Source organism: Homarus americanus, unplaced genomic scaffold, assembly GCF_018991925.1.
Source record: "Homarus americanus isolate GMGI-L3 unplaced genomic scaffold, GMGI_Hamer_2.0 scaffold19318, whole genome shotgun sequence".
NCBI lineage: Eukaryota > Metazoa > Arthropoda > Malacostraca > Decapoda > Nephropidae > Homarus > Homarus americanus.
Window position 1 is genome coordinate 4,930,726 of NW_024732238.1, and position 61,081 is coordinate 4,991,806.

Below are 61,081 nucleotides of genomic sequence, written 5' to 3' on the forward strand. Positions count from 1 at the left end.
GCTGCAGAAGGACCTCTGTGGGCTCCAGGAATGGTCGAAGAAATGGCCGCTGAGATTCAATGTCACGAAGTGTAAGAGGATGCACCTGGGGCGTACCAACGGTAAGGAGGCGTATCATATGTCCCAACGGGATGAAGAAACTGCACTAGTTGAAACTGTGTGTGAGAAGGACCTAGGTGTATATGTTGACAATGAGCTGAAGTTCTCGGGCCATTGTGAGAAGAAGGTAAATCAGGCGAATAAATTATTGGGTCTTATAAGAAGGTCGTTCAGATACCTAGACGGTCCGTCCCTCGTAACGATCTTCAGGAGTGAAGTGCTTCCCCATCTGAAGTACTGTCACCCCATCTGGTCGCCGAGATATGCTAGGGACTGTCAGTTGGTTGAAAATGTTCAAAGGAGGGCCACCAGCCTGGTGCCTGCACTTATGCACCTCAGCTACCCTGAGAGATTGGAGCGCCTGAACTTGCCTAGCTTATACTACAGACGGGCAAGGGGGGACCTAGTTGAGGTGTATAAGCATCTCAGGGGGCACTACTCAGTGGAGTGTCCTTACTTGCAGCTGGCGGACGCTCGCCCCACAAGGGGTCACAGCTCAAGATTGAAGAAGCCGCAAGTCCAGAAAACTGTGAGGGCAAACTTTTTCGGAGTGAGGGTTGTAAACTCTTGGAACAATCTACCAGCGAGTGTTGTGACGGCACCGAGTGTGAGCTCTTTCAAGACAAGACTTGACCAACACTGGAGCGGGTTCAGGTACATTCAGGAGCCAGTGCATGCCCAGTATTTGCCAACAGTGCGTGACAGAGACGTGATCGATCGCCCAGGCGGCTAGCGAGCCGATCTTTTGGTGAAGAAGATAAATGAAAAGGAAAAGTAATCAGAAACGTGACCGATCGCCCAAGCAGCTAACAAGCCGATCAGTGGCGAAGAGGATAAAAGAAAAAAAAAAGTACATGCCCACAGTGCCAGCAGTATGTAACAGAGAGCCAGTATGTGCCCACAGTGCCAGCAGTATGTAACAGAGAGCCAGTACATGCCCACAGTGCCAGCAGTATGTAACAGAGAGCCAGTACATGCCCACAGTGCCAGCAGTATGTAACAGAGTGCCAGTACATGCCCACAGTGCCAGCAGTATGTAACAGAGAGCCAGTACATGCCCACAGTGCCAGCAGTATGTAACAGAGAACCAGTACATGACCAGTGCCTAACAGAGAGGTGACAGGCCTCCCAAGCAGCTAACAGGCCGGTTAGTGGCGAAGAGGATAAAGAAAAATATTTCCAATACAGCATAATAATAAAAAGGCAAAGAAATCCCCTATAAATGTTACGTTTTCTCTTATTTTAGGATCAAAGAAAACGAATGTACATAAACATTTAGAAAGAATGAGAATATTGGTCAAACTTAATCTTTTTTTTTTCATTTCTTTTATACTCCTCACCATTGATCAGCTCGTTAGCCGCTTGGGCGATTGGTCACCTCTATGTTACGCACTGTTGGCAAGTACTGGGCATGCACTGGCTCCTGAATGTACCTGAACCTGCTCCAGTGTTGGTCAAGTCTGGTCTTGAAAGAGCTCACACTCGGTGCCGTCACAACACTTTCTGGTAAACTGTTCCAAGAGTTCACAACTCTCACTCCGAAAATTTTGCCCTCACAGTTTTCTGGACCTGCGGTTTCTTCAATCTTGAGATGTGACCCCTTGCGGGGCGAGCGTCCGCCAGCTCCAAGTAAAGACATTCGTCTGTGGTTGCCAACCCTCAGACATAATGGTTCTTTGATTATATTCCTCCAGAGTTTGTTTGTCTGAATGTTTCTCTTTGTCAGAAACACAAAATGATGAGATCAATCTGTTTGTTGATGAATAATTGCTATAAAACATAAAATTACACATTTAGTAAAAATATTACATTAAAGCCATATTACTACATCTTGGTTTTCTCCCATAAATACTCGTACATATCATTTGGGAAATGGCAACTGTTCCCTTCTGATCTCAAACAATCAAACCTTTCCTACTGTATACCACATACATCCTTAATCATCCATCATTAAAGTACTGTACTAAAGAGCACTTGACCATTGATTTTATTACAAATATTAGGCCTTAGTATTATTTCAGCACTGTAATACAAATCACAGAACACTGCAGGATAAAGGATATTATATCTATACAGTCAGAGGTACCAACACAACAAATACATGTATGTCTGTAAATACTTCCTCATTGGACCAATCGCCCAAGCGGCTAACGAGCCGATCATTGGTGAAGAGAATAGAAGTAAAAGTAATTAAACATTTTTTGAGGGATTTACCTGTCCGTACTGTACTTTATTTCTCTTGCCAGAAAATATTACATAAAATCATAAACAAAACTAATACAACTTAACAAGAAAACTACAGTAAACTGCTCATAAGCCTTATAATATCCCTTATTTACGGAGTCACACTCATAACATCAATTCTATCAATCTTATCCACTAGTTAACTAAGATTGTTCAAACAGCACCATATCTAATACAAGAACCGGTCAACTGGGGTAATCACTCAGATGCAGAAGCTGGTGTGGAAACAGACACAGGGGGCAGTGTAAAAGATCTTTTAATATCAGAACAAAATTGCACAACTTGAAAATTCTACCTCATATAAATCCCTTTTAATTTTCAAGGAACATAAAAAAATAATTAAATCCATAAAACTAACAATCTCTTTAAATGTTTTGACTATTTCTGTGCTAGTTGTTGAATCCCTCCCTAAACTTAATGGGATTTCTTTTGTATTGTGAGTTCTATTAATGCATTTAAAGTAATAAAATTACAAAATAATCTAAAATAATTTTACAGTACAGGAATTAATAACTAACAGATAAATAATGACCTTACAGTATGTACTGTAGTTACAAAATTACGTAAAGCAGTAGAAGCTCCGGCACAGCATCTAAGTACATTTGGTGACAAAATTATTTTAATGCATTCTCCAATTACCAATTTGACAACAAACACACGTTACAATAAACACAAACTGGTTTACATGTTGATACATTCCTTTACAGTTAATTGAATGTTCCTGAGATCATTGCTCCTCACTGTAAGTTTGGTTGTAGAACTGGTATCATACCAAGACCATAACAAAATACAAGTACAGTCCAGTTTAATTACTGTATTATTAAAAATGTAGCTGAAGGACACAGGTGACACCAAAATAAATTACAGTATACAAAATATAATTAATTCTCTACAATTAGGAAAAAGATTATTAAAAAAATCAAATACAGTCAGTCCTCGACTTACGACGGGGTTAGGGACAGACGACCAGGTCGTAAGTCGAAAATAATATAGAAAATCTAAAATGGGTCTCTTTTTCTTCTCGGCACCACGAGAACTCTAACTTTTATGCTTGCCAGCCATTTTAAAGGGAATTACAAACGAAAATTTTGTCAGTACACAGCGCGATCACTAACGTCGGGACTCGAAAATAAGTAATTTGAAAAATATTTTATACAACCGAGGCGGTCGTATGTCCGGGTGGCCGTAAGTCAAGTAAGTCGTAAGTCGAGGAGTACCTGTAGTATAACAAAATCAAAATTAGAATTTCATAAGGTCATTCATCATATTTTTATATGATTTTGAGAGCAGTACAGGTAACTTTATACAGTATTGTCTACAAAGATGCTTAACACAAATACTGTACATATACTTGATCAAGACAGAAAATCAAGCTGTGTTTGTAATACACATACTGTACTGTACTGTACACAACTTCTTCAGTACAAAAATATATATATATATATATATATATATATATATATATATATATATATATATATATATATATATATATATATATATATATATATATATATATATATATATTAAACAGCTTGAAAATGTAATTCAGTAATCCAAGGATCCATATACAGTGGGGTATGCTATAACGAATCTAATTGGTTCTAGAACCTTGTTCGTTATAGCATTCGTTCGTTATAGGATTAATCCGTTCCAGGCCCCCAAATACAACCACTTAACACTGAAAAATATAATATAAAATTGTAAAAAAGTGCATAAATATGCATCTAAACCCCTGAAATAAAGAATATCATTAATACTTGTAATAAAAAAACAATAAATTAGCAAAAAAAAAAAAAAATTAAATAATGTTCGTTGTAGGAGTTTCGTTCGTTATAGCATTCTCAATTTTATAGGTAAAACCGTTCGTTATAGGAATATTCGTAGTAGGACCCGTTCGTTATAGCATACCCCACTTAATGAAGTCTTCATACTTTAAATTCCAACATTGGATAATTTTTGCATTGTTCTAAACACTTTTCGAACATTTTTTTTTGTATATATGGACGGATGGGTGAAGTTAACATGACTTTCTCCCTGCACATTAAGTGGAAGGATAGAGCCTTTTGTGTTACTGAAAGAATTTGATGGAATTTAATAACTATTTTAATGTAATAAATGAACACATTTTATCTACTTTATTGTTTATGCTACTTACAGAACTATGATGGTACAAATAAATTATAAACATTGATTTTACTTCCTGAAACTAAGCCACATTTTACTTTATTCAAATAAAATATCACATTCTTCAAATTTATTACTGCCTTCATTTGCCACAGCTATAATGAACACACCCAAGTCTTTGCTTGTTCAAAAATCTAAACTACACAAATACAGTACAATCTTCCGAATCACTACTGACTTCATTAAGCAGTAGTACAGTATGTTGTCACTCTACATTGTGAAAAATTGCTGTATATTACATTAAAAGTATGTGGTCCTCAAGGTATCTAATCTAATAGTGGATATAGGTTGCAAAATCACTTCAAGGTGCTACTGTAGTATACAACTGATATACAGTACCAACAATATATATTCCTTAATATATATTTACCTTAAGACTAAAGACAATCTATTATGGATGAACAAATTAACTTAATGTTGCAGCCCTTTTGTCACAAAGAAATGTTTTATCGTATACAAAAAAAGGGGTATAGAAAGCAGAAGTATATTTCCAAGTGGTTACTTCATTTTTCTAGAGCTAGGAACAAGTATTCGGATGAGCACACTTATTTTAATTAGTACAGTATTGGGGGAAAATAATATGTTTTTATATCAGTTGGTCTCAGAAGTGTTACTTTTATACTGTACATGGTGGGACTTCTCTAGAACTCTATTGAATCATGAAGCAAATACATTACACCATATCAGAAATAAAGTGAAAGCAATGAGAAAGGTAGGAAGATGAAGCTCCAGGCAGCAACGATGTGCATGTATAACTGGAGAGTTTAGTTTGTGTTAGGTGGTGTATGGGGAAGGACAGCATACTACTGTACTGAGTAAACCTTGGTTGTAAGAAATGACAGGGGTAACCAAATAGAAATCCTGGGCCCTCTTGTGGGGGATATAAAAATGACAGTGAATGATGAAAAAGTCAATGTTGGTCTTGACAAGGATGAAGAAAAGGATATAACCAGCAGTATTTTAGGACTATCTTAACATTTTAAACAAAAGAGTAACAAACATGTACAGATATACTATTTCTTGAACAGAGAGCAATGAACTATTTCTTAATGCAACTTGCAATAATATCTATAATTTGATTCACTTTAACACTGAAGATAAAATGGTTCAATCAGTTGTGTGAAAAATACTAACTATACATACCTGTACAAAAGCTTTTTCACACAACTGGGCTACTTCATATTGAGTTTGGTGAAGGGTTATGATGATGTTTGGTTCTGTGAAGCAATGGGGCAACATTAACCTTGTTGATGACCTGACTGTGTACTAATTTCCATTTTGTACATGATAGTGTTTGCTTCAATGAACCTGATGATTCAAACTCCTGAGCACCATTAATAGGACGCGTTGTGAATTAATATGGCAGTAAAGGATTCACTGTGTATATTACATAAGCAAGATGAGGATATGAGCAAATAGGTACTCAGTGCTTCAGCTTGTTATCTCTCACCTTTTGTTTTCTACATTCATATTTCATCACTGAGCCTAGTACTATACAGTACTCCTCTGTGGTGTCTATACAATTTGAGAATGATCTAAGAGCAGTACAGTGTGTAAAAGGTTAAGAAGTACTTGTGTAAAACAATGTCTTACACACAAATAGAATATATCAATGACCCCTGAAAATTGTGGTCACCATAAAATAACACTAACACTACAGTATTATGAATATTTAAACAATACTAATAATAACACAAGTTTGCTCTCCACACACTAAAAATTATTAAAATAATCCACAGCCTGATTCCCTTATTCACCTTATACGTAAAAGTATTAAGGAAACTTTTTACAATCTTTAGATTATGTGAATTCCCCTCCTATAAACATAAGTGTGTGTGATCATCATTTACAAATTAACCATCTTGTGATGCTACATATGATACAAATTAATTAACTTAAAGAAAAACAAGCTGTTCTTTACATTACACGAATCTTCCAGTGTCCTCCAGTCAGCTGTTTATGGTACAATATTGTCATAGTCTCCTATAACCTTGTGCAAAGTTTGATGAATAAACTTTGGATGGCTTCTGTAATGTGTGTAATGATGGAAACCCTCTGGTTTCACTGATAAAACAAAAGCCATGGGTCTCACTGAAACTTTGGTCAATGTCTGTTTTTTTTTCAATCATACAATTCACTTCCTGCCATGGTGTTTAGGAAGGGTTCCACTTCTTGATTCTTAACAATAATCAGCTAGTGTGTTACATACAGTGGTACTTCACCAACTTGGCAGGATACTAGCCCACTAATGAGTCATTCCATCATTGGCTGGTACACTCGATGATAATTTCATTTACCTTTGAGAGTACTTCCAGTATAAGGAGAGAATCCAATTCTTCATTCCAGTTGGGAAATAAACTTATGACCAATTGCTTTTATGAGAAATACTATACCAACTGAGCTGTGAACCCACCTATGTCAGGTTTGGAATTAATAGAACAGTACAGAATCTGACAATCTTATCACCCTAAAGATTTTATTTTAAACATAAATAATTATAGAACAGGTACATATCTCTCCATATAGTTCATGTAGCAGAAGGCCAGTTAAACAACAGTAAAACCTCACCCTCAGTTTTCTTTTCTATATGAAGGTGAAGTTATCTTGCAGGTCACACTGTAGTTCATAAAAGACAAGCACAATATTTTCAAACTCTTTACCACAAACCATAATTGTGGTATCAACACTGCTGGATGTTGTATAAAAGTAACAATTTCAGTTGCAGTACACAATTAATTAACAACAGTGCCTCTCAACTGAGCCACACTAAAATGGTCCCCATTTTACAAGGTTTGGTATGCTGTGGTCATAAATAAACAATGGCTAGTTTTTACTCCTTATATGAAGGCAACATCTTCTCTTGCTGTGGTTTACTACACAAGAAAGTCATAACTCAGCCATAAATTACTGAAGCAGGATCATTTGGGAAGGTGGCCCATAATTCATTCATTCCTTTACACAAGTTGTGTCAACTTTTGTGGAATTTTATTACAATTTGTTAGACAAGTTGGTTCTAGGAACTTATGATTGGAGACAAGTGAAACATTTGTTTACAGACATACACACAAACTAAAAGCTATCCCATCCACTTCCTAGGGTTGGGGTTTGTATTATAAGAAAAATAAATAAATGCTTGGGTAGCTTTAAACTATGATACAGTATTACATATACAGTAAGTGGTGAGTTTCTAAATTCTTTCATAAATTGCAGGCAAGTGCTGTAACTAGGAAACTATAAAGGTTTCAACATTTTGTCGTTGAAGTGGCCCTTTAACCGTTAATTCTTGATGAGTTAATAAGGCTGGAACATGTAAAAGTATATAGGGTTTTTAAAAGCGAAACCCAACTGTCTTTCTTCTACTTATTAAGAAAATATATTTTGTACAGTTCCAAGTGTATATCACCGCAACTTAATCACTGTAGCAATGAGTGTTAAATGAGGACGGAGGTTATATTAAATAGCTCTTCTAAAATACGTCCTGTTGGGGTTGAGTAAGAGTGCCTGCAATAGCCGGCTTCTATGTCCTGACCTAGCATTATTAGGGCCGGTCCTCCAGGAACTTACCCATCACGTGATGTGACCATGTCACCTCATAGCCAGTGGAATTTTATAGGGGGTGATATGATTATATAAACTTAATGTACTGCTCTGACATTTATATAAAAACTGAGGGGCTAATACATCGTTTTTCCCTATAATTGTCTCAAGAATACACCCAGAAAATCATGAAAGAGTTTGGATAAATCTCCCTGTATATGTATATACTGTAGTGCAGGTATCCTCCACAATATGAAACGGTTGTTTCCTGAAAAACCATTCATTAAGTGAATTTTCATATTGCAAATAAAAGAACATGGGAAAAATTGGGCTACTTCCTCAATGACAAGAAAACCCCAATATCATAACCCAAAACATGAAACACTTTAAATACAGTATACATTAATAAAATACTATCTAGAGGAAATTATGCAGCTAAAACCATTGAGGAAAGGCTAAATGAAAGTTTAACACCGCCAGTTGCATAAACACTGGCTATGTGGCCTCGAGCCTCACCATAGCAATGCAGCCCGGCTAAGGACAATGCCTCTGCCGATCCTTAGCAATGCTCCCCCTCTCGCTTTCACAAAAAAAAAATGTTAAATGTATTTCCTTTATGTTTTTGACCTTAAGGTACCGGGCAGTTATTTCTTTTACTTTTTGCACATTATTTATGTAAAATTAAGTGCACCTGCAATAGAGTAAAAAAATAATAAGAAAAGTTATGTTTATCTACCCAAAATTATGAGTTGAAAACTAACGAAAACATAGCCCCCCCCCCCCATTTCATCCTGCTAATTCTCATTGGAACCCAAAGAAATGTTCATTCCCTTTATGTTTTTTATTATATAATTTATTTTTACATATTCTCTATGTAGGATTGTGTGTGCATATAACTAAATAACAAAATACGAAGAAAGTTATGTCTATGTACCCTAAATTACGAGTTGAAAAATAACCATGACATAACTCACACCTCAGCATGGTAGGGAGAGGGCTAGTGGGGATGCGGCTGCCCAGTTGACTCCTGGGAGTGCGTGATTTGATTTTTTTTCCAGAACCCAAATTTATCTAAGCGGGGGAAGCTTTCATAACATTTGCATAATTCTCTCTGAGGAAGGCATAATGCTGAAATGCAAGAGAACAAATTTCCTGCTTCATTTTGTGTCTCATAACTACCACAATTCACTCATATGTCATGAATCTAGTCAAAATATATATACAGGATATATATACAGCATATATATATATATGTATATATATATATATATATATATATATATATATATATATATATATATATATATATATATATATATATATATATATATATATATATATATATATATATATATATATATATATATATATATATATATATATATATATATATATATATATATATATATATATTATATTACAGTACTGTATATACTGTATATGAATAAACAATATAAAGCAAATGCATTAGCAGGTATAACTTTAAGCAAAATCAAAAGTACTGTAGTATACTGTACAGTATATCAAAATTCTTTCCTTAAAAATACTAATGTTCTTATTGTTTTAGTCTTACATGCTTTAATCTAACATGTTTTCTTATATGTACAGTATCAGATTTGTCAGGTAGTAAAAAATATAAATTAAGTGTATACTATACTATTTTCTGTGGCATGCCCTACATATGATTACATTGTTACAGCTGTTTTATTCAATACTGTACGCATTGTATATGCTGTATACAGATAAGAAAATCAAACTAACCCTACAATTCTCTACTAACTAAATGAAATCAAAAGCACCTAAAAACACCCACATTTGATATTTATGTACAAAATCCTTGTCTAAGCACTGCAAATAAAATATTGCAAGATCATTTAATAATTTCACAGGCAAAATTTATATTTATAGTACCCTGAAACAAAAACTATAATTCTAAATACTATTAGCGATTTGGAAAATTATCCCTAAAAATAACCTTCCTCAGTGCTGCTACAAGACTAATGCATAAAAAGTGCTTAACTAGGCTTAGCAAGTATAGTATGGTATACATACACCTCAAATGCAACGTGTAGCTAATTAATGTATGTACACTACCAAATACCTTAATTGCAAAGTGCCATTATTATACATATATGTCTTAAATACTAATAACTCTTAGATGTGAACAACATTTCTTACAAACATTAACTTGTGACGTAGTTATCATCAGACACGTGCGTATAAATGTTAAGGCTTAAGACTAATATGTAACTACATTAGCGGTTTCATTAGTAAATTACAACATGGTAAGTTAAGTATAAAACATAAATTCCTTAGCTTATGACTCCAGTGTGTCAGGAATCATTTGTATGGTCGCCTTTGATTCATTTATAAAATAAATTTATTTCTTACAGTTGCCTGAGCTGCTTTACCTGTTGAAAAGAAGATGTTATGTGAGGAAGAAAAGGCTTAATATTGTGTTTAAAGTAATTTATCTATAAACACTGTAATTATGAGTACAGTATAAAGGAGATGTGGATTATAAATGATCAGAAATAACAAGCAAGGAGGACTTACGAGTATATTGTGAGCAACATCGGGAACAGCATTATTCTTGCACCAATCATTTATGTGTGAGGCAATTTCCTCTTTGCTATTTACATGGCGTGAACCAATCACTACCTCTGTCACCTTAGCTCGATTTGTGCTGGTCTTGCTAAGCCTGAACTGAATCATCTGACCTGCAATATAATAATTTCAGGATTTGCTGTTACAAAGTACTGTATCACTCATATCATTAAAAAATAAAACCTCTCAATTCAATTCTTATTTTCATTAAAATTTTTGAACATAATAAAATTTAGTTTGACAAAATATTATCACAATATTAAAATATTGAATGGTGAAATCTCTTCGAAATCAATACAAAATCTTACACTGTAACTTTAAAATCTGGTTCTTGAGAAGGCAGTACTTATCATGAAAGAAAGGGAAACCTGTATCCTGAATTTCTGAAATTATGATTTATGTAACCCTTAAATCCCATAAAGCTGATATCAACACTAAATACTGTACTGTACTTCTGGCACCCCCTGCCTCACCTACCCATCCCCTCTGAGCAAAGGCTTAAGTTAATACTAAGAGTACTGGGGGGATAAAAGCACTCACCATGAACGAGCACGTGCCAAAGTTCCACTTGCCGCAGACTGATGCCATACAAAAAGCAATGATCTCTGTAGAAGTAGTGCTGAGTGCCATCTGTTGCCAGGAGCTTCCCCATGTTGCTGTGAACTTCCACCACCTCACCAGTATGTAGGGTTTGCTCATTTGTCTCATCTGCATCATAAAAAACCTCTTTGTCATTAAAAACACAAAAAGTTTTAAATGATTTTATAATTATCTAAACATTAAACACCCAAGCTTTTTTTGACACAAAGATTAACCACCCTAATACTAACCTAACCCCCTATGTAGCAGTACGGTCGTTAATCATCAGGTGAAATAAGCTGGGGTGTCTAATTATGAAGTGATCCATCCTATATGTTTAACCATTCATTAATAACATTATCAAAACGTGTGTAGGAAGTTGCTTTACCAATTATTAAGAAAACAATAATATTCTTTTTAGATTCACCAATGACTGAGAAAGTAACAAAACATTTTTTAATGTTTCAAATACTTAAACATACAGCACTTTAATGATGTAAACTGCTACAGAAATGAGAATTCTCAAACCAATACGGTACACAATAAACAAGTGAACACTTCTATTACACAATACTGTACCATTATGAAGCCATTACCTCAATTTCTAATAGTGATTTCTATGATCTATCATTACTTAGCCTTGTAATACTATCCATCACTTGTGTACCTACAGTGTATGTATATTGTACAGTATATCTGCACAGTATACCTATACTGTATAACAGTACAGGTACAGTTGGGGACAAAAGTTTGCTCCCCATGGTGAAACTGAATCACGGGAATGGGTCTCCGAATTGACTTACCCTAGCTGTTGTATCTCGTTTGGAGTCAATGCTGCTTCCTTTTGGGAGGGAGCAAACTTTTGACCTTGACTGTACATTCTGAAGTGTACATATACAGGTACACATACATGCATTGTCTAAATACATGCTGAACAGTACACCTGCATTGTTTATAAAATATACATGCTGAATCAATGTAAACTTGTAAATAAGTTTGACTAAATATCTATCTATCAATATCCATCTACAGTAAAAACAAAATCTTTTCAACAGACGTTCAGGTCTATTCATTATATGAACTGCATTCAGTTTTAGAATATAATTTACATTCAAAATTAGATTACTGTCTACTGTATAATTTTTTTTTCATCAAATCTTCTTACCTATTGAGGAATATCCCTTATCAGATGAAGTATTACTGTAAGAGAAACTGGTCCTGCCAGGTGAGGTACTGCTCACAGAGGAACAGTTACTGGGTAGTGTGTTCCTCAACAAATCTGTGCTCACTATAGTACTATCATATATGGAGCTGATGCTGTGGTTGGACATGAAGACATCAAGTGATAAGGTTCCATTATTCTTTGGCTTTCCTTTTTCTAATGTAGAGTTGATGGAGTTGTCAGCACCCTTAGTAACATCACAAGAAACTTTAAAATCATCTGGCTTAAGTAAATGTTTTTCAGTGTCGACAGCTTGGTTTAGCATATTTGGACTGATTAAGCCGATATTTTTGCTATCACTACAAACACTTTTTGGCCCCAATTTAGTACTACCTTTGGTCTTTGTCAGCCCTGGGGGGGACTTGTTCTTTACCTTTTTACTCTTCAAACGTAAATGAGTGATGGATACTCTAGCATTGGCCTGAGATCCTGGACGAGGAATAATCATAGGCTTGGCACATATCCATCCACAAGTGGCGAGCAGCCTCACGGTGTACCCATTATATTCCTCACTTTCAATCGGAAGTACGTAAAGATTACAGCTCTTAACATACACTGATGGAGGTATGTGACACATTTTAGTTAATGGAACACGATCAAAGTACATCCGCTCCTGTTTGAACTTAATGAAGACATCACCATACTCCATACTCAACCACTTAGCCACACCCAAGCCATCTCCATCTGAGCACAATTCCACGATGTTTCCAGCAAGGTGCCTTCCTGAATATTCCACGTCATTAAAATGACTGATAGATAGGTCTTGAAGCTCTTCTGACAGGCATTCTCTTGAAGCTTTCTTACAATCACCTGTCTCATTTTGAGGATAGTTGCATGGATTTTCTTCCTCTTCACTGTTTTCTGTTACAGGTTTTGATGTGTTATTGGTAAGATCAATATCCTCATCATCTGAAACTCTGTCACTGGCATAATCTGATAAGGACTCATAATGTGAACTGTCACTGTCATCACCTGTTTCACGATATTTGAGGGATAGAGGAAGCTCACCACACTCAACATGTACTGCTTCCCATTGCACCTTCATTCCAAATACCACCTTAGACTTTACCTTACGTGCATAAACTTCACACTTGTTGACGTGAGCAATGAGTAGGTGCAACTCCTGACAGTCAATCTTCTGACCTTCAAAGTGTAAATTATTTGGGGTGAATAAAATACCACTAAACTTGGGCCCCCAACCCTTATATTCATATATACGTAAGATTCCTCTCTCCTTATCTGCCCACCACACGTAACCAATAATGTGAGAGATTATTCCTTGTTTGCAATTAGTCAAGTCTAATTCACTGGAACAGTTCTTCAAGCCATATAAGTCTTCTTCACTACTTCCCTTATTGTCTTCCATGTACAATAGTGAGAAAGAAGGAACAAACCCTACACTGGAAGGGACATCACCAAACCATGCCACTACTGCAGTGTACTTTTCATTCACCATATCATCTGAACTGTCTGGCTCCACTTCTCTGAATACAACTTTTAAAGAAGTCTTTTTAGGAATTACTTTACTCAGGATTTGCGATGGGTTAATTTTCTTACCGTTCACATATATGATGTCTCTCTCAACAGTTAGTTTTATGCTACTGCCAGTGTCTAGCAAAACTTTTGTTTCAAAACTCTCATAGGCAACAATGGAACCCCTTATCAGCATTTGTCCTTCACCAATGTTTACATTTGGTACATCATCACTCCCTACAGAACAAATCAATGAATCTTCAGGTAATGAATCAGGTGTTGGAACTGAAGAATGCAAAGAAGTATTTGGTGAGTTCTGTGGAGGTTTGGATGTGGTATAAGTTGGAGGATGAACATATAATTGTTGTGGCTGAGAAAGATACACTTGATTCGACACAGGATGTTGAAAAGCTGGTGGTGACCTTGTCATGTAAGGCATGGGATAAGATGGCATCCTTCCTGCTGGTGGATTTGAGTAGGACCCTGTGATTCCACTTCTGGTGTATGACTGAGACACAGGCATGCCATAATAATGTCCTGAGTTATACTGAAGAGGCACTGGTGAATGGTATGGACTCATGTTACTAGATGGGGCACCCTGATAATATGAGGTTGGTGGTCGTACATTAAAGGCAGGTACTGGGTAAGTGTAAGGGGGCCCCGGCACTGGTATGTAACCCGCTGGCATATAACGGTAAGGAGGAGAGGAGGGGTATTTACCGGGTGCCCTCTCATAACTGTTCCTATAGGAATACATAACAGAGAATTTAAGAGATTGTCCTTCCATATTTGCTTTACTGGCTATGCACTTGTTCATCTTCCTCTCATGCTAATAAAGTTCAAAATACAACTTTTTTCATGCAGAAGAAATCTTAACAGTCCTTCACTTATACAGTACCAATACTTCAATTGATATGCAGGTTAAAATTCTGAAATAAAGAAAAAGAATTAGGAAAACTGATAAAACTAAAAATATGAGACAGATTACTCTGTATATACTGTACTGTACCTATAAATGAGACAAATTCAGTGAAGCCAGGATATGAATCTGATGAGGCTATGCCAATTGTTTCATACAGTATCTTCACTGCACAAATAGAATTTAGTGGACAAACCTAAGGCTGGCATCAGCACTGATAAAGCCAATAGCCCTAAGGAAAGTAACAATTTATGTAAAAAATTTGTTGCATCTAAAATTAATACAGTACCCTGATTTATAACAGGGTTGTGTTACTTTAACCATATAAAAAGAATCCAGGAAGATCACTCGAACTAAATTACGAAAATCATAATTCCCCCACCTTTTTATTTCTTAATATGCTAGGGGCAAGAAAGAAGTTTCTGATAATAAACTTTACGATGATTGTGCCCCATAATCAGCAACTTGAGAAACATATTCTTGAAATGCCCCAAAAATGGAAAGGAATAAGTTTATGTAATATTATTTTTATGACATTTACCAACGTGAAGGTTAGTTTGGTCCATTTCATGAGACAAATTATATAATATGTATATAAGAATCTGATGCTTCGGAAAGGTCCAAGTCTCACCTAATGTCAACAACGGTGCTCGTAATTATACGCAAATTTAATTCAAGATTACCCTTATTTTGTCTATCTTTTGCCACAATATGAAAGGTACAAATTATAAATTCACACCTACAGCTTCTGACCAAACAAAAGCTTACCTCAAGGATAAGTTACACTCCACCATTCGGAAAATATTTGTTTTAGAACCGCCTACGATTTAATACTCAAGTTATTTCTTCTTGCATTTAAAAGGCAGTGGATATTTTGCCATGACCGGTTAAGTTCCTACTAGCCCTATTCTACCATGAATGCAATCTGATTGGCTAATCGTCCATTACCAGAGAACACGAGAACTATATTTGACCATGACTCTGGCGGCATTTGGCATTTATTTCACCATGAGTCAATCGTTGTGTAGCTGTAAACATACTTAATCATATTTCTGTTGTGCATGGAAACTTATCATTCTAAAAAAGGCGACATTTACTAGAACCTAACAGTACTTGACCAAACCAACCAAAGAAACCTACCTAACCTTACCTAACTTCCTAGCCGGGGGTCGGACCCCTCGTCATATTGAACAGAAAGTACTTTGCCAATCAAAGTGAACTCGGGGTAAAATAGCGTTAGTAGGAACTTAGCCAGCCATGGCAAAATATCCAATACACTTTTAAAATAAAATAAAAATTTGTTTTTAATCTACGGGGTTTCATGGGCGAATGCTTCTCTTCTGAGCTTAGCCGTACCTCCTCATACAATAATGGGGCAAAAGCGACATAATGCTGTTTAATCAATCATGAGAGACCAGAAATTTGACCAATGCAATGGTGTTTCCGCCAGTCAGCTCAGTTGACAAGTTGTCGAGGTCCCAGACATGCACACACACTCTCTCTCTCTCTCTTTCTCTGTGATATGATGACTGTATGCAGCTACTTCCTAAGTTAGGTTAGGTTGGGTCAGTAAGGTTTTTATGAATTTTACACTTAGTTTCTTGGGTCCAAGTTAACTCTTAAGGGATGAGTTGTATCTTTCTTATAGTTCAATTTCCCCGAGATGTGAATGTGAAATTTATTAAAAAATTGAATTATACAGGTAAACATAATTCATCCCAAAATATCGTGGGCGGTCCTTAATCAATATTGACCCACTATTTCATGCGGTCCGACTAATTACCCAAATGTAGCTGCAATGAAGTCAAATAATGGTCCTACATGAATAAATCGGACTGCTAATCACTTCTCGACTAGTATTTGGTGTCACAAAGTCACAAAAAATTGGAAAACTTACTTTAATCTGAGTTAATAGATCGCGTGCATATACCGAGGGAGCGAGTAATTACCCAAATGTAGCCGCAATGAAGTCAAATGATGGTCGTACAAGCGTAAATCGGGCTGTGAATCACTTCTCGATTATTATTTGGTGTCATAAAGTCACAAAATATTGGTAAACTTAATTTAATCTGAGTTGTGTGTTAGGTTAGGTTAGGTACATGCACTTGATCTATTAACTCAGATTAAATTAAGTTTACCAATTTTTTGTGACTTTGTGACACCAAATACTAGTCGAGAAGTGATTAGTAACCCGATTAATTCACGTAGGACCATTATTTGACTTCATTGCGGCTACATTTGGGTACATTTGGGTAATTAGTCGGACCCCTATTCATGTACTGTGCTGTACTATGATATGATACATATTGACAAAACTTTCCTATGGCGTATTTCAGCATAAAGAGACAATTTCAAACTAAATCAAGGGATTAAACGAACCACCAGATTACATACCAAGTCACAGCGACAAACAAAACAGGATATAACTTCCTGTTACTATCAGTTATTTGTGTAAGACATGAAGCGCCCTTATTTTCAATAGTTTTGCCGATACATTTCCTGAATTTAAATACAGTATAACATGAATCATAGAGTGTTCATATCATAATCAAACATAATTATCCTCGTTAAGGGAACACCATCAAAATGTCATTCTTTTCACGTTTTCTGTCCACCATACTGAGCTAATACATCTTATCACCAAACTTAACAACACTTAATATATCTATCACATTTACACAGAAGTTACAGAATTATAATAATGGTACTTACAACATAGCACAGAGTATATCTAAACACAAACTAAGTCACTAGGAATCACTACTGCTGTTAAAAGATATTCCTTGGAAACGTGTTGTTGTTTATTTCACGATCTTTGATGTTACATAGGTTACCACGAATAGCAAAAAAGAAATCTTATTTTTCTGGTAATACACCATAACTAAATTATATATCAACTTATTTAAGCGCTAATATAATATTTATAGTAATTTAAAGTAGTTTATGGCTATCTAATTAATAATAAAAACAATAATACAAAAGAGGTCTTGTTCGTGGTATTTTACTAACAGTAATAGTGTTTATTCTGTTGTTCCCGCCCTTAAACCTTGCCATCGTGGACTCAAGTAACGTCCGCTCTGGAGGATAAGGACTCTTTGGCATTGAAGTATTATATTTATTAAAAAAAACGCATTGGAAGTATTTATTACAGAATATTCAGTTTGTTTCTTCGGGTGACATTAGCGATATTTTGAGAGATGAAGCTTAGTATAAGAACCCTACCCTCGGAGAATGGACGAGTTGACGGTCGGAAGTTTTCGTAAGATGGCAGGTTAATGGGTAAAGAAAACACTTAAATTCACCACGGTAATGATATTTTTTTCAATAAATTAGGCCAAAAAGTGTAAAAAATAAGGGCTAAAAGTTGCTAAAAGTCACGTGACTGCGAAAAGCTCTGTCATTGGTTGTGACGTTACTGGTTGGGGTGAGCTCCCTAGCAGAAGACAACCAGCTGTGGTTGTCCTGTAGTGGATTTCTCCCCCACAAACGCTGTTTGTTGCTGCGTAGCCGACCCCGCGAATTCCCCAGTGTATGCCTCGTGGTCTGGGTCAACCAGCGCCGCCATACATCACGGAGGTCAACTACTAAGTCACGCCTACCCCCCACTATTTAAGACCTAACCTCGTGGTGATCTCTCTCTTTCTACCTACACCAATCAGCCAGCAACACCTCCTCCTCCTGCCTGGCGGCCCTCGCTCCCGCCGGCGAGCATGGCGACCCACAAGCTGTCCTCCTCTGAGCATCCTCACCAACCAACTCTCTTCTAGCTACAGCCGCAGCAAGCTACACCACCTCCGCCGCTGCCTGGCGGTCCTCGCTCCCGCCGGCGAGCATGGCGACCCCAACCCATCCTGAGTGTGAACCAAACATCACCATACCTCCACAGTCCAACCTTCTCGGCTGATCGGCTCTGTAAATGAATGTTTTTAGATAATTAATTGGGTTTTATTGTGCAACACAGTAATACTATTTTAAATATATAAATATTACTAAGCACATAAACTAATTCAATGGATATTAGCTGCACATACAACAAATTTCTTAGTATAAACATTCCAAACAATATTGGTATTATTTTGGTTTTGGTCATCTGGGGAACCTTAAGATTTTAACTATGGGATTAAGTACTTTAAACAACAAGACACATTATCTCTACAGGATTTCAGTCGCAAAACATTTTTTGAGTGCATAAGAAAATTGATCATATGTTACTTTTTACTTTTATCCTCTCCACCACTGATCGGCTCGTTAGCCGCTTGGGTGATCGGTCACGTCTCCGTTACTTTTCTTTTTCCTTTATCCTCTTCACCAGGGTATGATGAGTTTTAAGGTTAGCTTAATATACATCGGTAAGGGGGGAGGGTGAGTAGTAACTCAAAACTAGTGATTTCCGATAGAAATGAAGGTCTAAATAGTTCATAACACATCGCAAACCATCAGAACAAAGTCTGCATGTACAGGGATGACCAAAACTTAAAATTACCCAATATAGCCTATCTCGAATCTAAACATCAAAATACTTATGGTAGTTAAAATAAAATTTTACCCATTAATTAATATAAATGATGATATATCCCAGTGGTTCATTGGTGAATCATCAAAACAATAACAACACTATGTTGTCATGTTTACCTAGCACTAGGCATTCTCAAAACAATGTCATTACTTCTAAATTTACTCGTATATACATCTAGTATTGATACACTCTGTAAATGCACTGGAAAAAAGATAAGGTCTACCAGGTAAGAGTACATGACTGCTGAGCTGGTGTGAACATGGGATTTTTTTATGTCCAAAAGAACATAAGAATGGAGGAAACTGCAGAGGGCCTATTGGCCCATACTGGGCAGTCCCATTTACACCCAACCCCTATCGCTCATAAATCCATCCAACTCATGTTTGAGGCTGCTCTTTACGGCACATTTCTTCACTTACGAAATGTCCATGACTTATACCATAAAATAAACACACTTAAAACTTACCTGAACGTGGTATTTGGGGTCTGAAGAGGCCATCCTTTCTACTGTACTACCTCCTACTGCGGCAATGAGTTTGGAATTAGTGACGTCATTGCAAATGGTGGCCATGTTTCTAGAGAAATAAACTTATCTCGACTATTATAGCAGGACTTTAAACTTTTATTACAAATTATATATACCGTATCACTACGAATGTGGCAGAGTGTATTTCTTGTGTTTACCCAGAACCGTCACCTCGTCCATTGCCATAAAATGATCGAAGGAATTTACTGCGTTGTTAAGGCAGAATATATTATGAAAAATTACTAGGTCTAGGGAATTTATTTTCGGGATAATTCAAAGCAGTTTCTAAAAGTTTCTGATAACTCTAACTGGTCCTATTTGAGAGTACAGAATGAGGATTTACCATGCTATTCATTTTTGTAATCCTGTTGTCTGTTGGGTTACATACTGTAGCACTACTACTACGCATGATTGTATCCCAGGGTGACCTTACCAAACGTCGTAGATTTTCTTGGGGTGCGATGTGTTACTCTTGGCTGGGGGAGAACCGGACAATAAAAAGAGAGCAGACCAACCGCCCGAACGGCTTCAGTAAGCTGACAAGTGGTGGAAATGATAAAATGGAGCTACACCACAGTACCACAACACGGCAGCAACACCACAGTACCACAAAGCGCCAACTTACTTATCATTTATATTTGTTTTCTGTACCTTTTTACCACATTTATTTTTCTTTCGTTCAAGATCCTACCAAGACGCGTAGATAAACTCAGTTCAGGCCAAATTAATGCTGGATGATCGAAAAATCCTTTTGCAGCAGCAATCTTAGTAGTTTCTTGTTATACCTACATTGTTTATACAGCTACTTAGTTCTATTTACAGTAAATATTGGAAATGATATCCACTAACAACAATTATAAGACCATTTCCAATATTTTCTTGTTAATAGAACTAGGTTTGTTATGTTATGTTTAGTTATGTTAGGTTAATTCAGGCTAGGTTAGGTGATGTTAATTAAGATAGGCAAGGTTAGGATAGGTTAACTTATGTCAAGGCATGCTATGTCATTTAAATTAGGTTAAGTTAGGTTAGGTGAAATAAACGGGGGCTAATCTTAAGATAATTTAATTTAATAATACTGTGTACTGTAATAATAATAATAATAATAATAATAATAATAATAATAATAATAATGTAATAAGATTCTCTACTACACTGGGTACACACGTGTTCCAGCCTGTAATTAAGTAACAAAATCAATTGTTCGTAACTGAGTGAGATTGTACAGTATTACCAATCGAACCTTTTGCTGAATTTGATCATACTAATGATTCCTATTTGACTACTTTATATTTCCGCTAAGTAATTGTACCATTGAGCACTTTAGTGAAAATTATGTCTGAAATATTATTGTTAATGATGATTAAGTAAACTACATTTAATAAGCTAAACTGACAGTATCCCCAGTGCCGGATTTAGACCTGTGGAGGCCCATGGGCAGCTTCTTTCTGGAGGCCCCCCTCATTATAACTACCCAAGAGGATGGGGTGGCGAGTGAAGCGAGCCTAAACATCTGGGAGTTCCGGGGGGCGCTGTAAGCCCCCCGGGAAAATGTTGAAATTTTAACACTTCTTTGGAGAATTTTGAAGCCATATGCAGTTATATTGAGGAAATTAGAACATTGAGAAATTTTAATTAACTGTATATTTATTGATAGTGTACAAATTCCCAACACACACACACACACACAAAAGCGAGACATGACTGGAGTCATTCATGTGGTTTCAAGTCGACCAGCCCTGATATAGCTACTACCGCACATGTCAAAAATAAACATAAATTTTTAAAGAATGAAAATAAAAATAAACCAAATGAATAAACAAATAAATAAAATATTGTAATATGTGGAGGCCCCTGGGCAGCTGCCCACTTTGCCCACTCCTGAATCCGGCCCTGGGTATCCCTATAACAACGTCTGGTGTAAGTGTTATTTGGATCCTCTGCATCAGCCATCTTTCAGTCAATGCTAAACGTTTGTTAGGTCTTCCTGTAATAATTCACCCTATTTTTGTGTCGTCACCAAATTTATTTCTCTTGCTGTCATCACCTATATTTATGTCATTAATGTAAATAATAAATAGTAAAAGACACGCAATGTTTTAGAAGTAATACACTTTAACTCAAAAAACTATTTCTACTTGGGGCAGGTCGATAAATTTCAGAATGAGCATTGCGACTCCTATTGTCTCGGTAGGGTTGCCAAAAACCTTCGTCCGTTATATCATATTTAAAAAAAAATATTGTATAGATGGTTTTTGGATATACTGTACAAGCAATATCAATCTGAAATTTAAATTAAAGATTTATACATAAATATCTATTATCTCTTCTATGAACCCACATACTGTACGTAGGATGGCAGAAAGGGGAAAACAGAAAACTCGAGTAGAGTAATAGGAGAAAAACAATCACATCCTCCGAATACGAGGGTTAACATCCACACTTCAGGATGCAGGCCGTCCTGTGACATTCCTATGGATACCCAGTCATGTCGGTATCTTGGGGAATGAGGCAGCAGATGGCCTTGCCAAGACTGGCTGCAACAAGGCCACACCTGACTACGTTGTTCCTCGATCACTTTTACAGCTTAGGACCCAAATTCGCCGCAAACAGAGAGAAGCTCGGGAAGCAGCCATCCCCCTGGACTCCCCGCCCACCTGGTACGATGTCCTCCGTAAACTTCCTGACCTCTCGTACGTCTACGGGAAAGGGTCGCGGAAAGGGGACGTGATTGCTGCCCGTATCATCATTGGGTATGACTTTGCTTGGGAGATTGGTATCCCCGCATCCCCTGAGCAACGCTCTTGTGCATTATGCAGAAGACCCGACAGCCACAGCTTTATCCACTACCTCCTAAGATGTCCCCACACACAACGCTTCCGTGACGCCTGCTGGACCACCACACCACGACCCCCTGACGGAGACACGATGATCCTCCCCATACTGGCCAGATATTATGTAAATAACATTGATTGCGTGTTAAAGGAATACCCTTCCTTCCTTAGGCTTCAGTAAGCCCCTTTATAATATTTATACTGTATGTACTTGTGACACTTGCCAGATACTTCTGGTGTTATTGTACAGGGGTACCTAGTGACACCACGAGGATCCCGCTTCCTCCATCAAGGAATAAACAATTGAAATTGAAAAACATTCATGATAAGCAGGCAGAGACCTGCAAGATACGTAGTGTGAGTAAAATACTAGGCACACACTCCCAATTCTCAACTGACATACAAAATGAACCGGTAAAAACCACAGAATTCTTCATTATAAACCATCCGTTGAGCTGTTGGTGGTGAAGAGGATAAAAGTAATACACACTTCTTGAGTAACCTTTCGTTTCCCAATATTCGCTTATCACAGTAGATTGTAGCTAACCTGTCTCCAGTGCCTCGAGTTTTTTTATTGAAATGTGATGGAAATTATCTACTAACAATATTTTTCATTTCGCGTTATCAGTTAGCTGGTTTGAATCTAATTATCCAATTATATTGGTCCAGTCTTGTCGCGGGTTAGAAGCGAAAGTCGGCTCTGGCTGCCATCAAGCACCCACCCAAATTTTTTTTCTGTTTACTTTATCCTTCTATAATTTTCGTACACTTCCCGCACTCTATTCTGGGTCATCTTTCCTTCTGATATATCTAAATAAGTTTTCATTATACTCTTATAATTACCCTTTTCATTTCAATTAAAAACTCTCTTACACGCACACAGACATATATAATTACATGTACACAATGTTTATCTGAAAGCCCTGATTGCCTCATACAATAACATCTTCGAAGAGGTACGACATCGCTAAGCATATACATTAGCAAGAGATAACGCCTGGCACTAGAGCACGTTGTTCTCGTGAGGCAACTTAGGCAAGGGCAGTTGTGATGTGACCGGTGAGGGAAGAGGTTGTGTCGCGGTGAGTTGTCCTCTATTCACTCTGGGTGTTCCACAGGGACCATCTCTTAACCCAGACAGTTCTCTACTTTAATGGATAATATCGCGGACTTGGATGTTGTAGGTTACTCAGGAGGTGACCATAGTATACATATACTGTACAATAGTTAATTTTATGATAATTTTTAGTTATATATTTTTTTCTGATTAGGTAAACTTTGTGTATTTTTTATTAGATAAAAATTTTGATATATTTGGTTAGTTATAATTGTTATATATCTCTGAATAGATGTAATTTCAATGTTTATAAGTGTGTAAATGAACTTGGAAAACATTTGTATAATACGCAGGAGAAAACTTACGATTTCATTATTATTGTTAATTAATATAAGTAAGTTATGGGATATTGACCAATGGAATTTTGCCAATTTGCCGATTAATCAGTAATCGGCCTTTTGACCGATTAATCGGGCCGATTAGTTGAAGTTTATCTCTGTAATTTCATATTTACCGGTACAAGGCATTAATGACAGTATGGTGATCCAGCCAAAACTCTGATGCCTCTCCAAAGTTTTTATTTCTAGAAAGTTCTTATAAATGTATTATTAGTTACATTATTTATATTTTGTCCCTTGTGCTCCTATATTTACTTCATTTCCCATATTATGGAACATATTTAAGATATAGACAGACAGAAAACAATGAAAATAAGAGAACAAATTCTTTCATCTTGTTTCATTTTTTCATAAACAACAAAAAACTGTTACTCTCAAGCCCTTTACTGACGTTCTATGTCTGGTTTACCTGACTTGGACCAAAAATATTTTGTTACCCCATTGATATCAAACGAAGAATCAATCATGATTAATCAACCAAAGTAACATAAAATTCAACTTTAAATTCATTTTATAGTATTCAACATAAATATTACTGCAGCTCTATATTTAGGAAATGATTCATAATTTGTTTTTATATAGCAATCAAGAAATGTGAAATATTTCAACTTTTATATTACAGCACATTAACATTCAATCTACTGTACGTGTCTACATAGGTAAAAAAACAGTTTTCAGGCTAAGGCTGATGATCATACGGTGTTGGTGTGTCATGTTTTCTTGCAAGTGTATGTTGAGGCCGTGGTCGTACTCAGCGTCGTAAAAGCCTGGCAGAGTCGTAGTGAAGGACGTGGTTGTGGCTCTCGGTCGTACCCTTGCAGAGTCGTCTTAGTGAAGTCGTTTGGAGGTCGTAGTGGCATCATGGTCGTCAAGGGGGACCTGGGAATTAGCATATCCTTTTCAGGTGGTCGTAAGTGAGCCACCTACGTCCGAGCACATGCGGGTATTACCGCCTCCACTATTATACCACTTACTGCCATCACCACTACCACTTACTGCCACCACCACCACTACCACTTACTGCCACCACCACCACTACTACCAATTACTGCCACCACCACCACTACCACTTACTGCCACCACCACCACTACTACCAATTACTGCCACCACCACCACTACCACACTCACCACTCCACCACCACCACCACCACTGCCACCACCACCACCACCACCACCACCACCACCTTCACCACCACCACTGCCACCACCACCACCACCACCACCACCCACCACCACCACCACCACCACCCCACCACCACCACCACCACCACCACCACCACCACTGCCACCACCACCACCACCCACCACCACTGCCACCACCACCACCACACCACACCACCACCACACACCACCACCCCACACACACCACCACACCACCACCACCACCACCACCACCACCTCACCACCACCACCACCACCCACCACCACCACTGTCACCACCACCACTGCCACCACCACACCACCACCACCGCCACCTCCACCACCACCACCACCACTTCACTGCCACCACCACCACCATTACCACTCACTGTCACTACCACCACCACCACTTACTGCCACCACCACCACTACCACTTCACTAACACTACCACCACTACTACCACTCACTGTCACTACCACTTACTGTCACTACCACCACTGCCACCACCACCACTACCACTCACTGCCACCACCACCACCACCACCACAACCACTCAGCACAACCACCAAAATCACTTACCATACCTTGACAAGATACCTCCAACTTCTCTCAAATATCTACTACAGTAATTTCATATCTCACTTTGTATTGGTATAGAACAGTTCGGAACTCTTATCACTTACTTGAGAACTTTGAGACCGTGGTCATGTTTAGAGTTATAGCTTGGCAGAGTCATAGTGATTGGAGAAAGAGGTCTTGGTGGTTTTAGAAGTCGCTAGAGGGGGTTGGGAATAAATATTTCTTAATGGGTCAAGCGTGGATACAAGTCATCGTTGCTGTTGCTGTGTGCGGATGGTGCTGTGCTGATAGATCATAAAGGGGAAGGCACACAGGAAGAGGATGAGAAAGAAGCGGGGGAGAGAGAGTGTAAGAGAGAAAGAGAGAGAGAAAGAGAGAGAGATCCTAATATGGTGTACGTTTATGAATGTGTGTTAGAGGCAGCAGAAGGTGAGAGCTGAATAAGGTAAACTTGGTCATATTTTATTAGTAGTTGGTGGTGTAAGAAGCTTCCTGAGTACTAAGAAATTCAATAGAGTTTGATGTCGAAAGAATATTTTATACCCAGCGCGTCAATTTTGTTCGTGTGTGTGTGTGTGGTGTCAAGGGATGTCAAAGTGCCAGTTTAGTCAGAAGTGAAAGTCATACATTATTATTATTTTTTTCGATAGTTGTTTAAATGACGGGTGAGGGGGAAGGTGGGGGGTGTAAGAGGGGAGGAGGGGCACGGCACTCCTCCACTATGACCCTAAAATCTGACGAAGGGATTTAATTCTCCTTATTGCTGTCAAGGTATAAATGAAACACCTGGCGAAACAATACAAGCATGCGAGGTATCTGTCTCATCAATTGAAGACATTCCAGCTCAGGAGGCCATCTTGAGGGTTTCCAATGCCCCTTGAAATTTCTCTCTAAATGGGAATATAGACGTCGTAACTACAGCCAGGATTCCCCAAGACCACACTATAGTTATCATTCTAGACGTCATCATGTGGAGTACTCGACACTGAGGGTTGGACGTGACTCACTCCAGTTTTTGTGAATATCAATGGTAATTTTTCTTCACTATTAGAAGCTGAAATTAACAAGAAAAACAGTCCTTTAGATCCACTACACCTTGAGATACACCTGTGGGTTTATATAATGATAATCATGATTGACTCTACGTCTTTCATTATAAATTTGAAGTTCCGTCTGTCAATAATTTATTATACAATGACCCCCAGAGACTAAAGATGGATACCGAGTGTATAAAAAAAATCGACTAAACGATACTGTTAAAAATAAAATGGTTTAACAGTGGTCTTTAATGGGACGTAGAGTAACATGCAAAATTATTATCAGTCTGGTGTTTGTACAAGCATAAACTGTGCTTTCACGATGCCTTTTGTTGACCCTGAGCAGATGGAAAGGCATCAAACGTTAGGGTAGAGAGAGAGAGAGAGAGAGAGAGAGAGAGAGAGAGAGAGAGAGAGAGAGAGAGAGAGAGAGAGAGAGAGAGAGAGATTTAAACCCAGTTCTTAACACAAGGGAAGAGGGTTAACACATACTCTCCCTCCCAATTACAGGACTTAATGGGAATGAATATGCTAAAGTGTGTATGTGTGTATGTGTGTGTATGTGTGTGTGTGTGTGTGGTGAAGAGAAGTACTAAACATGACGCAAGGGGTAAAAATGACCGCTTAATGGGTAGGTTTTGAGCAGGTGGAATACATAACTGATGATGGGGGGGAGAGAGAGGATGGGGTAGCGAACCAAAGGAGAGTGAAACAGGTGTAAGATTGAAAGGATAAAGGAAATGAAAGAGAGAGAGAGAGAGAGAGAGTAATCAGGTTCTTGGTATTGAACAAAGACTGTGTTGAAAGAGGGTGGGGGTTGTTCTCTCACCGTGACTATAGCTCTTGACACATCCACCTTTAGCTCTTAACGACACATCCACCTATAGCTCTTGACGACAAATCTACCTATAGCTCTTAACGACACATCCATCAATAGCTCTTAACGACACATAGCTATAGCTCTTAACGACACATCCACCTATAGCTCTTAACGACACATCCATCAATAGCTCTTAACGACACATAGCTATAGCTCTTAACGACACATCCACCTATAGCTCTTAACGACACATCCACCAATAGCTCTTAACGACACATCCATCAATAGCTCTTAACGACACATAGCTATAGCTCTTAACGACACATCCACCTATAGCTCTTAACGACACATCCATCAATAGCTCTTAACGACACATAGCTATAGCTCTTAACGACACATCCACCTATAGCTCTTAACGACACATCCACCAATAGCTCTTAACGACACATCCATCAATAGCTCTTAACGACACATAGCTATAGCTCTTAACGACACATCCACCTATAGCTCTTAACGACACATCCAGCTCTTAACGACACATAGCTATAGCTCTTAACGACACATCCACCTATATCTTAACGACACATCCATCAATAACCATAACATTTGTAGCTATAGCTCTTAACGACATCCACCTATAGCTCTTAACGACACATCCATCAATGGCTCTTAACGATACACTTCCATAGCTCTTAACGACAAAATCCACCAATAGCTCTTAACGACACATAGCTATAGCTCTTAACGACTTACATCCACCTATAGCTCTTAACGACACATCCATCTATAGCTCGACACATCCACCTATATAGCTCTTAACGGCACACCCACCTATAGCTCTTAACGACATCCACCTATGGCTCTTAACGACACATCCACCTGGCTCTTAACGACACATCCATCAATAGCTCTTAACGACTACATAGCTAGCTCTTAACGACACACATCACACTATAGCTCTTAACGACACATCCACCTATAGCTCTTGACGACACATCCACCTATAGCTCTTAACGACACATCCACCTATAGCTCTTGACGGCACATGCATCAATAGCTCTTGACGACATCCTATAGCTCTTGACGACACATCCACCTATAGCTCTTAACGACACATCCACCTATAGCTCGACACATCCACCTATAGCTCTTAACGTACATCCACCTATAGCTCGACACATCCACCTATAGCTCTTGACGAGCATCCACTAAAGCTCTTGACGAGCCATCCACCTATAGCTCTTGACGACACATCCACCTATGGCTCGACACATCCACCTATAGCTCTAACGGCAACACATCCACCTATAGCTCGACACATCCACTATAGCTCTTGACGACATCCACCTATAGCTAGAGCATCCACCTATAGCTCTTAACGACATCCACCTGGCTCACCGGCGGCATTCACTATAGCTCTTGACGGCACATCCACCTATAGCTCGACACATCCACCTATAGCTCTTAACGACACATCCACCTATAGCTCGACACATCCACCTATAGCTCTTGACGACACATCCACCTATAGCTCTTGACGACACATCCACCTATAGCTCGACACATCCACCTACGTATAGCTCTTAACGACACATCCACCTACAGCTCTTGACGACACATCCACCTACGATAGATATAACCGCCTGTTATGAGCTTGGATTTATGGATGAGCAGCTTACTCGTGACTCTTCATTCATTGGGTAGTAGTGTTGTTCGTCGCTTTACAAACCCGCTTCTCACCTCTTGTCTTGTTTTGGCACGAAGACGATGTGTTGCTAATACAATAATGAAATAAATAAACTTTTCAGGTTAGGTTATAAGTTATAGATATGAAGAGAGAATTGAAGAATCAGTTTTTATAGACAGATGATCAGAATGAGGAAAGAGAGAGAGAGAGAGAGAGAGAGAGAGAGAGAGAGAGAGAGAGAGAGTTAAACGAACCAGGAACGTCCTACTTCAAATGTTAAATTTCGTCAGTTGAAATTTCTCTCGTAACTGAACGTATAAAACAATATATCTACTTGATAAATCTTCAACTACGGCACAAAATGACTTTAAAACTACGCTTCGTTGAGACTAGTCGCCATAACTGACTATTGCATACGATCATTTAGCAACCGTTGGTAGAGAAATGAACGCTTACAGTAACATACTTAAACTGGAGGGAAGAAACTCATGAATCGGCCGAAATAGCCAAACGGCGAAGTGGCCCCTTATCCCTAAAACAAACTCATGAACGCTGGGGTGAGGGAGTGTCTGGCTCTGTAATAAACCTTAAATAAAATAAAGTGAATAGTTACGAGGTTTTCTGACTGTGTGAAGGTTACGTTAAGTACTTAATTACTAGACATGAGTTGATTGACGCTTTGTTTGATGTTTCTAATAGGTTTACCAGTTAATTGATAACACTAGATATGTTGGATATCTTAACTGATTTGTTTGCGAATTTTTAAAAGCAATTAATTATCATAGAGCGATTAATAATAGTAGCCATTTAAGATATATTAATATAAGATAATTTATTACACTAAAAAAATAAATAAAATTGTAGATCTATAATATTACAGTAATTCGAATAGAAAGAAAACGATTAACGCTCGCCAACAACCCTATGGGTCACTCATCTATTTTTTAAATTGTTGATGACTAGTGTATTTCTTATTAATAACACAAGCATAAAACCATCACATGTTAAGACACATAAAACTCCCTAATAACTTTCAACAACATTGTATCATTCTCAATTTTTTTTAACGACTATCGTATTTACTAATAAAGAAAACGCACAATAACATAATGTCGCTAACCCCTGACTAGTGACTGCGTGACAATATTCGACAGTGTTAAATTATTTACAGACTTAGATAGCTGCAAAAACTAAAGTAGAGCACAGTGGTTGGAAGTGGTTAATGACCCAGTTATGTCTAAATAAAACTGTTCATATACTGTTATAATTTAATGTGATTTAGTTGTGTAAAAATAATAACAATAACAGTAAGTAAAGCGTTGTCATCTTTACGTCCATATGTATATGTCTTCAGATGCATGCATGTAGAAACACACACAAGGAGCATTGCTAACACACACACACACACATACGTTAAAGCTTCTATGTACAAACGAATAAACAGATAGACAAACACACATACAGATATAGACAGAATCACAGACAGACATAGAAACAGGCACACGCACACGGACAGACGAGACAGACACACGGACATTTTCTCTTTCTTAATCTCAGAACATCCACACATTATCTTTTATCAAAATATGTACACCGTATCTGTACCCAGTGATAATATACTGTATACCAACCACTATATTATCTGCTTGAAGTATACACACACACTAACATTCCTATATATACACTTAATATATCATCTGTACATCATCCAGACGGAAACACTCATATAACACCGACTCAGTCCAGACCCCAAGTGGCTATAGGTTACATACTGAACATTCGATATCATTATATGTACCTATACATTAGGATATATGAAAGGAGTGTTTTATAAGATTAGTAATGTGGTTTGGTTTGGTTAGTTTAGGTTATATAGTGAATATTAGGTGAGTAGATGGTGGTTGTTGTTGTAGGGAGGGAAGGTGGTGGTGGTTGTAGGTGAGGAGGTAGTAGTGGTTGTAGGTGGTGAGGTGGTGGTAGTTGTAGGTGGGGAGGGGGTGGTGGTTGTAGGTAGAGAAGTGGAAAGGTAATAGTGGTTGCTGTAGGTAGGGAGGCCGTAGTAGTTGTAGCTAGGGAGGTGGTGGTAGTAGTAGTTGTAGGTGGGAAGGTTAGTAATCACAGGGAGTCGAATGTAAATGGCATCACGAAAATTGCGACTAAGTCCTAGGTTGCTGCCCAGAATTTCTGCCTCATTTACACACAATTGCAGGGTCTCAATTGTTTCTCTTACTACTATCAACACAACATACATATATTGTTTCTCACTTTTGATCTTTTTTTCATTTTTGTATTTAGTATTATTATTACTATTATTATTATTATTATTATCATTATTATTTTATTTTTAATTATAAATTGCATTTACTATGAATTATTATTAGTATTATTTATAATTATTATTGCATGTTCGTCCCCCAGGCCCCGATGTGGGGCAGTGACCTGTGTCCGGGTGGGTTAATCCCAGTAAAAAAAAAAAATGCAGGTGCAGAACCACGAAACAAAGAGAAAAATGTAAATAACAACAACAACAAAATGACAACAAAAACAGGAAAATGTAAACAACAACAAAATAATTGTAATAACAATACATGAAAATTTAAACAAAATAATAATAACAATACAGAAAAACAACAACAATAATAACAAAACAAAAACAGGAAAATTTAAAAACAAAACAAAAACAATAACAATAAAACAATAATAGCAACACAGGAATATGCAAAAAACAACAATAACAACAAAACAACAACAAAAAACACAGGGAAATGTAAAAGAAACACAATAACAATAACACAAAAACTGAAAACAAAACAAAACAAAATAAAACTCAGCAAAAATTTAATATATGGTAATATATGTCTGTTATGTATTTATTCATATATGTGTGACTCTGAATATATGTATGTATATAAAAACATAAATTACATTTCTTTCTACTTAGCAACAGCAACAGGGAGAAGAAGAAGTCACAGACACACACACACACAGAGACAAGAGGAATAAAATGAACATCGCCTCTTTGTAAACAACACCAACGACGAGAAACAACATTGAATCTCTTCCTAAAATCACTCTTGAAAAAACCCACGATACTTCCTATCACGATGTCTGAGAAGGAGGCGAAAAACGACAATACGGGTGATACGAACGAGGAGAAAGGTACGGTGAAAGAAGAAACGACAGATAAGGAAGAATTGGATAGGGGAATGAAGAACGATAATAAGGAGAGACAGGCGAAGGAGGTGGAGGAAGGGACGGGAGGAGGCAGCAGCAGTAGTGAGATGTTCCAAACTATCCTCCGCCATGTGGGAGACTACGGCAAGTGGCAGTGGCGGGTCGGCATCATCACGTCTTTCTGTGGGGTCTTTACCGCCTTCCACAACCTAGCTGCCGGTGAGTTATTGTTGTTCTTCTCTTCTTCCTCCCCTTTCATCCTCGTTGTCCTATCTGTTCCCGTCTCCTCCATTCCCTCCCTTTTGTTCCTTTCTCCTAAGCCTCCTCCTCTTCGCCTAACCACTTACGTACGGTCTCCCCTCTATACTGAATAAAATCGTCTATCCTTAGCCAAATAATCTCAATGATTTGATTTCAGTTTTGGTGTAGAAGTTCATCATAAAAAAAAAAAAAATTTTTACTTGAGACAGTCGGACGCTCGTGGTGAGACTCGGGTGATATAATGCACAGCGTTTATGCCTGATTGTCTCGAGTTATTGACTGTGGCCGGGCCAAGCAGGGACTCGAACCCTTGACACACACAAGAAGGGTGTTTATCCAGTATAAGAACACAAGAACATAAGAATGGAGGAAATTTGTCACACTTGCCAGATGCTTCTGGTGTCATTGTACAGGGGTACCTAGTGACAGCACGAGGATCCCGCTTCCTCTATCAAGGAATAAACAATTGAAATTGAATGGAGGAAACTGCAGCGGGCCTATTGGCCCATACTGGGCAGTCCCGTTTACACCCAACCCCTATTGCTCATATAAGCATCCAACCTATGTTTGAAGCTATCCAGCGTATTCGAGTTAATGATGATGTTTGGTAACTTGTTCCAGTCATCCACTACTCTGTTTCCAAACCAGTGTTTACCTATTTCGCGCCTAAATCTAAATTTGTCTAATTTAAAACCATTGTTATGAGTTCGCTCCTGGTTGGATAGTTTGAGTACCTTTGTAATGTCCCCTTTTTTTTAGCCCTGACTTCCATTTATACACCTCTATCAAGTCGCCCCTCGCTCTACGTCTCTCGAGGGAGTGCAAATTAAGATGCTTTAACCTGTCTCTATACTCAAGGTTCCTAATGCCCGGGATTAGTCTTGCCATTCTCCTCTGAATTCTTTCCAAGGATTCTATATCCATTCTGTAATACGGTGACCAGAACTGAGCTGCGTAATCCAGGTGTGGTCTCACAAGCGCAAGATATAATCTTAAGATGACCTCGCTAGTCTTGTAACTAACACTCCTTTGTATGAACCCAAGTACTTTATTAGCCTTGTTACGAGCAAAAACACATTGTTAACTTGGCTTAAGATTCCTACTTATCAATACTCCTTAATCTCTCTCGCAATCGGATTTCTCAATGGCATCGTTGTTCATCTGGTAACTGGTTTCCCTGTTTACATCTCCTATACTGAGTACTTTACATTTGTCCACGTTGAATTTTATCTGCCATTTTTCAGACCATTCGAAAAATTTGTTTAGATCCTCCTGTAGTTTTGCGGAGTCCTCGTCAGATTTAATAACACGTCCTATTTTAGTGTCATCAGCAAATTTACTTATGTTGCTGTCTATGCCGATATCTATGTCGTTTATGTATATAATAAATAATAATGGTCCAAGTACTGAGCCTTGGGGAACTCCACTAGTGACGTTGCTCTTTCAATAATAACCTTTCACTATACTCAAAACAAACGCCAAGGATAAATTCACAGTACTCGAACCTAATCACTGGAGAAAATATCGTTACTTAAAATTTTCACAATGATATAATGCTAAAATTTTCCCAGAAGCTTAAATTATGTCCCCCAAGGGAAATCCCCGGCCTATGAGAACGCACTTAATTGCCGTAGGACAAACAAAAGTCAGGGTTTGTGTGTCTTGTTTACCCAGCAGTAATTAGGGACCTAGATGTTGATAATTACAGTATGGGTGTTCTGGAGTAATGGTTAGCCACTGCAGTTGGCGAGTTGTCCGATCTGACAGATACTACCAAACATCACAGTCATGTTTCCTTGGAGTTAATATATTTTTTTACGGGGATTAGCCCACCCGGGCACAGGTCACTGACCCACATCGGGGCCTGGGGGGGCGAAAATTTTATAAATAATAATAATAATAATAATAATAATAAATAAAAAATAAATAAAAAGATCAAGAGTGAGAAACAATTGAGACCCTGCAATTGTGTGTACATGAGGCAGAAAGTCAGATCGGCAACAATTTTCGTGATGCCATATCGCAACAGGGTCCACCATCAGATAACACATTATGCATTTAACCTTTAAGATCCACAGATGACCACACTGTGTGTGTGTCGCACTAGTTAGCCTTGAGATTAATTCCGTCTTTTTTCTAAATTATTATTACAATAAAGCAACATTGTTATCACTGCGTGCGTATCAAGTAGCTCATATCTTTCTCTCTGTATCTCTGTTCATTCCCTTCTCTCTTTCTCATTTTTCTCCCTCATAAGTTTTTTTTTCTCTTACTCTCTTTCTCACTCCTATTCACCACCTCTCTCTCTCACACTGCAACAAATAATCACTTTTTGTCTCATGGTGCACTTAAATTGGCTCCTGTCAGCCGCTACTACGCTATTCAAAGCATCTGTTACTTTTGTGTTATTCTGTATTTCAATCCCCAATGCTACTGCCTCCTGATCCGTAGTCCTCATTGCTACTGTCTTCCGTTTATGTAAGTATGTATATATGAAATGTATGTATGTATGTATGTATTCAACTCTCTTATTTAATTTCTTTCAATAACATAACTGGGAAAAAATATGTGGGGGGGGGGATAAAAAGTCGATATTTTCCCGACTAAAATAACCAAAACAAAGATCATCCATCTCATCAAGTATAAAAATTTACAGGTTATATAAAAGATTATATTGTTATAGGAATAGACAGTACAGTATATGATAATACGTTTATATAAATCGAAGAAGAAATTACCACTACCACTAACTGATGGAAAATTATTATTCACTAAGGTTGATAAGCTGTTCCATTAGGGTAGGTTAGGTTAAGTCAGGGTAGGGTTTGATTAGATTAGGTTAGGGTAGAGTGGGTATGTTTGTCGGTATCTGGGTGCAGGGTATTTGGGTAGGTATCTATGTAAACCCCTTGGATAACCGTGTCTGACCTCCTTTTATTCAGAACCATGCCAGGTAAAGTAGTACCCTAGGTTAGGTATTACTACGCTATGTTATTCTCGCCACGGAAGATTCCTCACTCAATATTCTGGGCAGGCTTTATGAGTCATGTAAGTTGATTCATGATGAAGTAAAATGCACGAAGAGATACATATGAGATGGTTGGTTTATATTTGATCTTTGTTAGGTTAGATATCAACAAACGAGAGGAGAGAGTTAGGAAGATGTAAGTTAAAGTGATGTAATTCCATTCTTTTTGTGCTGTAAGGTCGATGAAGAGATCGAATTTCATTTCCTTTATAGTTATACCTAGAAGGATTAACAATAAGACTTTTAATCCCCTATATCCACCACCTTATTGGAATGATAAAAAACGATCTAATCCTCTTTTGAAGGGATTTAACCCCCTGTCGTCCTTTGCCATCTTGCCATAACAACTATAAACACCATGATTCCTCTCCCTCTATCTTTAAAATGGGTTAGTTTTTTAATTTAACAAATTTATTGGCAAAGCTTGTAGTACAGTCTGCCTATTCTGAGTAATTCAGTCAGGTCTTGACACTGAGGGTGGTATCACTTCTCACTGCCACGCAGGACAGAGGTTCATACACAAAGAAATACATCATATTTATTAACAGCTATATATGTATAGAGGTCAGATTCATATGGGTAATGTCACTGGTAAGAAAGGAATCAGATAGTACGAAGAAAAGTCACGATACTTTAACTCAGTAGAAAAGACCTAGTGTAGGGCTCTCGTTATCAGTCCACCTTTTATCACTGTGAAGCAGCGACAAGAATATGTACTATACACAGTCCAAGAGATAGGTTATTCCGTTGTGCTATGGAGATAAGCTTGGATGGGTCGGGTCCTTCAGAGGGGCTGTGGCGTTGACGAGTGGTGATAAGGTTGAGGGGTGTGGAGAGGTAGGGGGAGGGGGGGAGAGGTTCAAAGGTCTGGTTGAAGTACTATGGTAACTGACAAGATGCAACAAGAAATGTGTAAAAAAGTACAGCATGAAACAAGTACAGCAAAAACAAATACCGCATAAAACAAGTACGGCATAAAACAAATACCGCATAAAACAAGTACAGCAAAAACAAATACCGCATAAAACAAGTACAGCAAAAACAAATACCGCATAAAACAAGTACGGCATAAAACAAATACCGCATAAAACAAGTACAGCATAAAACAAATACCGCATAAAACAAGTACAGCATAAAACAAATACCGCATAAAACAAATACCACATAAAACAAATACCGCATAAAACAAATACCGCATAAAACAAGTACAGCATAAAACAAATACCGCATAAAACATGTACAGCATAAAACAAATACCGCATAAACAAATACCACATAAAACAAATGCATAAAACAAATACCGCATAAAAACAAGTACAGCATAAAACAAGTACCGCATAAAACAAGTACAGCATAAACAAACCGCATAAAACAAATACCGCATAAAAACAATATCGCATAAACTAAGTACGCATAAAACAAACCTTTCTTTACAATTGAGTGTGTTTTTCTGTGTTGTTAATTCCGATGTAAAATATAACGAAAAAGTAACATTCACCAACCACATACAGGTATAAGACTCCCACAAGTAGATATTTCCAGCAGATGTTGTCAAGTGTCGAAAGTCGAAGCTGCTGCCTAATGTACTGTTCGCAGCTTAATCTATACCACACTTACCCACTTGTAGTTGTGCTTGGTTAGAAGGTTGTTAGGTTGATTTAGGATAGGTTAGATTAGGTTAGTTTAGGAGGTTAAGTTAACCGCTAGATTAGTGCAGGTTAGTTCAGGTTATGTTAGGTTAGTTCAGGTTACGTTAGGTTTAGGTTAGGCCAGGTGTGGTTTATTCCAAGTAGTTAATGTTCCTAATATTTTCTGAAGTTAGGTTTGGTTAGGTTAGGTTTACTTGTATCTGCATTTGCACTCTCCTTTCTAGATCAGTAAATGAACTGAATGAAGTATTGATAATTTGGGTCATCGCCTCTGTGTCAATATGAAATGTAAACCAGACGGTCTAAATGCATCATACGGTATCTTATTCTCGATGCACACAGCAAGACATAATCGTACAACTGGAAGGTCGTATTGTCGTGCTTGGTGATGGTGTCGTACTGAACTGGGGGAAGTTGATGTGCTTGGGGGTAGTCTGTCTAACTGTCCATTTCTGTCGATAAATAGCAGAATGGAATTGTATTTTGGGTAGTTTCTCTCTGCTTCTGTCTCTCCCTTTCTGCCCATCTGATACTCTGTCTCTTTGGTTCTTTCATTTTCTCTCATTCTGTCTATTTCATTTCCTCTCTTTGGTTAGTTCTCTCGGTCTCTTTCTCTCTAACTGCCAATTTATTCTCTCTCTCTCTCTCTCTTGTCAGGCGGCAGGAGAAGCAGGAGACCAACACTTAACCTCTTGAATAGCTAGCCGGCTCATAAACGCGCAGCTGGGAGGAAGCATCACCCACTGCGCATTGTGAAAATCTATTCAATTAGCTCTCCACATTTCTACCACAATTTACCACATTCTCCGAGTCATTTATTGATTTATTTGAGATGATGTTAGGGTTCTTGAGATCACCTGAATATTAGACACCCCGAGCTTATTTTTATCTGGTGATTTGGTTTAGGTTTCCGTTTGGAGAAGTGGTTTTGCTAGATTTGACTAAATTAGGTCAAGTTAGATTAGGTTAGGTTGGTTAGGGTGATATATGCTGGGGGTTAACCTTTAGGTGTTCCTCACGTGTCGAGTGATAAGCACATGATGGTGAGTGTTATCTGAGTGGACGATGAACTAAGGTCTGAGTGAATGGTGAATCAAGGTCTCTGATAAGCAGATAAACTTAGGCCTTCGTGTTTTTGATTGTCCAATACACCAAGGCCTCTGAGTGGTCAATAAGGCAAGGTCTCTGAGTGGTCAAGAAGGCAAGGTTTCTCAGTGGCTAGTAAGGCAAGGTCTCTGAGTGGTTAAAGGAGACTACACCACACAACTAATGAATAATAAATCTCTCTTGTTAGTCGGAAGAGATGTTGATGTTATGTATGTATGTATGTATGTATGTATGTATGTATGTATGTATGTATGTATGTATGTCATAAAGACTCTAGTCTAGTATAATACATCTCTATACACTGGGAGAGAGACACTGAGTATTAGGAGAGAGATAGAAAAATATTGAAGTAGAGAGATATGAGGGTTGATAAGGAGAGGAAGGAGACAGCATCAGAGGGGCAAGACGGGGAGCTAAGGAGAGAAGAGACAGCATCAGAGGGAAGACGGGAGCAAAGAGGCGGCACCAGAGAGGGGCAAGACGGGAAAGGAGAGAAAGAGACAGCATCAGAGGGAGAGGAAGATAAGGAGAGAAGGAGACAGCATCAGAGGGGCAAGACGGGGAGCTAAGGAGAGGAAAGAGACAGCATCAGAGGGGCAAGACGGGGAGATAAGGAGAGGAAAGAGACAGCATCAGAGGGGCAAGACGGGGATAAGGAGAGAAAGAGACAGCATCAGAGGGGCAAGACGGGAGATAAGGAGAGGAAAGAGACAGCATCAGAGGGCAAGACGGAGATAAGGAGAGGAAAAGACAGCATCAGAGGGGCAAGACGGGGAGATAAGGAGAGGAAAGAGACAGCATCAGAGGGGCAAGACGGGGAGATAAGGAGAGGAAAGAGACAGCATCAGAGGGGCAAGACGGGGAGATAAGGAGAGGAAAGAGACAGCATCAGAGGGCAAGACGGGGAGATAAGGAGAGGAAAGAGACAGCATCAGAGGGGCAAGACGGGGGAGATAGAGGGAGAAAGAGACAGCATCAGAGGCAAGGGAGATAAAGAGAGAAGGAGACAGCATCAGAGGGCAAGACGGGAGATAAGGAGAGGAAAGAGACAGCATCAGAGGGCAAGACGGGGAGATAAGGAGGAAGGAGACAGCATCAGAGGGGCAAGACGGGGAGATAAGGAGAGGAAAGAGACAGCATCAGAGGGGCAAGACGGGGAGATAAGGAGAGGAAAGAGACAGCATCAGAGGGGCAAGACGGGGAGATAAGGAGAGGAAGGAGACAGCATCAGAGGGGCAAGACGGGACTAAGGAGGGAAGGAGACAGCATCAGAGGGGAAAGACGGGAAGATAAGGAGAGAAGGAGACAGCATCAGAGGGCAAGAGGGGAGCTAAGGAGAGGAAGGAGACAGCATCAGAGGGCAAGACGGGGAGCTAAGGAGGAAGGAGACAGCATCAGAGGGCAAGACGGGAAGATAAGGAGAGGAAAGAGACAGCATCAGAGGGGCAAGACGGGGAGATAAGGAGGGAAAGAGACAGCATCAGAGGGGCAAGACGGGGAGATAAGGAGAGGAAAGACAGCATCAGAGGGGCAAGACGGGAGGGAGAGGAAGGAGACAGCATCAGAGGGGCAAGAGGAGCTAAGGAGAGGAAAGAGACAGCATCAGAGGGGCAAGACGGGGAGATAAGGAGAGGAAGGAGACAGCATCAGAGGCAAGACGGGGAGCTAAGGAGGGAAGGAGACAGCATCAGAGGGGCAAGACGGGAAGATAAGGAGAGAAAGAGACAGCATCAGAGGGGCAAGACGGGGAGCTAAGGAGGGAAGGAGACAGCATCAGGCAAGACGGGAGCTAAGGAGGAAAGAGACAGCATCAGAGGGCAAGACGGGGAGATAGAGAGGAAAGAGACAGCATCAGAGGGGCAAGACGGGGAGATAAGGAGAGGAAGGACAGCATCAGAGGGGCAAGACGGGGAGCTAAGGAGAGGAAAGAGACAGCATCAGAGGGGCAAGACGGGGAGATAAGGAGAGGAAAGAGACAGCATCAGAGGGCAAGACGGGGAGATAAGGAGAGGAAGGACAGCATCAGAGGCAAGACGGAGATAAGGAGAGGAAGGAGACAGCATCAGAGGGGCAAGACGGGGAGCTAAGGAGGGAAGGAGACAGCATCAGAGGGGCAAGACGGGAAGATAAGGAGAGGAAAGACAGCATCAGAGGGGCAAGACGGGAGCTAAGGAGAGGAAGGAGACAGCATCAGAGGCAAGACGGGGAGCTAAGGAGAGGAAAGAGACAGCATCAGAGGGGCAAGACGGGAGATAAGGAGAGAAGAGACAGCATCAGAGGGGCAAGACGGAGATAAGGAGAGGAAGGAGAAGCATCAGAGGGGCAAGACGGGGAGCTAAGGAGAGGAAGGAGACAGCATCAGAGGGGCAAGAGGGGAGCTAAGGAGGGGAAGGAGACAGCATCAGAGGAAGACGGAAGATAAGGAGAGGAAAGAGACAGCATCAGAGGGGCAAGACGGGAGATAAGGAGAGGAAAGAGACAGCATCAGAGGGCAAGAGGGGAGCTAAGGAGAGGAAAGAGACAGCATCAGAGGGGCAAGACGGGGAGATAAGGAGAGGAAGGAGACAGCATCAGAGGGGCAAGACGGGAGATAAGGAGAGGAAAGAGACAGCATCAGAGGGCAAGACGGGAGATAAGGAGAGGAAAGAGACAGCATCAGAGGGGCAAGACGGGGAGCTAAGGAGAGGAAAGAGACAGCATCAGAGGCAAGACGGGGAGCTAAGGAGAGGAAAGAGACAGCATCAAAGGCAAGACGGGGAGATAAGGAGAGGAAAGAGACAGCATCAGAGGGGCAAGACGGGAGATAAGGAGAGGAAAGAGACAGCATCAGAGGGCAAGACGGGGAGCTAAGGGAAGGAGACAGCATCAGAGGGGCAAGACGGGGCTAAGGAGAGAAGGAGACAGCATCAGAGGGGCAAGACGGGGAGATAAGGAGAGGAAAGAGACAGCATCAGAGGGGCAAGACGGGAGCTAAGGAGGGGAAGGAGACAGCATCAGAAGGGCAAGATGGGGAGATAAGGAGGAGAGACAGCATCAGAGGGGCAAGACGGGGAGATAAGGAGAGGAAAGAGACAGCATCAGAGGGGCAAGACGGGGAGCTAAGGAGGGGAAGGAGACAGCATCAGAGGGGCAAGACGGGGAGATAAGGAGAGGAAGGAGACAGCTAAACAACTTCTTTCTCTACCAAACTAACACAATCTTGTATCCTCGCTAAGCTGATAAGGGATATAAAGGCAGATGAGTAGCGGGAGATAATGGTGTTTGTCAGAGATTACCCACTTCCCCGCCCCGCCGCCCACTAACTCCCTTGTACACTCCTGGGACCAAAGCTGAATGGCCATCACCTGAAGATTAACCACACTGTTGCTAACCTATTCCAAAGGTGTGTACATAGACAGTGTAGGTGGTAGGTAGACAGTGTAGGTATATAAACAGTGCAGGTATAGTAAACATAGACAGTGCAGGTAAACAAACAATGGTAAACAGTAAATATATTTGTCCCTGGCCAGCTGGACAAGGCCACAATAAGGTTGGAGACCATTAGTTAGATACAAGGATGAATTCTAACTCCCTCTTCTGGCCAATACTACTCACGATGCTTCATTGTTTACATCCTGTTGTTCTTTATTAACCTTAACTCTGGCCCCAATACCACCCTAGCAACACCCCCATCATACCCCCAACACACTCCTAGCGCCTCCATGACACTCCTAGCGCCTCCATGAACACTTCTCGTTCCTCCATGACACTCCTGGCGCCTCCGTGACACTCCTGGCGCCTCCATGACACTCCTAGCGCCTCCATCACACTCCTAGCGCCTCCATGACACTCCTAGCGCCTCCAGCTGACACTCCTGGCGCCTCCATGACACTCCTGGCGCCTCCCGCATCACACTCCTAGCACCTCCACCCAGCCTCCCCGCGCCTCCACTTGACACTCCCTAGCGCCTCCATGACATTCCTCGTTCCTCCCCTGTCCTCCAGCGCCTCCGCAGCATTCCTCGTTCCTCCTGTCACTCCCTAGCGCCTCCATGACATTCCTCGTTCCTCCCTGTCCTCCTGGGCCTCCATGACATTCCTCGTTCCTCCCTGTCCTCCTAGCGCCTCCACTGACATTCCTCGTTCCTCCCCTGTCCTCCCTGCTTGCCTCCATGACATTCCTAAGCACCTCCATGGCCTCCCTAGCGCCTCCATGGCTTGCCTCCTGGCGCCTCCATGACACTCCTAGCGCCTCCATGACACTCCTAGCGCCTCCATGACACTCCCTCCTCCTGACTCCTAGCGCCTCCATGACCTCCTGTTCCTGTCCTCCTAGAACCTCCATGGCACTCCTACTCCACCTCACCCCACCCTAGGACGATGGTTTAATCTGTAACCCTTTGAAGACCAGACCAGACCAGATCAGAAAAGACCAGACCAGACCAGATCAGAAAAGACCAGACCAGACCAGATCAGGAAAGACCAGACCAGACCAGACCAGATCAGGAAAGACCAGACCAGAAAAGACCAGACCAGACCAGACCAGAAAAGACCAGACCAGACCAGACCAGATCAGAAAAGACCAGACCAGATCAGATCAGAAAAGACCAGACCAGATCAGAAAGACCAGACCAGATCAGAAAGACCAGACCAGACCAGACCAGACCAACACCAACAAAGATTCAGATAGATTATAGAGCCAAGATTGTGTAACAGACACGTGGCCGACCGCTTTAATCGTTGACAGTAGCGAAGAGGTTAAAGTAAAGTAAAGTAACACAGGAGACTCGTATATCACTCGCAGTACAACTTTGAATCCGTACAAAAATGGCTACAATATTTCACTGAGACTCTACCTGAACTAGAATTGACATATACTACAATTACGGTGAGGCTAACCTAACCTAACCAAACCTAACCTGGTCCTGGACACGTTATATACATAACAGGTATGTGACGTCACGGGACGGTGTTCTACTGTAGGTAAGATGGTGGTCGGGTTGTGTGCGTGGGGGGACGTGGGTATGTGCGTGAGTGTATATGTATGTGTGTGTAAGTAGGTGTATGAGTGTATATATAACTGTGTGTGTAAGAGTATACACATATGGTACAAAACCGGTTCGCCAGGAAGGACTCGGCAGCAGGTTTCAGAAAGATATAATTATTCTCAGAACCGCACACGAGACGTCAGGTAACTAACCCTTCAAGGTGACAGTAACCAGTTTCAATCCTGGCTGAAAAAAAACCCCAAAGAACTACAAATACTCTTACAGCTCCTGGTCGTTTAGTTTAAGAAAAGTGGAGGAATACAAGTTTTAATACGTATATAATAAACCTCTTTTATTATCATCATCATCATCATCATCATTAATTTAACTGCTTTATGAACGCCTTCCATATAATCTCCCTTGTGCTTCTATAATTTACCGTCTATATTCAGTAAGCAATATCTATAACTTCTCACGATCGTCTATCCCAGTGGTTCTCAACCTTGTTTGCCCCATGCACCCCTTTCACCATATGTCAGAATGTCATTCCCCCCTCCTTTCCAAGATTGTCTGCCTCAAAAAGTGCATTCCAAATAATATGCATATAATACTGAAAATCCTTTATTTTTTCCATATTAATACATATACATTTACAATTTTACATGGATTATTTTTATAGTGGAGTTTTACAAATTAAATGCCAATTGAAAATGTTGATGGATTTATAAAACTTGAATAAAAGTAAAATAGTTTTTTTTTTTTTATAATGAATTACTTAATAGACCAAACTGAAGCATAATGCAATAAACAAAAAGTTCAATAGAATACCGGGATATTGTAAATTTGTAATTAATTTTATTCAGATGAAGATTACAGTCAATGAGAAACCTGTGATTGCTTTTTCTTCGCCAATTCTGGGATACGCGGAGGAGTGCTTGAAAGGGCACAACGCAGGTCATTTTCTACCTCTAATCTACTACGTTGCTTCGTTTTAATTTGCAACAGAGTTGAAAAGCCTGACTCACAAAGATATGTCGACACAAACGGAAGCAATGCACGGATAGCTCTTTCTGCCACTTTTGGGTAGGAATCGCACATCAAGGGCCAAAATTCTGTGATTGATTTCTCATCGAACATATCTCTTGCTCCCGAATCAGTTTTCCCCCCCTGAAAACCTGAATTCCCCCCCTGGGGGTAATTCCCCCCTGGTTGAGAACCCCTGGGTTATGTGATTGGCTGGATTGAATCGTCCGCGAATCTCCACCATGGGCCTTTCATGGCTTCGAGTTCACATAGGTAGTAAGTAGCTACCAAACAGTGAGGTACTACCGCCTGGGAAGATATTGGAAGCATAATGTGTTGTCTGATGGTAGACGCTGCTGCCATATGGCATCACAAAATTTGTGACCAAGTCCCAGGTTGCTGATGTGAATTTCTGCCTCATTTACATACAATTGCAGGGTTTCATTTGCACATAATTGTTACTCTTACTTTGACAACACAACATACATATATTGTTTCTCACTCTTGATCTTTTTTTCTTTTCATTTTTGTCTTTTATTATTATTATTATCATTATTACATTTTCGCCCCCCAGGCCCCGATGTGGGTCAGTGACCTGTGTCGGGGTGGGCTAATACAAAAAAAAAAAAAAAAAAAAAAAAAAAATATATATATATATATATATATATATATATATATATATATATATATATATATATATATATATATATATATATATATATATATATATATATATATATATATATATATATATATATATATATATATATATATATGTATATATATGCAAGTAAATCACTGCAGGTACGCGTGATCCAGGTAAATGCTGATAACTCGTGTTTTTTCCTTGTGGTTATCTCATATATATATATATATATATATATATATATATATATATATATATATATATATATATATATATATATATATATATATATATATATATATATTGTACAGGCATCAGTGTGGGAGGTGGAGGTCGGAGAGAGAGGGAGGGGTAGTTCTGTCATTTTATCGAGTAGGAATTCAAGTATTTGGAATCTCTCTTGTGGTCTTGTCTCATAAACTGTAGTCGATAATTATAATTGGATCTCTGGTTTACCTTGATTCTTATGAACGATATCCGGCTGGTTTAAGTTTCAACATAAGCGGTAGTTGTTTTTAGGTTTTTTAGGTGGCGATAATAAAACCTGTTGTCGGTCTTGTCAACTCAGCGGTCTTATCAGTTGTATTTTGAAGTGTGATAAATTCTACCATAGTTTATTTTACTGTAAGAAGGAAGGGTTCTTAAACACGGAGCCACGTGTGTTTTTATTAAATAAGTTTCTAAGACCAAAATGGTGTAAAGTCTCAACAATGTTAGGAATTTTTACTCAGCCTGCACTCCTTCATCTTCCTTCTTTCATCTTCCTTCTTTCACCCTCCTTCTTTCATCTTCCTTCCTTCATCAAAGGTATTAGGTGAAATTTAAAACATTAGAATATAAAAAGATAATTTATGTAATGTTTTCTGTTTAGATAAATTAGGATCTTCAAATGTTTTGATTGAGTTTAACCCCTTTATTACTAGACGAATCTGTTGATATTTTTTTAAGCAAACACCAGTCGATTTTATTGAGCACAGATTTCCCCCACACTCCCTACCTCCCCGTCCCTTCCCATTCCCCCCCCCCCTGTCCCCCAGCCCCGGTACCCAAGATTAAGATATTTTATTTTTATTTATTCTTTTAGTGATTAAAACAGTGGAAATATCAAAGGTTTTAATGGCATATAATGTTGTGTTGTTGTGCAGCGTTCCTCTGCGCCATCCCTGACCATTGGTGTGAGGTGCCTGGCCTCCAACACGTTAATACTACACTTGACCTCCGCAACATCTCCATACCATGGTTAGTATTACCTGTGTCATAACACCTGTATGCCCACACCTGTATAGCTCCATGCCCATACCTGTACACCTTCATACCCACACCTGTACACCTTCATACCCACACCTGTACACCTTCATGCCCACACCTGTACACCTTCATGTTCACCTAAATTACTGTATTTAGTCTTATAACATTCACATAGAAGTGTCTCTTTTGAAATATAAATGCACTGTATATAAAGTTACTGAACAGCAAGTAGATATTCAACGTAATCTAATATTCAATTTTGTTTTAAATAATTCATCCAAACTACTACATGCAATTACTGTATTACCATTTAAAAAATAAGATGACTGTTAATAACATCCCAAGAATACAGATGCAAAATAGTAATAATAATAATAATAATAATAATAATAATAATAATAATAATCCTCAGGGAAATCAACACAGACGGGAAAGCCAAGTACTCCTCCTGCAGCTATTATAACAGGGACTGGGACGCTCTGGTGGCTAGCGGGGCCCTCAGCGGAGACACTCTACCAGACCTTCCCACCAACGTCTCCACCAACACCTGCCATGACTGGGACTACAATCACACCGTCTACAAAACCACTGTTGTAGAAGAGGTAAAATCAAGGTTCTGTTATATATGTCTATGCAGTTTAGTAAAGACTCAGTGATATTTAATGTATGAGTAATAATTATTTCACCCAACAGTGGGACTTGGTGTGTGACGAGAGATACCTCACGTCAGTCGTACAGTCCACTTACATGGCGGGAGTGTTGGCGGGCGCTGTCATCCTCAGTGAACTTTCAGACAAGTAGGTGAAGGTTTCTCGTTATTTATTTCTCTTATCTCTTTTTTTATGCTATACTCATAATCTTTGATACCACAGATACATTTTTTTGCTAAATTTGGAAGCTCTGTTGTCACTGTAGACGGGTTCCTGACGTGAGTAATTTCTAGTAGCCTTTGACCCCAACTCGTCGTGGCCTCCTGATATAATTCTTTTTTTTCCCACCTTTTGACCTCAACTCGTGGCCTCTCTGTCTCAGGTTCGGGCGTCGCACCATCGCGCTGTTGTCATCAGTGGGGATCTTGGTGTCGTCTGTGTGTGTCACCTTCACAACACACTATGTCGCCTTCATCATCCTCCGCTTCCTCGTCGCGGCCTTTGGTTCCGGCGTCTTCCTACCTAACTTCGTCATCTGTGAGTCCCCCCCTGTGTGTGTGTGTGTGTGTGTGTGGAGTCCTTATATGATATACCAAGATTAAAAGTCCTCCTCCCCCCCCTCCCCCTCACGGACTCTCACCTCTCCCTCACAGTGATGGAGGTGGTAGGGCCGGAAGGACGCACCACCATGGGTATGATGTACCAGGGATTCTTCAGCATAGGTTTTATGGTCCTACCGGCTATCGCTTACTTCGTCAGGGAGTGGCGTTACCTCCAGCTGTATATCTCTGTACCCAGCGTCATCCTCCTCCTGTACTACTGGTAGGTCTCCTGGGTTGTTTATGTGTTACTGTAAACATTGAGGTGGATCTCCCAGGTGTCTGCTGCATAAGATGGTCTTTTTTAATCAATGTTGAATCTGAAAATGTGTTACTTGAAGCATTTCTTGTCTTGACGATTACCAGACGTCCAAGAACATCACCTTGACTAACACTCCACCTGGTAATTTCAATGGGAGATCTATAGGTGACTGGCAATTCACCTAACAGGACGCTTAGGTGAATTTACAGATCTCTCAGGTGAGTATCTTGTCTGGGAATATATGTTATGGTATCAATACAATGGGTGGATAGTGTGTCACCAGTAGAAACAGAAAAGCTGATTATTTTTATCAACAAAACACAGATTTATACCAAGTGTAGCCTAAAGGTTATCGATCTTACACAAATCTTATCAAGTGTACAGATACCCCGCGACAACGTGTGCTTCTTTGTCCAATTTTCTCAGGCTGAAGAGAGATGTCGCCTACGATGGCAATATACGCGGCCGGATAAAAATATATAAATACGCATAGCTTGATGGACAGTTAAATGACGAGGCAGAGGTACAGCTTAAGTGAACGTTGCGGTTAAATTTCAGGTGTTAATAAGCAGTAATTCAGAGGGCATTTATTTCCCCTGTTGAACTTGGTAATGATCTGAAGGTGTGTAAGTTACCGAGGTGAAAGTCTCGTTCTGTCTCCCTCAGGTGGCTGCCGGAGTCTCCTCGTTGGTTGATAATGCAGGGCCGCCACCAGGAGGCCTTCGAGATCCTGAAGGAGGCAGCCAGGGTCAACGGTGGCTCAATGCCTCAGAAGGAAGAGATGGACGTTCTTATGGCTCACGTCAATAAGGAGGTGAGAGAGAGAGAGAGAGAGAGAGAGAGAGAGAGAGAGAGAGAGAGAGAGAGAGAGAGAGAGAGAGAAGATGTGAGAACGCACTTTAAAACCAAGTCACAAATTTAGTAATGAACAATATGAAATTCCATAGAGACTCATTTTCCAAGTACATGTGTTATCTGAATGCCAGTTAAAAGAAATAATTACCACAGTACTTAATGGCCAATCCAAGGACATGTTATCTTAGTGTTATTTGTCTCAAGTAGTCGACACACAATAAAAGGTGATGGACTTCCCTGAAAATCACAAAATCATTACTTAAAAAAAAAATCCCATGAGATTCTAATTTAGTTATTGTTGTTATTTAGCTTACATATATTTTATTCTTCTAATTATTTATTTTCTTATTTATCTATTTCTATCGTTGTAGTTACTAAAATTTATTCCCTTGATAGACATTTTTTAATTAGTTTTCGTGTTTATTTTTTTGATAGGAAGAGAAGAAGAATTTATTCCTTAATATAATGATTATTTTACCTCCTTTAATATAGCTTAATCCCTTTAATATCAAAACATCACACCTTGACTACGATAACTTAACTCTTAGCTCACGATAAGACGATACTTTTTATAACATGCAAAGTTTACTGCCAGGTTTATCACAAATTCTAATCACATTATGAACAACCTGGCATAAACACTAGGAGGAAGACAATGATGTTAGCGGTAAAGAAAAAAAAATACTGCAACTGGAAAATGAACTGGACGAGGTAAGATAAAGAAGAGACGCAATTATTTACCTGCCTGCTGAACACGAGGCTGACATTTTGATCGCTTAAGCTCATTCTTGATAAAATGTCGAGTGTAGGAATATCTAATAAGCCTGAATATGTAACCAATATATAAGGCGATAATTCCTTCTTATTTCCGTGCCAAACATCAGCCACTCCTGCTAAACTTAACTCGCTTTCTTCTGTGCTTCTCTGTATATTGTAACCGATCTGAGTTTGTTGACTTCTGTTCATGTGATTTTATTTATTTTTTGTTTACGCTCTGGCTGTTAATATTAAGGTATACCTGTGTTACAGCCTGTATCTTGCACGTTAATTATCACGCATGGATCTTAAACTTGGAATTTTTTGCATATCGACTACTACTACTACTACTACTACTACTACTACTACTACCACTACTACTAAGAAAGACAAATAGTCATACAAACCACTACTTAATCAATTGTTTTGACATAATAATAGACGGCCGTAATGACCCAAGCGTTAATCAAATATATGTAATTACAATCTAGACAATAAAATAACATATATAAAAAAAAACAAAAAAACAATAGGAGTATGTGCTCGAGCTTATAGATACGTCATACAATAATATCAAATTTAACAATCAAATATCACAAATACCTTAACACAAAACAAGTTAATATTCTCTGATAAAAAAACAACTTGCCACATTCAGGTTTGGTACTCGTAAATCCTGAGTGACATAACTGCCTCAAACACAGTACTTAATATACCTTCTGTCTTACATGCAGAAGACCCAAGCCAAGCTGACGCAGACCAGAGTGTTCAAGAAGGTCACCCAGTTCTTCAAGAGCATTGTAAGTGTTTGACCTAAATTAATATTGTTTCAATTTGATTCAATTTGATTCCATAGTATGCTTACTATTGCAAATTTTCTACTGTCGAATATAAGTAAACACAGTTACCACACTACACAAAACCTGACCAGCCTCTGTAAATGTAATAGTGAAGGTGACTAAACCTTTCTTGGGTAGTGACAAAAATATATACAGTACTGTACCCTGCATATTAATCTAAGAAGGCTTCTGGGGTACAATACATTAACAAAAAATCTCAAATGTACAGTATTTCACAGATATCCAAAGAACAAAATTCTGAAGATAATGATAATTTGTACCTCACAGCAAATTGTTTCATCTATGAAGTCACAGTGTATAAGTCCTACCCTAGCAAAGATTAAAAGCTTACTTACAACAGCATGTACACAACCTGATTTACAACTTTCCAAAATCATGCATACAACTTGTCACTTCACCATAACTTAATAACTTCCACACAACATATTGCTTTGGTTGCTTCACCAGAGAATTGCAACTCCTTCCACACTGATTACCACACAATATAAATACTGTATGTCCTTGACACACAAAATCAGTTCGAATCATGTGGCAAACCTGTGTTGTCAAGGGGAAGGAAGGGGTAGGGGTGGGTGTTAAGGGTGTGTGTGTGTGTCAAGGGTGAATGTCAGGGGTGGTTGTTTGGGGTGGGTGTCAGGGGTGGGTGTTAGGGGTATGTTTTAAGGGTGTGTGTCAGAGGTGTGTGTCAAGGGTGAGTGTCAGGAAGTGAGTGTCAAGGGTGAGTGTCAGGGAGTGAGTGTCAAGGGTGAGTGTCAGGGAGTGAGTGTCAAGGGTGAGTGTCAGGGAGTGAGTGTCAAGGGTGAGTGTCAGGGAGTGAGTGTCAAGGGTGAGTGTCAGGGAGTGAGTGTCAAGGGTGAGTGTCAGGGAGTGAGTGTCAAGGGTGAGTATAATCAGTCCATTGTCCATCACAACTAGTCTCCAACAACAAATAATCACTACTTCACCATTATTATCAGAGCACCATCATCAACTCTAAATTACCACCAGATAACCATTGCTTTATCACCATCGTCACCTCCCTCATCATCATCAGTCACGTCATTATCAGTCACCAGTAAGTACATCATCTATTACCAACAGTCACCACCCCATCACTATCACCACTAACACCATTCACTCACCATCAGATCACGTTACTGAGCACCAAGAACATGCGACGGAGGTGTCTGATCATCTTCTTCGCGTGGTTCGTCGTCAGCATGGTGTACTACGGTCTGGCCTTCAGCGGGGGCAACATAAACGCCTCTATATACCTCATCGTCTTCCTCTCTGGCGTGGTCGAGATCCCATCATATATACTCGTGTGCTGGACGCTGAAGAAGTGAGTTTATGCGCGTCCAACCCACCACCACACACACACACACACACACACACACACACACACACACACACACACACACACACACACACACACACACACACACACACACACACACACACACACACACACACACACAGCATGCATAGTACAAGTAAGCTGGCAAGCACGCACGCATGCACAGACATGCCTTTACATATATGCACAAACACAGAGATACGCTTACATGTAAGTGCTTATGCACAAAAAGGCACACACACACACACACACACACACACACACACACACACAGCATGCATAGTACAAGTAAGCTGGCAAGCACGCACGCATGCACAGACATGCCTTTACATATATGCACAAACACAGAGATACGTTTATATGTATGTGGTTGTGCACACACACACACACACACACACCTATTTAAATACACGTACAAGCATCGACTTAACCGGCTTCACTGATTACCTGTTTTTAGTGTCAATATAATTTATAGTGTTATCTATCGATTTTTAAATTATTTAAATAAAAGCTACCAATATCACTATGTTAAGTTACTATATTGAACACAACTACATGTTAATATCTGAACAAGTTAAGAATTATTATTTTGTATTCAAAACAAGTTTCCATTTTTATATGACAATTCTCTTGAAGGTTTGGTCGGCGACTGAACCTGTGTGTGTTGTTCCTTATCTGTGGGGCAGCTTGTCTCCTCATAATGGCGGTGCCCAAAGGTGAGGTCGAGTGATGTATGTTTGTATATTGTCTCCTTGCTCTTTAAGAAATGTATCTTTACGATTTTGTGTGAGACAGTATGACACAACTGACGAAGGAATTTGACAATCCTACCGGGAGTCGCAGTATTCATTTTGAAACTCATCGGACCCCTCCGTAAAGATACTTTCTGTAGCGTCTGTCAGTATAATCAGGGTGTCTCAAGTGTGGACACTGTTGTTCAAAACACTGGATTTCCAGCATCTTCGTGGTGTAGATTAATATAGTTTTTTCTCTTCTATATTTAATTTCCTTTTACTCTTATTTTTCACCCCAAACTGTACTATCTGAAGCACCGCTACCTCGCCCCTCCCACAGAGCATGTATGGGTGAACCTGTCGCTGGCCACGGTGGGGAAGTTCTTCAATTCTTCAGCCTTCGGCGTGGCGTACATATACTCGGCGGAACTGGTACCTACGGGCGTCAGGAATATTGCCGTGGGCACTTCCTCAATGTGTGCCAGGATAGGCTCGGCCCTCGCGCCCTTTATCGTCGACCTCATGGTGGGTACTGCCTGCTGTTGGGGCCAAATGTTAAGCCCTTCTTACTCTGAAATATTCTTCCTTGAGTTGATTTTCTTTGTAAAATCTCAACCCAAGTTTTCTTCTTCTTTAATTCTCCTTCTTCTTAAATGTGTCTTCTTGATTGGTTTTCATTTATTATCATACTGTTCCTTTTATTCTCTTTCACCCTCATAACTCGCCACCTCTTCCTCCTCCCACAGGGTGAAATGCACTACACGGTCCCCTCGACGGTCTTTGGTCTCCTTTCAATCACCGCCGGTCTCCTCGCTCTCCTCCTGCCTGAGACTGGCAAGACCCGACTGCCTGAGACCGTGGAGGAGGTGGAAGCCATGCCCAGGTAGAGAGGCAGAGGAGAGAACTATACGACCTTGGGACGCTGGAGGGAGTACAGTCTTCCTGTGTGACTCCCTACTCGCAGGATGTAAACAATGCTCTCGTAAGGGGATTTGGACGAAGGCAAAGGAAGACAGGACGTGAGGGAAAAGTTTGGAGGAAAGGATTTAGATGAATAAAGTGTCACATTAGGAAGACAATTACGAAATGAAGAAAGGTTAGAGATGTGAGGAACGAATCCTAGGGGGTATGTGGTGGGATGAGACTTACTAAGGTGCGAGAAGACGGAGGAGACAGGATGTAGTCATAATAAAGTCTCGTGGAAACTTGTAGGTAATGACAAAGGGACCCGGAAAAGACAGGTAATGACATGAGTAGAACTTGATATAACAATAGGGAAAACACACAGCGCGAAGGCACTAGGCACGGCGTGAGGAAAGCACTAGGAACGAGTTTGTAAGTTCGTAAGTTCATCTCTCACAAATAAAGCTCCCCTAAAAGCCAAAAGAAAAAGTCGTATGAAAAACTTCGTCTGGCGTAGCTCACATAATCAGGTGATCATCAGAGGGAATGAGGACTCCAGACGTTGATGGTTCATACTGGCGATGTCTTAACGACACGGGTCTAAAAGTTTTCACCATGTAGATAAGAACACAATGAATTCTTGCTTATAGCCACTGATATTTACCACATATTATAAAGGCGCGGTCACACGTGCCAATTATAATTATCGACGGGAAATCAACGCTGTGGTTAGTCAACGGTTTTCACTGTTCGAAAGTTGTCTATTGAGACCATTTTCCGTCGCCCGTATTGATCTTTGTAATTCTGTAGTATTATTTCGGAAAGTATCCTTCATAAACTATCCCCATTTATGACTGAAATTTATCTTAGCTAGAAACATATTTTCTGTATTACATGTATGGTATACAAGTTAGACGTAGGTAATTATTGTTAAAATACAAATCACGACGAGACCTTATTTGATACGAGACGGTGATGCGGGAGTCTGATCTACAACTCTACAGTCTCCCAGTAAATATGGATTCTTGGCTATGACTGATATCACTAGGCGTAAAAATTCCTGAAATTTGGTCTTACTCATGCGATGACAAATCATAGAATGATTTGGAGTCTTCCAGACCGACTTCTTGTACTAGATTATGGTACTGTACACACTGTTACCGTCTTTTCTTGTGTTAACCTTCTATAACTAAACTGCGCCTGTTATTAGGGCAGAGATAGCTGCTGCGTCTCGTACGAGGATGTCATTGCTTGTTTTGGTTACTGAAACGGTCATCAAGTGTGTAAGATGGCTCTTTTTCTTGTGACCACTGGGTCGACGAAATCGTCATTCACTGCCTGTCGATAAAACTGTTTCAACGACTGTGATCAACGGAACATGCTAGTGTGACCGCGTCCAAGTTATCCACTAAACTATCCCCGAAAGATTGACGTTATGAAGTTATTACTGCGCTTCAACAGTTACTACCCCCAAAGGTTCTCAGTAAATCTGTTTTCCATTCTTGCTGATTTATCTTTTTCGACAGCGCGTAAATTATGTAATATATATCAAAAAACAGCACAAGCCAACGTCCCAAAAACTTGTATGTAAAAAAAGTGTATTCTATATTTCTCCCATCATATTAAATACTTTCTAAGAGATTACCTTATATTATAATTGTTTACGTTTTACTTTTAGCTGTAGCTTAGTTGAGCTGGAGTGAGGCGACACAGGGCAAGTCTGTGTATCCAGCGTGAGTTCGGTTTACAGCCGTCTGCGATGTGATCCAGTGAAATGTAATATTAAAGTGGGTTTTTTTAGGATATCTGAACACGAATGTATTAATCAAATTTATGTAATTCTATATAATAACACAAGGTATTATTATTATTATTATTATTATTATTATTATCATCATCATCATCGTCTTCATTAACATCATTACTATAAGTTTATCGTCTTAATTCATGTGAGAGAAATGTGAACTAGATGCCGGAAAAAAATTAAAAAGAAGTCGTTGCTTGTATACTTCATTACCCTTATAAAACTGAAACAAAAACATGTTAAAACAGGATGAACGACAAAGTGTAATAAGTTAGTAGAACATATATCGGGGTCGGGTCCATGCCGATGCAACCGATTCACTTGCATCGCTCAAAAAATTCTGACCGATAACGTGTTGATCTGCATGGCCCATCAGCTTCCGGCCGTACCTGAGTGGCTTCCAATATCTCGGTTATAGGTAAAATGCGCCAAAAGTGTTATAGGTCAAAAATGTCTTGTTTTGTCTGAACTTATCATTAGGAAAAAAATCGAATGATGTCCTCTACTATAAACTGAGCACAGTAGTGACACACTGTGGGCCAGAACAGAGACACACAGACGTTGTGGAATGATATGTAAAGGTTCCATAGACTTTTCCAGGAATCTACTTAAAAAAAAATTGTCAAATATGAGGTATGGATGCGGCCCTATACTGTCTCTATTAGTGCAAAGGAGACAGAAATACGTATTAAATAAAGTTTTATGTCCTAATAGAGGTGAATCAAGCTCAACAGGATTAAAGACCTACGCATTGTTGATGTACAGTAGATGTAGTGGTGCTGACAAGTCTCGACCGCCGTCCAGCGCACATGCCTCAGGGAGTCAAGTGAGAGTGAGTGTTGTGGCGAGTGTTTCTCCTGGCGAACCACAGCAACCACACCCACTGCTATCACCAACAACTGTCCCATGCGCCGCCTCCAGTGTGGGTAACCGTCCACACACACACACACACTTTCATTCAAACATATACAATAAACATATATACACACAGCTGAATAAGGGTGATTCTCATTGGTCGACACTTCCACACTTTATATCAACATGGACCAATCGTATGAGCTCTCGTCCCTAGTAAATAAAAAACCCAAGTCGTAGAATGAAAGGTTCATTTTATTGATTTTGTTGTATGAATGAACATTTGTGACTTTAATTCATTTCTACGTTATATAATGAATGAATGAGTGAATGAATCGGTTTTTTGTGTGTGTATACTTTATCAAATTATATATATATATATATATATATATATATATATATAAAATTTCTTGAAATGTAAACAAATGAATCAGCTTCTTGATAATAAAATAATCAACGTTTTGCCTTTAATATATATCGTTAATGTGAATATTGTTTTTATAAGACGACTTAAATGAGTAATCTTTCATCAGTATCTAACTCATTCATCAAAACAATCATTATATGGAACTTCCTTAGTTAAAGCTCCAGCCACTCTCTCTCTCTCTGACTTTCTTAAGCACTCTCACCTGAAGAGATTTGTAACCAAGTCATCAGCGTCTCGGCACACACCAGTAATTTACTCCATTCATACCAGCCATCACTTAACCAGGTGAGTGTTACCTCTAATGGCACCATGGCACTAATACCCATGTGGCACTTCCATTATTTCGCTACCATTAAGTGACCAGCTTCGACATTATTACCATATTTTATGCTCTTTTCGTTATACTGTACCATTAAGGCACCATTGTAACTACCATAAACCTCTCTTCCATTAACTCAGAGGGGAGATGGGAAGGAAGAGGTGTGGGAGGGGACGGGAAGAGGGGAAATGGACAAAGGCGAGGAAAGAGGAAGGAAGGGAATGGGCTGAAAGAGGGGTGGGAGCGGAGGGAAAAAGGGAAACAGGAAGGGTAACAATGAAGGGGAAAGGGAGGGGAGGAAAGAAAGAAGGAAATGAGAGTGAAGGAGGAGGAAGAGAGGGAAGGGAGGAGAGAAGGAAGGGAAAAGGGGAGGGGAGGGAAGGATGGTATAAGGCTTCATAATGACCACAGTCTTTATTCTACAACCACACCACAGAGTTTTCCCTTTCCATTTTCTCCTCTACCACACATAAAACTCTCTCCCAGTACACACACACACACACACACACACACACACACACCCTGACTCTCTCCATTCTCCAGGTTATATACCGAGTGAAGGCCAAGACAGGAGGTACAATACTCGGTAGTTACTTCATTTGTCTTACCGTAAACAGATGAATTGTACCGAAAATTCTCCCCCACCACCACCACCATCCCCGCCCCCACTAAATACTTACCGACATCATCTAAGGCCCTCCAGGTACTTACGTTCTTAATCACACGAGTCAAGAAGGTAAATATATACTCCGCGACGCCTGCTTCCCTATTGGGCGCTGCAAAAGGGGTGCCCAATGAACTAGCCCCCTGAAATCTAAATATACGTTTGTTTGTCGTTGCTGGTTAATTTGAGCGATAACTTAAAGCATTTTTTTTAGCTAAGAATTTGAAATAGATATAATACTGACCAATTGTTTTTAGTATTTTTTATTTTTTATTTATTTTTTTAGATTTCTCCGTTTTTTTTTTTACTCAGTTTGTTCACGTTAAGACAGGGGGTGTACTATACGAAACATAAGGACGAATAAACTGATCTTGTTTCTTACTGATGGGAAACAAAAGAGTTGATAGAGTGAGAATAAAATCTGATTATATACCCTATTAACACTGATGGTATATTACATTACCCAATTTAACCTATTCTAGAGAGTAAATGGTGTATCTATAAAGTATAAACTAACCTAACCTAACCTATTCTTGCGAGTAATTGGTGTACCTATAAAGTGTAAACAAACCTAACCTAACTACTGACTGATTCTCTAACGAACACAGATCACGAATACGAGAAGAAATTTAGAATACACTTTACTAGGTCGCGTCTGTTAAATTTGTCGTGAATATAAAAACAAAACAACCTAACCTAACCTATTCTTGCGAGTAATTGGTGTACCTATAAAGTGTAAACAAACCTAACCTAACTACTGACTGATTCTCTAACGAACACAGATCACGAATACGAGAAGAAATTTAGAATACACTTTACTAGGTCGCGTCTGTTAAATTTGTCGTGAATATAAAAACAAAACAATTAATATGCTCTAGAAAATATTACTAGGAGGGAGAGCGACTGTAATGGCAAATGTTATTGAGGACACACACACACACACACACACACACACACACACACACGCGTAAGTAAATTAGCTGAAAATGAGGTGGATTTTTAACTATTTTCTGATTCAAATAAAACACCGTTAATAATTATGTCATTTACTAAAGCACTGACCTGTAGAATGATTTTATATTCCCTTATAAATGTTGAATGTTAATATATTGAATGTTTGTATGTTGACTATTTGGGTATTTTTGATGTTGATGTTCTAATGTATCACTCCGCTTTAACAACTAATGTATGTACTAATAAGAACATAATCTACCATAGTAAAAGAAAAACTAGTCCCCCAAACATTTAAAAACTCACAGAAAAATACATTAAATTTGGACAAACACTCGGATTAGTTTCACCTAAATTAACCTAACCTAATCTAATCTAACCTAACGTATCTTAACTTAACCTAACATTAACCTAACCTAACACACCCTGACGCTAACCTAACCTAACACACCCTGACGCTAACCTAACCTAACCGTTGTCGTAGTTATTATACTCCATACACTATACTTATGAATCACCGTTAAGTCCATTACTCTCCTAAAAACATACAACTGATCCTGAAAAAAGTCCCTCATAACTCGGAAGCAAATTGGTGTCATTATCTTCATATCTCGGAAGATGAATGGATCAGCTGAGTGGGTTATTACGCACCGTTTAGGTTAGGTTAGGTTAGGTTAGGTTAGGTTAATAATGAGATCAAATAAACTAAGGGGAGCGAATCTTCAGGTGATTGAATTCCACTGACATTGTCCCCAAAAATATATATTTTTACTACATATGGAGAAACAGTGACAAACTAAGCAATATATTGATAATGTAAAACTACCCTTCAACACCTACCAATAAGGTCATTAAGCACGTATTCCAGGTTAGTAAATACACTAGTTATGAATAAGAGAGATTTATAGTAGTGAGTAATTTAGTGAGTTAATTTAGTGAGTAATGTGACAGTGTGTGACCTTAGACAATAGCGTGTGACCGAGGTGAGAAGAGATGAGTTTTAATGTATATATGACGGGAAGTAGAGAGCGTGACCCCGAAGCACGCTGTCTCTTATCAAGTCGGATTGTCGCTGAGGGTGACACACATCTGCTCAAACCCATTACGGTATCGAACCCCTGAATCTAACTCCTGTATGTATCTCATCCCTGAATCATCCCCCTAATCGAACCCCTGAAGCTAACTCCTGTACCTAAATCTTGAATCAAAACCCTTAATCGAACCCATAAACCGAACCCTCATTTCCGAACTCTTAATCCGAACCCCCCCATATCTGAACCCTTGAACCGAACCCTTAATCCGAACCCCATATCTGAACCCCTTGAACCAAACCCCCATATCTGAACCCTTGAACTGAACTCTAATCAGAACCTCCCCATATCTGAACCCTTGAACCGAACCCCCCATATCTGAACCCTTGAATCGAACCCTTAATCCGAACCCCCGATATCTGAACCCTATTCCCAAACCCACCACTCGAAATATTCCTGCCAGGTAAGTAAATATCTGAAGGAATAGTGTACGTGATGAGTGAGGTTGGAGTTGTTATCATAATAGGCACTGGAGTGGGATAGGGTGGGCGTGCTGGGCGTGCTGGGCGTGCTGGGGTAACACCTTGGTAATGATAACACAGTCAGAGGGGGCCGTGACGACACAATTATGACGAGAGAGAGAGAGAGATAGAGAGAGAGAGAGAGAGAGAGAGAGAGAGAGAGAGAGAGAGAGAGAGAGAGAGATAGACTAAGCACATCGCACGAGGGAGGTCGATGCCAGGAACAGATATGACTCAGAATAGGTAACAAGGTAGGTCAACAAGGTCAGGTTAGGTCATATGGTGGATTACTAAGAACAGAAGAGGTCAGCGAAGTTGGAATTGTTTAAAAAAAATCGCAATCTGAATCTGTTGTGTCAGAGAGAAGTCACATACGCCACCATACAGGGTCTTGGCAGCAGTGACCATTGCATACGAGAGTACAGAGTCGCCAAGCACAGTCAGGTAGCTTATATGCTCAACATATCGTACTGCTCACTAAATCATTTTGCATCACGTGAAGATAAGACACCCACAGCTTATTTCACCTGATGAGTAAATACCTTAATACCACACTGGAGGGGTTAGGTTAGCTTAGCGTTAGGGTGGTTAATCTTCAGGTGAAATAAGCTTGTGTTTCTAATCTTCAAGTGAGCAGATAATCCCAGCTTGACTTTTCAGAACACAAGGCGTTTGGTTGGTTAGAGAGCAGGAAAAAAATAGTAAATAAGGAAAACTATAAAGAGTAGCAAGAGAGAGAGGAGGAAGAGAGGGAAGAGAAGAGTAGTAAGAGGAATAGGAATAAAATGAGGAAGAGGAAGAGAAAAAGGAATAGAAAGTGGAAGAGGAGTAGTAGGAGGTAAAATAGCTCTAAGAAAGGGAGTAAAAAGAGTAGTAAGAGTAAGTATAAGAGGAGGAGGAGGAGGAAGAGTAGTAAGAGGAGGAGGAGGAGGAGGAAGAGTAGTAAGAGGAGGAGGAGGAGGAGGGTCTCAAAATACATAAGGCACTAT

General features: G+C 39.5%; 2 protein-coding genes across 4 annotated transcripts; one reads left to right on the forward strand and one right to left on the reverse strand.

Moving 5' to 3' along the window:
- Positions 1 to 9,537: 9,537 nt before the first annotated feature.
- LOC121868361 lies at positions 9,538 to 17,678 on the reverse strand. 2 transcript variants are annotated; one of them, XM_042368883.1, is made up of 5 exons: positions 17,580 to 17,672; positions 12,419 to 14,877; positions 11,215 to 11,382; positions 10,624 to 10,787; positions 9,538 to 10,478 (listed from the first exon to the last, which is right to left on the reverse strand). In XM_042368883.1, the coding sequence occupies exons 2-5, from the start codon at positions 14,763 to 14,765 to the stop codon at positions 10,455 to 10,457; spliced, it is 2,703 nt and encodes a 900-aa protein (XP_042224817.1). In that variant the 5' UTR covers positions 14,766 to 14,877; positions 17,580 to 17,672; the 3' UTR covers positions 9,538 to 10,454. The 2 variants fall into 2 exon arrangements, with proteins under 2 accessions (XP_042224817.1, XP_042224816.1); XM_042368882.1 differs by lacking the exon at positions 9,538 to 10,478 and having other exon boundaries at positions 10,519 to 10,787; positions 17,580 to 17,678.
- Positions 17,679 to 23,717: 6,039 nt separating this feature from the next.
- LOC121868362 (organic cation transporter protein-like) lies at positions 23,718 to 55,520 on the forward strand. 2 transcript variants are annotated; one of them, XM_042368885.1, is made up of 14 exons: positions 23,718 to 23,825; positions 32,405 to 32,856; positions 46,463 to 46,556; positions 46,978 to 47,167; positions 47,259 to 47,362; positions 47,598 to 47,752; positions 47,869 to 48,037; positions 48,743 to 48,890; positions 49,577 to 49,642; positions 50,422 to 50,487; positions 51,675 to 51,868; positions 52,520 to 52,599; positions 52,958 to 53,142; positions 53,364 to 55,520. In XM_042368885.1, exons 2-14 carry the CDS (start codon positions 32,568 to 32,570, stop codon positions 53,502 to 53,504), a joined length of 1,881 nt encoding a protein of 626 aa, XP_042224819.1. In that variant the 5' UTR covers positions 23,718 to 23,825; positions 32,405 to 32,567; the 3' UTR covers positions 53,505 to 55,520. The 2 variants fall into 2 exon arrangements, with proteins under 2 accessions (XP_042224819.1, XP_042224820.1); XM_042368886.1 differs by lacking the exon at positions 49,577 to 49,642.
- The last annotated feature ends 5,561 nt before the right edge of the window (positions 55,521 to 61,081 follow it).

Coding starts and splice junctions, on each gene's coding strand:
- LOC121868362 (XM_042368885.1), top strand. CDS start 32,568: ATGTCTGAGAAGGAGGCGAAAAACGACAATACGGGTGATACGAACGAG. Junction 32,857..46,462: donor CTTCCACAACCTAGCTGCCG/GTGAGTTATTGT, acceptor GTTGTTGTGCAG/CGTTCCTCTGCGCCATCCCT. Junction 46,557..46,977: donor CGCAACATCTCCATACCATG/GTTAGTATTACC, acceptor AATAATCCTCAG/GGAAATCAACACAGACGGGA.
- LOC121868361 (XM_042368882.1), bottom strand. CDS start 14,765: ATGAACAAGTGCATAGCCAGTAAAGCAAATATGGAAGGACAATCTCTT. Junction 11,383..12,418: donor TAAGGGATATTCCTCAATAG/GTAAGAAGATTT, acceptor TTTATGATGCAG/ATGAGACAAATGAGCAAACC. Junction 10,788..11,214: donor TTGGCACGTGCTCGTTCATG/GTGAGTGCTTTT, acceptor ATTATATTGCAG/GTCAGATGATTCAGTTCAGG.